This window comes from Carassius auratus, unplaced genomic scaffold (assembly GCF_003368295.1).
Source record: "Carassius auratus strain Wakin unplaced genomic scaffold, ASM336829v1 scaf_tig00020840, whole genome shotgun sequence".
Lineage (NCBI taxonomy): Eukaryota > Metazoa > Chordata > Actinopteri > Cypriniformes > Cyprinidae > Carassius > Carassius auratus.
In genome coordinates this window covers 131375-198980 of record NW_020525063.1, presented here as the reverse complement: position 1 = coordinate 198980, position 67606 = coordinate 131375, and the positions used below count along the sequence as shown (strand labels likewise).

General features: G+C 39.4%; 2 protein-coding genes, 1 long non-coding RNA gene and 1 pseudogene across 3 annotated transcripts; 1 reads left to right on the top strand and 3 right to left on the bottom strand.

The window, feature by feature from the left end:
* Window positions 1–19354: 19354 nt before the first annotated feature.
* On the bottom strand, window positions 19355–31291 carry LOC113076623 (rab GDP dissociation inhibitor alpha-like). The gene is made up of 11 exons (XM_026249309.1): window positions 31024–31291; window positions 23458–23565; window positions 23266–23362; window positions 22912–23046; window positions 22257–22455; window positions 21856–21987; window positions 21680–21779; window positions 21197–21368; window positions 20115–20259; window positions 19990–20044; window positions 19355–19918 (listed from the first exon to the last, which is right to left on the bottom strand). The coding sequence occupies exons 1-11, from the start codon at window positions 31063–31065 to the stop codon at window positions 19778–19780; spliced, it is 1326 nt and encodes a 441-aa protein (XP_026105094.1). The 5' UTR covers window positions 31066–31291; the 3' UTR covers window positions 19355–19777.
* A 2358-nt stretch (window positions 31292–33649) lies between these two features.
* LOC113076614 (transforming protein RhoA-like) lies at window positions 33650–36360 on the bottom strand. The gene is made up of 5 exons (XM_026249305.1): window positions 36245–36360; window positions 34919–35123; window positions 34727–34847; window positions 34526–34656; window positions 33650–34046 (listed from the first exon to the last, which is right to left on the bottom strand). Exons 2-5 carry the CDS (start codon window positions 35072–35074, stop codon window positions 33873–33875), a joined length of 582 nt encoding a protein of 193 aa, XP_026105090.1. The 5' UTR covers window positions 35075–35123; window positions 36245–36360; the 3' UTR covers window positions 33650–33872.
* Window positions 36361–36970: 610 nt separating this feature from the next.
* Window positions 36971–66712, top strand: LOC113076622 (uncharacterized). Its single transcript, XR_003281214.1, has 4 exons — window positions 36971–37172; window positions 37516–37595; window positions 37913–40348; window positions 65674–66712. It is a non-coding gene; the product is annotated as an uncharacterized LOC113076622 (long non-coding RNA).
* LOC113076618 (myosin heavy chain, fast skeletal muscle-like) lies at window positions 44158–61504 on the bottom strand (annotated as a pseudogene).
* Window positions 66713–67606: the final 894 nt, after the last annotated feature.

Sequence of the window (67606 nt, the reverse complement as noted above, 5' to 3'; positions counted from 1 at the left end):
GAATTTAGCCTTCTCAAATCATCACGACTTGCCTAAAATAAAACCTATAGATATAAAACAGTTGAAGCATATGACAGTGTTTGTTAGACCCAGATAAATGTAAGCTATCCAATCATTTGTGAGGAGATGCTTCAGAACAGGGAGACGGCAGCATGATCACTTGCAATTTTTTTCTTGGATATGCCATCATTTTTGCTTATAAAAGGTAAAAATAATACATTATTCGTAACTGTATACACAATATCAACAAAACAGTTGCTCGTTCTGCCGTGTTGTCTTTAATAGGAGTAAAAAAATTAACCGAAACTCAGTGAAAACATATACATATATATATACATACATACATAAATATAGCTTTAAATAACTACTTAACAAAAAAAAAACTCTTTCATTATAATTATAACCCATAAAGATGTACTTATCTCTAAAAGCGCTTCTAATGAGGAGATGACGAGTCGGGATTGCAATTGTCATGATCCCAGTTCGGTCTCCATCTGCTGGTTCCCTCTTTTCCTTTGCGCTCACTTATCTCTACTCTCATCATCTTCAGCTGTTCCTCGTTCTCCTCCGCTCACCTGCTCTCTATCTCCTATCATAGGCTCTCTATTTCTAGCTCTGTCTCTTTCCATTCCCTGTTAGATTATTACTAACCACTTTAGATGTTTCTGACGTTTTTGTGCTTTTTCTACAGACCATTAGTCTAGTCTAGTCTAGTCCTGTCCTGTCCTGTCTAGTCAAGTCGTTTGGAGAGTTTTGTATGGACTGTTTGTTGCTTGTCTTGTTCTCCCCCAGTTATCTGCCGTGAGGAGTAACGAGGGGTCCGCTGCCTCACCTGTAACCTGTCTCGCTGATCACAGGCTTCCCAGACCAGCCACTTTAGGCTCCATTGTTTTGACCAGGAATTATCCCTGTACTCTGCCTTTGTTTTTTGCCCGTTGCGGCTTTGCCTTATTTCTACTAAAAGAGCATTAACTTGCCATTAGCCTCCTGGGTTCTCTCTCTCTCCCTCTCTCTCTCTGTTCCGTGACAGCAACTTCATTCTTGTGATACAGATTCAGAAAACACTAGTTTATTAGTAAATTAAAATATCTTCTTCTTAAGCCTATTATTTGAACGCAGAACTGTTCAGCAGTTCTAAAATATAAAAGTAAGAAGAAGTCAAACAGACTGGAGGCCCGGCCCACATCTGAACAATCGAAGCCCGGCTCGAGGGGTTCCCCTTAAATGGCTCATTGCACCGGTGCGACTTCAGAGTTTTTTTTAGTCGCACCATTGAGAAATTGTTTGAGGCTTTGAATAAACTAGAGCGAGTTTTGTAAAAGAAGTCAACCCCAGACCCATATAATAATAATAATAATAGGCCTATATGTCACCATTTCACTTGTAACCTCATAAAACAAGATTTCAGTGTAAAATTATGCACCAGCATTTAGATTATATTCTCCTTTTTAAAAGAGCCCAAAACTATCTGTCATTTATATCTAAAGATTTTCCTCATAAATTTATAATGCACATAAAACTGCACAGAGAGCATGTAGTTTAGCCAAAAATCTGTGGTAGCTGTCATGTAGGCTTTCCACTGATAACTTCATGAAAAAGCATAGGCTATATCATAAAAAAGACAAGTCAATATTTGCAGATTAAACACAGTCGAAACTCACCATAAAACATAATTTAGATCTAAATATATATTTCATAAAGATATAACACATAGAAAAAAACTTAGGTAATATATCTTAGAAAAAAAAATCAGAGGTTTCAGTCCCGTGCCTCTTAACTTCACAAAACATGCATAGATCCTATGATCAGATCCAAAGATTTCGTTCATAGAGCTGTGACACATGAAAGCAGACTGGCGCACTGAGGCTGCAAAGAAAAACAGCTCGATACTTCACGTTTCGTTTTCATTCATAGCTTCAAGAATCATGCATAGATCATTATTTTCAGAAAATTATCCCAATTAAAATGAGCCCAGAGATACTGTAATCCATGGATGAGATCCAAATATATTGCTATAACACATAAAACCCAACAGGCACAGCACAACAAATAACTTTAGTTTCCCTTTGCGCTTTTATTAATAACTCCATGAAACATTAGATCATGCAAAAAAAGTCATTTTTTTAGAAAATTCTCCAGATTAAAAGGAGCTCAAATTCATCATAATTTGTACACTTGATCTAAATATATTACTTACGATATTATCACACACATGAAATCATTCAAGTGAGAAAATAACATAGGTTACGTTTCCATTCATAACTTCATGAAACATGCATAGCTTGTGGAAAATGTTACATTCTCTCAATTAAAATGAGCCCAATTATACAATAATCTGTCATTCAGATTTGAAGATATTCGTAATCGAATTATAACAAAACAAGAAAAAAAAACTTCAAATACACACATGCTACAATATTCTCATGGTTTTACATTTATAACTTCATGAAACATGCTCTGATTGTGAAAAATGGCATATCATTATTTACAGCCGATTCTCCAGATTGAAATGAGTCCAAAATCAAAACAATCCATGATGATCTTTCATATGTAAATAATACCTAAACCCATGAATCAGTTGGAGAGCTCTATTAAACATTTGACAGAACGTAGTGTTACAACCCCTTGGATCAAGGAGTAGCAACATAAATAGAGAGTCCATACAACATAATCAAATTTGCACAAATATGTGTTTTAATCAGAAAACAGCCATAACCACATTGAGGTAAAACATAAAAAAAATATAAAAATACAAAAACACAGCATCAAGCCTTGGACTGGAGAGCGTGAGAAAGTCCGCCTGACCACCAAACAGCAAGAACAGCAAAGACCGAGCACCAATCTCCTTCCCTCCAGAGGGTAAGAAAGCCAGCATCTTATAGGCAGCATGGTTAATCACAATCAATTTTCCACACCTGCATCACAGCACTTAACCTAAAGACACAAAAAGTGTTACCCCATGACACCTGCTGGGCAAAATAAAATACTACAGCCCCTTGGATCGTCACAGTGGATTCAGACTATAACTTTTGACTCTCCTTGCTATATTCGTGGAGTTATGAGTTGGTATTTTTGTGTATGGCACTCAGAAAGCAACAGTATTTAAATAGTATATTTTGGCAAGTCAAGAACTAAACAAAAAGTCCTGTTTCATTACAAAATACTGTAACTTTTATAAACATTATACTATCACCAAAAAATGTTAATTAATATTTATTAAAAAATAAATATTTCATAAAACTGCAATTAAATTATATTATTTCTATAGTCTATACAAAAAAAGACAAAATAATAAGGCTGAATAAGCTGATCTATAGCATGTTAAATGATGGTTGCCTGTCTGTGAATGGTACACCCCTCTAAGCTCACAGAAGTGGTTTGACCTAAGTCCTCAGCAGCCAATGACATTGACCCGTTCAAACTGATTTTTAACGCGTACTTCACGTGTACTTCACGTGTATTTAACACGTGAAATACACGTTAAATACACGTTAAATACACGTTAAGTACGCGCTGATTTTTAACACGTAAACAACACGTATTTAACGCGTTAAATACGTGTTGTTTACGCGTGAAATACACGTATTTAACGTGTTGTTGACGCGTTAAAATTCACGTGAATTTGACCCTCTTGGCCTTCCATACTGTACGCGCTGAATTAAAGTGACACCGCATTGTTCGCGGTAAAAATGAAGATGGATTGACACGGAAATGCAGTCATTTCACAATAAATGTATACTAATTAAAGCCTACTGTGTTTCACAGGCAACACATGGGTTTTGGCTTGATTTAAAACAAGAAAAATAGCAACTTTAGAGAAACAAGGCTGCATTATATATGCACTTTTATAGAGGCAGAAAAACAAAGTTATTTAAGACCCGTTGGATTGCGTGTAATAAAGACTCCCCTCTGGAGTCTAAGGGTATTTTTGGGGCCTGGAGAAGTTTTGTCATGCCCTGATATTTGTGCTTTTTTCATTTTCTTATAAATATCTAAATGGGTAAAGTCTAATATCACTGTAATCAGCACAAACTGGGCTATAATAATATGTGAAATGCATGCATGTACATTATTGTATTTTTGAGAAAAAAAGTTATGCATGGTTAGTGAAAAACTAAAAATGTTAAATCACTTGAATAAGGCCATAAAACGCATAAAGAACAATGGTTCCCGGGACTGTTGAGAATTGGAGCTTGTAGCCTAGAATTTTTCTTTCTGAATGATGTGAAAATCATCTTGTTTACTCACTCACAGAAAACAATATATTGATTTAAATTTTGTAAGACACTTTTTGTTGGTAAAAGTCATATGCGAGTAGGCGTCAACTATCATGAATATCATTGTGATTTACACCTGAGAAGACAAAGCCCTGCATAATGAGCTGCATAATGAGCCGCATAATGAGCTGCATAATGAGCCTCTCATTCAACTGGGCCACTGTGAGGGAGGACTTACAAGAAAGAATGTGAGAACAAAATAAAAGTATATAATTTTATGTTTGTAGTTTATTAAGAATATATTTAATTATCCCACAACATAATTTAATATCCACTTGGGGGAGCAGTTAAACAGTTTATTAGGAACAATCAAAGCTGACTTTCAAACAAATTTTTTGGCATCCTTTTTCTAGTCACACAATCCTTCAGAAATCCTTTTAACAATCTTATTTTCTACCAAAAAAAAAAACCAAAAAAAACATTTATTATCATTATTATTATTATTATTATTATTAATGTGGCAATGTGGTTGTCGGGAATTTAACCCAGCGCCAACTATGGCAAGAAATATAGACTACGCCACCCCGGAAACTGGCCGGGGACCTACCGGTATACAAATGTATCACCAGCACACAGATACGTGGTGGCTGAGACAGATATCAGACACAGTACACAGAATTCAACAATTTATTCAAAATCACTAATTTATATATACACAAAATTTATTATGTTAATAAGCACTAAAAAAAGGGATAGGCATGGATCATAAAAATATGAAAGACAAACAATTTTCCGATTTCAGAACTGGGGGACTCAAGTTACTTATCCAATGAACACAGCAAACACTTGTGCTCTAACCACACAGCATCACCCACGTTGTGAACACCGCAAACCTACAGCCGCACCACCACCACACACGACACTGGCTAGGACTGGTACCCCAATTCTGAAGGGAAAGGAAACAGAACATCATAAGAAACAAAATACCCACATTCATACACAGTCACATATGCACATCAGGTTATTATTTGTCAGAAACACTTATCACTCGCTGCCTGACGGAAACAAGGACACCAGGTCACTGGCAATCCTCACTCACTGGTACTCACAGACTGTGGGCAACACAACAGGTTGTGACGTGTCACAGTATGCATACAAACAAAATAAAATAAAATACAATCTTAAGTAAAGCAATTCAAAAGAAACTAGTCTGACAGAGAAACGGCAGTTAAACACAATGGTTGCGTCAAACACTTAATGATTCGTCTGTAATTACCCCCCACAAAGTTAAAGTCAAATTAGTTTGAGAGCAATGAGTCACTTCAGGCCGGGAATGCGAGCGGTTCCGGTTGTCACGGTAACCCCCCAGTGCGCTACAATTAAGTCGGTTAATTTGATCAAAGTATGCAGTACCACAACATTCACCGTCCAGTAAATGGCAGAAGAGTAGTTGAAAGAATTAGCAGGCACAATGAAGGACAGTCCACCCCGCCCAGAAGCTCTCCGGGGCCGAGACTGAAACGCGTGCAAATACTCTCAAATAGACCACAAAAGCCTGCTGCAACACCTCCTGGCCCCCCGTGTCACTAAAAACACAAAACGTGTTAAATGCAAACTTTGCCGCCTCAGGATCCCCAGCAAACACCTACATGTACACCTATATGAGACATACACATGTGACATACCTGCAGATAATAACTCACACCGACCCGCGCACTCACTGGCGTACGAGTTGGAGGTTTGTAGAGAAAGAAGTTTATCCGCATCTAAAAAAATCTCTCCTCAGCCACACTGCTGGACATAAACACGGCGCACACAAGATGACGTCATATCCGTGACCCCAAATGACATGCTACCTGGATGTCAATCACATCCCCTTTTATACAGGTGGAATGTACCACTTTCCCAAAAAAATGGTTGATCATATCACTACATTAATGTTGAAAAGAGCTGAGAATATTTTTCAGGTTTTTTTAGGGGGAATAAATTGAAAGAACTGCATTGTTTTTACATTTGTTAGAGTTATCTCTATTTTTCACATTTATATTATTTACATCAAGCTTTTGAATGGTATAGTATTGTATATTGTTATTGAAACTTCATAATGTTTCACTTGATTATACATTTAGTCAGGAATTATAGTTTTGAAAAAGTATTTGGAAAAAGTCTAACTAGTAAAATGTTTACACTTTATGTGAAAACTAGTATAAATAAATAAAAAGAGACTTACTCATGTTTATGATCTCTGCTGAATAAAGTGCTTCATTCTTTTTTCTGAGGAAATCCATTTCTCAAATCCTCAACCACATCACATCTTTTTGGAGTAATTTATGTCTTATTCCACTCATCGTGAAGCAAACAGTAAAATAAAATAAAAACTTGAAGAACAGTCTGGCTGCTTTTTCTTCTGTGTGTGTATTCAAGCCGCGCGCTTCAGTTTGAATCTGAATAGCGCGTTCAGCGCGGGGGCGTGGTCACATTAGATATAATGAGCGGAGATATGAAAAACAGACATCGCGTTGTTTTCATATGTGTAACCCAGTAGAATAATATTCTACAGGTAATGAGTTTACTGCTTTATATATATTGATATATAAATAAATGTGTATGCTTTTAAAAACACGAGCATATATCAAGTTAGATTGTTTTACACACGTAGTTTTAACCTACAAGTTAGGTCTTTCTTTATTTTATTGGTTCAAGAGAGTTAAGTCCCGCCCCGCCTATGTCTTCTGGTTTTTGAGTGGTTGTTGAGGGGTGTGATTGACAAGAGAGAGACGCGGAGTATCCGAAAAACAGAGAGGTGAATGATCTGTGTGTTTTTTTACCAGTTTAAGATCTTGAACTGTAATACTGATCCCGTGTGAAAGACCTGATTCATATTTATTTTGTGTTATTGTGAGTTCGCTGTGAGTGTTTATACGGCATTCCGGTATCTTTAATCGTCAGTCACGCGCACGGACTGTTCGTTAATATCCTGTACACGTCATTCATCTGAACCAGACGGTTAAATTAGCGGAACATTTAAACAGAACCGATTGACCCGTGAAGGAGTGTTGTTTCCGGCACGACGCGGGAAATTGAGGACCAGATAGCGCCCCAAATACCCGCGATATTTGGGGTTCCTCTGGCTGCGTGGGAGGAGCGTTTCCTCGGCGGGCGAGAGAGAGCAAGCCCGAGGAGCTGCAGGAGGCCTAATACAGGAATCCAGGATCGCGGTTTGCTTCACACATCAAATTGAGGTACCAGTGTTGATTTGTTTTTGCTCAGGAGAGTGAAGGGGCTATTTGTCAGTTTCCCGGCCACCACGAACACAAGCTACGACCCAGGCCTGCAACGGTGTGTGTGTGTGTGGATGTTTAGGTTTGTATATGTGGGCCCACAAAGTTTAATTTTCTTTCATATTGTGTTTATTCAGCATGCTTATTAACTGTGAATATTCTAAGTGATTTCTGACATCCGGAGTGAATAAGTTTGTACATTTCATTTCAAGTGAAGTCACTCGTTCTTTTAATTCTGAGTGTTTTGTTACAGAGACCATTCTTGTACTCCTGTCCCCTGAGATATAGCTTTTGGGGGTTTAATTTGGTCAGATCTAAAGTCTATGTGATTGTGTGAATACATCACAGCATTCAAATTCTATCTTTGACTTTCTGTTTCTGTTCTAATTAAATTCTTTATATTTTGTTACTTATCTAAGAGTTTGTGTTTGACTACTTATTATAGTATATAGATAATATATTATATATATATATTATTTGAGTATAGTACATAATTATTAATAACTTCTGAAGGAGAAGTAACTAATTTGTGACACCAGAGGGGCCTAACTTCAACATCTGTAGGCACATAGTTAATGAATCTGGTGCGCTGCCCTATTTAATCAACATAAAGACAAGTAGGGGGCGCTACATATGGATTACTTTATCTCAGAATATCTGTTTTCGGCAGTACTTGTTTAGTTTAAAAGTAGACATGTCAGGCTTTCTATAGATATCTCTCTCATGTCTCTTCGTTGAGTATTCACGGAGTTACAGTTCATTTTAATGACGTGTTTGTAAATGAAGATCAGCGCAGACAAAGGCTGCAGACAGCACACCTTGTTTGTTATCTTTATTTTATAAGTGCACAAAGGTGTTTTGTTATTATGTCTGTATCCAAAAAAAAGTAGACCCTTTACAGATTCGATTGATGTATTGCTCTTATCTGTACGACTAAAACTGAGAGTGTAATTTAAGTTCTTTTCGGGGTTATCCTGAGATAATGACCCAAAACGCGTAAATGCGTTAATGGACTCCAGAGGGTTAAATGCAAAAGGCACGAGAGTCGACTGTTTCTGTCTGTGGTGATTTATAATTTTAAATGTGTGTGATATCCTAACAAGAAAAGTAGGCTAATGTTGTGTTTAAATGTGTTGCAGCTTGTTTCAGCAACTTATAATAAAAACCTAGCAGTCAAATGCATGAGTAATACGTTGTTTATATTTTAATTTAAATATGTCTATGAAAGATAGTTACTGTACTGTGATGAAAGAGTATCCCAATGCTTTAAAACTTTTTTGATATGTTTTATTTTTATTTTTTTTACATGCTTTGATATCAAAATAATGGACAAAATTTGTTTTTTTTTTTTGTGGCTTAAACCGATGCGGATCAGTAGCGGACTGCAAACGCGTCCTGTGTGAAAGCACAATGAGTCCGTGCTGCTTCAGCACAACATACTGCAGACGCACTGCAGACGCACTGCAGACGGAGTATGTGTGAAACAGGCGTTACACACCAGAATCATGCTGCTGCTGCTGCTGCTACTGTAGGTGACAGAGGGAGACCGCAGACAGACCAGGCTCTTGTCTTCACCAGAACAATATCTATACTTCATGTTGAGCATAAATATAAAGCCTACTGATAAAGGACACCGTCAACAATATTGACGGCAAAATAGATTATGTTTGACGGGTGCAATAGGCCTATTTGAAAATCGATAATTATTTTTTTCTTTTTTAAATTACATTTATATCTGAATTTGCCAACATATAGACCTTCAAACATCAGAATGTCATGAATATGTATTTGTGTACAAAATTACATATAAACACATTTTCCTATTCTATTTTGCCTGGAAACGCTTCTGGAGTGAAAAATAGGCGTCGGTTCTATTTCTGGCATGCACGCGTTTTCCTGAGGCACGCGTTTTCCTGAGACGCGCGTCTCACGCAGGCAGTCTGCAAGCTCTAACCTGTTAACATGGGAGCTGTCAGTACTGTCATGATAATAGTAATGGTTTCAGTGATGTATGTCTGCACATGTGCAGTATGGGGCAGATGTCCTGAGAGAGTGCGTGGTGACAGCACGTCACAGTTATAACCGCTAATAAACACCAGCGTTAGCTTTCAGTTGTGAAGCTGTTTTATTTAATGAACTCACAAGATCATTACAAATACTGTTGACGGTGTCCTTTATCAGCAGGCTTTATATTTATGCTCAACATGAAGTATAGATATTGTTCTGGTGAAGACAAGATCCTGGGCTGCGTTCAGCCCCGACAAAGCGTTGCACAACGTTTTTTTAAACAGAAACGGTGACGCGTTGAACACACTGTTCTGATGACGCAAGAGTTGCACCTATGGCAGCTGAGAAGGCCATACTCTGTCTTCTTTGTGAAGAATTTTCGGAGCCATCTATTTAGCCGATCATACTGACTTTATTTGTAGTTCATACGGTTTTACTACCCTGTATTTTCTTTCTCATTTTTAGGAAAAGCACTTAATTACCATTGTTTATTTCTATACCAAATGTCATACACCTGCAATGAAGCTGAAAATATAAACTACATTATGTTGATATCCTATATTTTTACAATAAAACTTACGACAAACATGTCTTCTACTATCCTCAGTTGTTGCGAGCTACAACGAACACATTTGTACATTATTTTCCTTGAAGCCATTGTGCGAGTTCACTTTAATACCGCGTGCTTTATATACATGTTGCTGCTGATTGGACTGCAGTTCTGACACACCCACAAAACAAGAGAAAACGCATCTCAAACCCCGTTGCACACCGGTGCACGCCGTTTCCAGGAAACATGACGTTCAATCCGGAAACCGTAGCAAAACGTTGCGCACCGTTTTGAACTTGAACATGCCCGTGGTCTGTCGGCGGTCTCCCTCTGTCTCCTACAGCAGCAGCAGCGCGTCATCGCCGCGTCAGGCACGATTCTGGTATGCCTGGTTCACACCGGACGCGGAAGCGGCGCGGAACGGAGGCCGCTTCCTTTCGGCGCCCATGTTAACCTATGGTGTCGTTCACACCAGACGCGGAGCAACGCGGCGTGCCGAGGCCGGCCCGTATGGAAAGCCGTTTGGTTCACAATTCGTCATCAACCAGACGCCTGGTGTAGAGAAAACGCCGTATTTTACGGCGTTTAAGACAAAAAGACGCCGTAAAATACGGCGTTTTGTAGCACAGACGGCGTAAATCACGGCGTTTTCACAGCAGAACCGCCGTTAACTTCGGCGTTTATTGATGCAATCCAAAACGCCGTTAATTTCGCCGTTTGGCCATCCATAATACGCCGTTATTTACGGCGCTCAGTTTGACAAAGACGGCGTAAAAAACGGCGTTTTCTGTAATATTAAAATCAGCCCCTCCTTTTATGCGCAGTCCAGCCCCTTAGATGCAGTAGCCAGTCAGACATGAACAGTAGAATGTCGATGCGAATTGCGATCGACTTCGAGGATGATGGGTTTTTTTAATGTTATGTGGCCAATATTTGGACTTTCATAATGTGATGTTTTTACTTGTTCAATGGGTAAACGTGTGTTTTCGTCTTCTTTTTCATATTTACACAAATGTTGCAGTTTTATCATCATTTTGTGTGAGGGGTGTGTCAAATCTAGTGATTATAAGTGTAACAGTGTCTGCTACTGTAGCACTGTGGTCTGTGTCCCTTGTGACCACGCAGTGCTTTTTAGTGACAGGAGTCTGAGCTCCGATATTCTTTTCACTCTTCTTCGTTTGTTGTGTATTAGAATTTATTTTACGTTTGGGAGAAACTGCCCTTTCTGCAAATAACAGGAAGAACAGGACATTTGATTATTCAACAGCCTTTGCGAATCAGTTGAACTAAGCAGTGGCGTCGGTTTTTATTGTTCATTAAATTTGACTTCCCATGTTAAAGCGTTGTTTTGCTCGTTTAGGTATAGGCTTGCTTGCAGTATGCCTTGAGTACAATATGAGGATCTGCACGCTGTTACTGCAGGAGGGATCATAGGCATACACGGATTTAAATGCATTTTAATGACATGGTTCTTATTGTAGGCATATTTATTAGGATTAATCAATCTGTCTACAATATATATATGCTCGCCTACCCTATAAGTGCGCTCAGATCCAGAGATCTCTGCTAATTAATAATAATAATAAGAATAATAATATTTGTTTTGTCCGAGAAACAGATAAACGAAAATCAAGCTAGTCGTATTTTTTTTTTTATCTATGAGTAAAATAATAATAAAAAGCTTATGCTATCGTGTGGTGGGCGGCCTTAAAAGGAACCTTTTCAAGTCTATGTCTTTCCTATTATGCAGGATAAGAGTCTATCTGATGTGCCGCTCAATAACGTTTCTTCATGTTTGGCTGCTGCAGACTCTTGCAATAGGCTATAGCCTCTCTCATACTGAGCGCAACACTGCACTTCTCGGGTCGGCAGCGCACACATTTCGACCATGGCCAGTCAGGCTTTGAAGGATTAGATCTGGGGTTAATAATTGTATTAATAACCCCTACAAGTACAGCTCATATATGCTTTAAAAGAGACATTTGTGAAAGATAAAGGCATATATTCGGTTTTAGAGGAATGAACACTGTTAAATTATGCCATATTTATTGCATTAAAAAAGTAGGCTATTAATATTTAAAGGTGGGGTAGATAATTTTATCAGTTATTATTCATGCAACAATACATATTGCTGTTATAGCTTCAATTAAACTTTGCTATATGACAACTTTGTGCTCTTGTATAAGTCTTTAGAATGATTTTGTTAAAATGTAACTACCGGTATTGGATATACTGAATGAAATAGCATATGACAGGTGTATGCATCGCCTAAATCATTTCCAGTGTTGCGAGTAACGCATTACAAAAGTATTGCTGCATTACAGCAACATGTTACTTTTTGCTATAACGCAGTAGTGTGAGGCATTACTATTAAATCTTCAGTAATATTTTACTCGGTACATGTTCAGTAGGCTAACGTTTGCGTTACAATGTACTTTTAGCCCAAAATGTAATTGTTCAAAGAAAAGAAAAGAAAAACCCAGCAAGACATTAACGAATAAAAATCAATCCTGTTTCCTGTTCGTTCTCAGTCATTAGCTGCTTGTGGTGTTTGTTTTGCATTTAAATAATTTCTGCGTTTTATTTCTCTCCGACTCCTAGTAGGCTATAGTTTATAGTTTCAGTTCAAACCGTTAGAAGCTCTGATAGAAAGGCACCGTGTGAGGATGTTTGAGAGACGTGTTTGAGATGTGCTGTTTTCCTTAATGCATAACTTACATTGCACAGGTATATTCTCCATCTGTAAATGTTAAAAAAGCAATGGAAATATTTCCATTTTGCTGTCAGAAGTGCATGAGCTTTTGCTTTAGCGATTCTCCGCTAGTCGCGCCAAACAGACTGCGCTAAGTGAAATAGGAGCGCAATAATTCTGATGTATACATTTTTCTGAAATATTTATAGTTGGACATTAAATGTGGCATGTAGAATTTTAAACCTATAAGTAAGTGTATTTGTATGATAACACTAACTGTAAAGTCTAAGGGGGTAATCAAAATAGCCTTTTTACCCTTTTAGTCTAAAGACCTTTTTACTTTTTACTCTTTTACTTAGTCTGTGCTTTTTAATCATTTAAATTTGTAACTTTAACTTCTACTTTAATATCTATATATATATATATATATATATATATATATATATATATATATATATATATAATATATATATATATATATATATTTTTTTATATATATATATATATATATATATATATATATATATATTTATCTTTATAAAATTCATGTAATTTTTATATATATATATATATATATATATATATATATATATATATATATTAAAGCAGAAGTATATTTAACAAATATATTTAATTTTAAATATATTTGTTTTAGATTGTTTCATTGAAGTAGACCGGACTGGAGCGGTCTATGCCTGTTTTACCAAAACTATTTAACGTTTTGTGGAAGTACACAAAATGAAGCAGACATTTCTATTTCTTTCCTCTGTTAGTTATCACAATGCAAGGGATAGCGCCAGCGCTGCCGACCCGAGAAGTGCAGTGTTGCGCTCAGTATGAGAGAGGCTATAGCCTATTGCAAGAGTCTGCAGCAGCCAAACATGAAGAAACGTTATTGAGCGGCACATCAGATAGACTCTTATCCTGCATAATAGGAAAGACATAGACTTGAAAAGGTTCCTTTTAAGGCCGCCCACACACGATAGCATAAGCTTTTTTATTATTATTTTACTCATAGATAAAAAAAAAAATACGACTAGCTTGATTTTCGTTTATCTGTTTCTCGGACAAAACAAAATATTATTATTCTTATTATTATTATTAATTAGCAGAGATCTCTGGATCTGAGCGCACTTATAGGGTAGGCGAGCATATATATATTGTAGACAGATTGATTAATCCTAATAAATATGCCTACAATAAGAACCATGTCATTAAAATGCATTTAAATCCGTGTATGCCTATGATCCCTCCTGCAGTAACAGCGTGCAGATCCTCATACTCAAGGCATACTGCAAGCAAGCCTATACCTAAACGAGCAAAACAACGCTTTAACATGGGAAGTCAAATTTAATGAACAATAAAAACCGACGCCACTGCTTAGTTCAACTGATTCGCAAAGGCTGTTGAATAATCAAATGTCCTGTTCTTCCTGTTATTTGCAGAAAGGGCAGTTTCTCCCAAACGTAAAATAAATTCTAATACACAACAAACGAAGAAGAGTGAAAAGAATATCGGAGCTCAGACTCCTGTCACTAAAAAGCACTGCGTGGTCACAAGGGACACAGACCACAGTGCTACAGTAGCAGACACTGTTACACTTATAATCACTAGATTTGACACAACCCCGCACATAAAATGATGATAAAACTGCAACATTTGTGTAAATATGAAAAAGAAGACGAAAACACACGTTTACCCATTGAACAAGTAAAAACATCACATTATGAAAGTCCAAATATTGGCCACATAACATTAAAAAAACCCATCATCCTCGAAGTCGATCGCAATTCGCATCGACATTCTACTGTTCATGTCTGACTGGCTACTGCATCTAAGGGGCTGGACTGCGCATAAAAGGAGGGGCTGATTTTAATATTACAGAAAACGCCGTTTTTTACGCCGTCTTTGTCAAACTGAGCGCCGTAAATAACGGCGTATTATGGATGGCCAAACGGCGAAATTAACGGCGTTTTGGATTGCATCAATAAACGCCGAAGTTAACGGCGGTTCTGCTGTGAAAACGCCGTGATTTACGCCGTCTGTGCTACAAAACGCCGTATTTTACGGCGTCTTTTTGTCTTAAACGCCGTAAAATACGGCGTTTTCTCTACACCAGGCGTCTGGTTGATGACGAATTGTGAGCCAAACGGCTTTCCATACGGGCCGGCCGTGAAGCGCCAGTTTCGGCGTCTGGTCTATTTTTTGCGCGAGCCGCGAGCGATCCGCGTCAATTCTGGCATGAAGTCACACCAAGAAACACGAGACAATCCGGTCAATTCTCAAAATATTGGCAATTTTCAAATTAAAATACTGCGAGTGACAAATGCGATCATATTTGAGTATCTAAACCGATAAGAAAAATGAAAAAAAAAAAAAAAACACACAACACACACACACACGCACGCACATGCTTACACAGAGCAACGGGAGTGGGCGGACTACAGGGCGGGTGGGAGGGGATATGGGTGTCTAAACACACAAACAAACAGGGAAACTGAGCAGAAGCGCTTGTCGACCGCCGCGGAGAATACGCGTCTGGTGTGAACAGGCAGGCGCCGGACCGCGCGTGATTTTCCGTTCCGCGACGCTTCGGCGTCCGGTGTGAACCAGGCGTAAAGACACAGAAAACGCGACGCAGCCGCCACGCGACTGACACGCAGCAGAAACGCCACGCTCACGCCACGCAGCCAGTGTGTCGCCGGCCTCACACAGATAATTCATCTGTCTGTTCTATATTTCACTGATTTAATTCTTGCTTGTTTTTTCATTGTGCATGATCACAGTTCATATGTGTGGGGAAAGATAAGCTTTTAGAGTACAAATATTGTGCTAGGCTGCTTCGTGAGTTAATAAGAAAAAAGAGTTTACAATTCCTGCAAATGTTCATTTTTATGAATTAAAATGTTTCAACACCCCCCTCCCCTCCGTGAGACCACGTGATTTGCCTGTCCGACGTGTTTTTCTGATTTTGGGGTTTCAAGTACCAAGGATATATTGCCAATATACATGCAATAGAGTCTGGGAAGGGAACATGACGTCAGCAACGCAATGCATTCTGGGACTTTGGGACACGGACGCTGCTGTATGTATTGTATTGTATTGATAATAGACTGTTTTGTTTGCTCTCTACAGCTAAAAACTAAGTTACAATGGTAAAACCTTGTTGTGTAATTAACTGCCATACTCGTACTCATGACCGGCATGGAAAAATAATTTGAATGAAGTGCCATTTTTCAGCTTTCCCGCTGGAAAACCGCACCTTGATCTCAGGTCTCTGAAGCAAAGCAGCGTCACATGGCTTGGTTAGCAGCAGTAAGAAGGAAAAGAAGGATTGTCCCTTTGGTCTGATATATACACACGTATGTATGTGCATTTATATATATAAAAATATACAGAAATGTACGTTATATAAACAACTTTTTTTTGGATGTGATTAATCGATTTGACAGACTTGCATTAAATGTTACCTATGCATGATCTCCACATCTCCTGCATTATCAGTGTTATGTGAGTGAAGTGACATTCAGCCAAGTATGGTGTCCCATACTCAGAATTTGTGCTCTGCATTTAACCCATCCGAAGTGCACACACACAGAGCAGTGAACACACACACACACACACACACACACACACACTGTGAACACACACCCGGAGCAGTGTTCATCATTTATGCTGCGGCGCCCGGGGAGCAGTTGGGGGTTCGATGCCTTGCTCAAGGGCACCTAAGTCGTGGTATTGAAGGTGGAGAGAGAGCTGTTCATGCACTAACCCCACCCACAATTCCTGCCGGCCCGAGACTAGAACCCACAACCCTTCGATTGGGAGTCCAACCCTCTAACCATTAGGCCACGACTTCCCTGGTATTGAGGTTAATTTGTACAGTTTACAATAACGCATATTAAAAAGTAAAGGGGCCGTGTAACTCGCTCGTTGACGCGGAAAATGTGTAGGTTCTGCACCCATCCATTTGTAAATTGCAGGTGAGACTCGAGAGATTTATCATTTTTAAACTGATCAGAGGTGTACGCTCTGACACTACAAACAAGTTAAGAAAACACATTGGGGAAGGTTACTAGCGGCAGCTCTTTAAGATCATCCGACCACTCTTTGTGTTCGTACAGATTGAGTTTGTTGATTGTCTTGTTTTTTCCTAAATACTGCATCTTTGCTTCCTTGTTGAGTTTTTCTTTATATGTAATCTTACACTTGATCTGTATGTCATGTCACTTTCACTTTTACTGATAAGTGTGTCCTTAAAAATGGCCGCGACTACCCAGAATGCAATGCGCAGTGACATAGTTTCCCAAGCTCTATACGTTTGGGAGTCTGCATAGGGTGTTTATTTTGAAATTGACAGGGATTTTTGACTTTTATTTTGTATTTCCGGTGCGACTTGGACGCGCGCCCGTCAAAAATAGACTAGGCGCCTATATTTAGCGAAGCGGCTTCTGAAACGCACCGCGTCGCGGCCGGTGTAAACACAAGCATTGACTAGAATGGGCGCGATCAGCTCCGGTAGCCGCGTCGCAGCCGTAATGCGCCGCACACGTGTTCAGTGTAAATGAGGGGTAAGAGCTACACGGAGTTACGATCTCAAACAGCAGCAAGGCCAGCAGGAATATCACTGTCCAACAGCGACACCGCAGGATGGTTTGCCCATTTTGAATATTCAGACACATGAGGCTGTATTTTCTGACCACATGCCGGTTTTATTTGATTTTAACTTTGTTTTAATTGATTTTAAATCTAAATCAAATACCCCTCCTAGGTTGTGTGTTTAAGCCGACCACTGCTGCTCCGTTTTCTTGTCATTTTCAAAAATCGTCTCAGTTTGATACTGGTCTTGTAGCAGACAGCGAAATTAACTTCTTCCTTTCTCTCCACATGTGCTAGCATTCTTGACATTGTTTTTCCTTTAATAGTTTTGTGCTCCAGACCTAAATCTGAGCCATGGTTTAATGACATTACCTGTTCAGCAAGGAGAGCGTGCAGGAGAGCAGAGCGTCGGTGGAAGACAGACAAGCTTCATCTCTTTTATTACAATTTAAAGGAAAGCTGGAGAAGGTATCAAAAAATAGTAAAAGCTAAAAAAACTAGATATCTAAAAGAAAAAACTTTCAAAATGTAAATAAACCATGTGTCCTTTTTAAAAGTATTGATTCAATTTTAAATTCACCCCAATCCTCGTTTAGAAGCTGCTTCTGAAGTCTGTGAGAAATTTTTACACATTTGTTTTAGACCAGATTGCCTCCATTAGAGCTCATATTTCCCCACCTGTATCTGACCCCTCTGAAATGCTGACCTGTTTAACAGTGTTTGACCAGTTTGAGCCTGTGTCACTCTCGTGCCTCAATAAATTAATTCTACAGCTAAATGTACTACTGACATTGTCCTCCCTTGCCTTTTTAAGGAGGCCTGGACCACTTTACGGCCAAATGTCCAAATAATTATTATCAGCAGTTTGATTTCAGGAATGGTCCCAGTATATTGCAGGGAGGCAACTGTTGTTCTTCTAATTAAAAAGCTAAATCTGGACACTACTATTTTACCTAACTACCGACCGATATCAAAGCTTACTTTTATTTCTAAAATCTTAGGATTGTAATTGTGCAATTTTTCCTATTTAAATACAAATGGTATTTTAGAAACTTTTCGATCTGATTTTAAAGCTTTTCATAGTACCAAGACTGCACTTTTCATAATTTTTAATGATCTTTTATTAACTATAGACCGTGGAGACTCAGTTATTCTTGTGTTTTTAGACCTCACTGCTGCTTTCGACACAATTGATCACGCTATTCTTATCTCTCGCCTAGAGCACTGTGTTTTTATAGTTTTTATCTGACTGATCTTTTTCTGTAAAACTTGGTGACTCTAAATCATCTATCTCCCCCTTCTCTGTTCTCCTTGTACCTTTTCCCTCTTGGAAATATTTTTAAAAGACATGGTATTTCCTACCATTTTTATGTGGATTACTCGCAAATCTATTTACCACTGAGAAGAGATGCAAACGGTTCTCTGACTCCATTACTTGAATGTCTCAAGGATATTAAAACCTGGATGTCTTTTAATTGTTTTAATTTAAATGAAGAAAAAACTGAGATCATTATGTTTGGGCTGACCTTGTGTCCCTGCAGCAATATGTAAAGCCAGTAGTGCCAAATTTAGGCATTAAAATTGACAGTGAATTTAAGTTTGACAAGCAGCTAAACATGGTGGTAAAATCCTGTTTTTATCAATTGAGGCTTTTAGCCAAAATTAAACATGTTTTATTTTTTTATATTTTTAGCAAGTGATTCATGCTTTTATTTTGACATGTTTGGATTACTGTAATGCACTTTACATTGGTGTGAACCAAATTTCCCTTTCACGCTTACAGTAAGTCCAAAATGCAGCTGCTCGCCTGTTAACAGGAACCCAGAAACATGAACACATAATAAATAAATAAATAAATAAAGTAGATTGTAATGGATTGGATAGTGAGTGTGTGAGTGTGAGAGATAGTGTGTGTGTGTGCCAGATTGAGGCGGTTAATCTGTCCTTTGTGATAATGGGTTAATCTGAGCTCATGTGTGATCAGACACAAACACACACTCCCCATCGTGTGATCGTGTGCACATCTTTATTAGCACCACACACACGCTATATTCAGCTAGTATACAAACACCACACAACACAAGACTGCCAGTCCAAATCTGAACACATTTAGCAAGCAGCAGAAAAAAAGATCTCATGAAACATGATGTTCAATAATCCTTTCAGATGCTATTTCTATAAACCTGTCTCAGTCTGACCGCTGTGTCACATTCAGTCTAACAAAAGAGTGCCATGGGAAACAAAACCTGATCTGAACATTTGTCATCCGTGACATTAATGTGTCTGTCAATAATACTAACCCTTAAACAGACCATAAACCTCTAAAGAAGAAGAAGAAGAGATGCTAATCTAGGGATAAAGAAGAGAAAAACCACAGCCGTGTTGTTCAGGAGTGAAGGATCTCTCATGGGTTTGTTGTTGTGACGCTCGTTCAGTCGTCGGAGTCGGCGTCGGTGTCTCTGGGATCCCTGAAGATGAACTCTGAGCCCGTGACGCGCCGGTACAGATCCAGGATGTCATCCGTCTCAGTCTGAAAGTGTGGCGTGTGGTCGTACGAGCGTGAGACGAAGATCTAGAGGAGAGACACATTGGCTGAGCAGCATTCGTTAGCAGGAGTGGTTGATGAAGCTGAGCGCTCGTTACCTGACTCCGGCGGCCGTCGTCGATGGGGACCATCAGGTTACTGACACTCACAAACCTGTGGGAAAAACCAACTGTGAGTGACACGCCTGAACAACACGCCACGCTGCAGAGATGCTTCAGCTCACTTCTCCAGGATGGGCTCCAGCAGGGCCAGTCCGGGAGCGACCTCCTTCTCCGGGTTGCAGGTTTCCACCATCGTGCTGACCACAGCCATATACTTCCCTTCCGCCGCCACATTATGAGCGAAGGACAGCAGACAGATGTAGATATCTGCACACAAACACCAAACTTTACTACGGAGGAATGCCTATTCAGCCCATGTGTCCTCTTGAGGTGTAAATGTGTTTATCTTGAAAAAAGATGCAATCTGGAATCTGAGGTTCTGATCTGACTCAAATGATACATGAACCTGCTCCGAAGTCCCATTCTGAGTAAGATTCATGAAACCACTGATCTGAATCAAATGATTTACGCTCCCGAGTCCCAATCTGAATAATGATCTGCGTACCATCATTTCAGATCAAGACCTGTGAATCATTCAATTACTGAAATCATTAAAACCTACTCTGAAGTTTGGTTCTGAATCAAACGAGTTGTGCTCCAAGATATAGATAAAGGTTCGTAAACCATAAATGAATAGAGAGGTTTTGAAGCTAGAAATCTCACTGATGAAGTTATGACTGGAGCTGAACACCCTTGTGTTTTCAAAAACAAATGCCACCGGTTCTTGCACATCAAGTAGTGAGTAGTGGTAGTGAAGTGACATTCAGCCAAGTATGGTGACCCATACTCAGAATTTGTGCTCTGCATTTAACCCATCCAAAATGTACACACACAGAGCAGTGAACACACACACACACACATGAGCACACACCCGGAGCAGTGTTCATCATTTATGCTGCGGCGCCCGGGGAGCAGTTGGGGGTTCAGTGCCTTGCTCAAGGGCACCTAAGTCGTGGTATTGAAGGTGGAGAGAGAGCTGTTCATGCACTCCCCCCACCCACAATTCCGTCCGGCCGAGACTAGAACCCACAACCCTTCGATTGGGAGTCCAACCCTCTAACCATTAGGCCACGACTTCCCAATCACGAGCATTTGAGCTTCTGTCACCATATTTAATGAGCAGAGGATGGAAGAAAAATGCAGAAATGAAATGAGCACTTCTTAAGTTGAAATGGAATACTCCAGTGTTTTCCACTTCACTCACCTGACTTCCTGTTGAGGTGCGTCTGTGGGATGATGATCTGGCAGGAGTTGGCGTCGTGGGTGTTTTTGATGGGGTGGTTGAGTAAGCATATGACACGAATGACGCGACCAACCTTCTTCACGCGCTCCGGCACGTAGCTCGGGTCACAGATCAGCTGCTTACAGCGGAAGACCTTCATCAGGACGAGAATGTGGTCAGATCATCATCATTGGGGTTGTGTAATGATGACCCAGATAGCACACACATACATCTGCAGGAGGTCTGTTAAAGATCTGTTGATCTGGAAAACATCTGACAAACGTCTGAAAGTTGTAAGTTACATTCACTCTCAACCATAAACATCTCAGAGACATCTGACAGATGTTTGTCTGACATCTGATAGGAGACGTCCTATAGACATACTTCTAATGATCAAAAACTGTAATAGTACATCTTACAGACGCCCCTTTTATGTATCTATCATGGGAAGGTGTGTGTGCTCACTTCGCCCTCGGATCGCACCACCGTCACTCGCCCATCCTTCATCAGGATTTCGTCCACGCGGCGGTTCAGCAGGTATCTGTTCCCGTGGACAGCGCTGAGCCTGCGGAGCGACACGCGTGAGTTAGCTTCACCTGTGAGAGCCACATAACTCATGTGAAGAGAGGAGTGAAGGTCACCTGACGAAGCCCTGAGGCACCTCACCCAGACCAAACAGAGGATAGAGGAACGGACTGAGACTGTAGCGTGCCAGAGACTCGGAGTACAGCTTGATCCTCTGTATGGTCATCAGACACGGCTGCTCCAGATAACTGACCAATACACACACAGCGTTACTGACCTGATACTGACTGACAAGGTGTAAGTGTTATTCTGGCATTGACCACATTTTTAATTGTTTGATCAAAATGATAGCTTGGTTCAAATCTAGTAGTGTGTGGTTATTGGTAGGGACATGTCATAGTATCTCTACTAAACCCTAAACAGTTGAAATTTAGTTGAGCTGTGTTTTCCAGAATGAGGACCCGTTTTTCTTTCAAATCCAGTCAAATGTTGTGTGTGTCTCTAAGGTTGCGCTCACTCGTCATTGACGTGAAGGGCCAGAGCGTGACCTGTGACCTCCACCACATCGTCTCCCAGGTCGAAGTGGCGAAACACGTCCCTCATATTGGTTCTGTGCGGGTCCATGTCGTGATGCGTCCGCGGATCGTTCTCCTCGAAGTTCAGCACAAAGGACATGAACTTACGGAAGCGCCGCTTGTCGAACATCCCCATCAGATCTGGAGAAACACACTAATACCAGTCAAACTGAAACCACAACAAACCTCAGATGATAGTAATAACACACCCTAACTGAAATAAAATAGAAAAAAATGTAAACTTATTTTTCTCCTCCTGTTGATAGGGAAACATATTTCATTTTGTTAATTTTTTTATTGATTTACCATTATTTATATAGTGCTTTTTACAATGCAGATTGTGTCAAAGCAGCTTTACAGTATTAAACAGGGAAACAGTGAGCCGTTCTCAAACAGTTTAATTCTAGGCTGCAACAAAGTCAGATTGTGCAGAGGACTCAAAACAAAACAAACAAAAAGAAATAGACATCTAAAGAAAATTTTTAAAAATGGACCAAAAACACAAACTTCAGCTACTTAAAATAAAAATGCTAAATTTTAAAACAATAAATAAACTCAAATTTGGAATAGGAATGAAAACTGTACAGACAGTGGTACCTGTATTGTGTGTTTCTGTCTCGGTGCAGGGGACTTTGTGAATTTTCCCTCCTTTATAGACGAAACTGCCTTCAATCACCTTGAAGTCAAGATACCGCGTGACCTCAGTGTACAGCAGCATCTTCACCAGAGGACCTGAAGGAAACATAGTCATCTAGGGCACTATGAGTTAGGCCATGTGGAAAACATAAGGAATCCACTCATTTAAACTGAATATTCTGTAGTATGGGTCACCATACTTGGTGTATGTCACGTCACTTTCAGTGAGCCACAGGAACACTCTCACACACACTTTCTCTCTCTCTCTCTCACACACTCTCACTCTCTCTCTCTCACACACACACACACTCTAACCGTTTGCAAGCAGAAACTTGGGAATCAGATCCACGTTCCAGTCTTTCCCGCATCCCATTGATTTTGAAGGAGCAGAAACCTGGAACCTCTTATAAAGCTGTTCAGAAAAACAAAGAAATGTTAAAGTGTGTGAGGTGTGTGTATGTGTGTGTGTGAGTGAGTGTGTGTGTGTGTGTGTGTGTTATCATTTACCTCCTCCAGAGGGGAAACTGAGGCACTTTCTCCTCCATAATACGGGTTGGAGTCCATATGAAGGACCTTCTTCCCGTTGACAGACATCAGTCCAGATAAAACACATTCCTGTATCACACAGACCACCGGTCATCACACACAGATCACCACACACTGGTCATCACACACAGACCACTGGTCATCACACACTGGTCAAAACACACAGACCACTGGTCCTCACACACCGGTCATCACACACAGACCACTGGTCATCACACACCGCTCATCACACACAGACCACTGGTCCTCACACACTGGTCAAAACACACAGACCACTGGTCATCACAAACCGTTCATCACACACAGACCACTGGTCCTCACACACCGGTCATCACACACAGACCACTGGTCATCACACACCGTTCATCACACACAGACCACTGGTCATCACAAACCGTTCATCACACACAGACCACTGGTCCTCACACACCGGTCATCACACACAGACCACTGGTCATCACAAACCGTTCATCACACACAGACCACTGGTCCTCACACACCGGTCATCACACACAGGCCAAGTCAAGTCACCTTTATTTATATAGCGCTTTAAACAAAATACATTGCATCAAAGCAACTGAACAACATTCATTAGGAAAACAGTGTGTCAATAATGCAAAATGATAGTTAAAGGCAGTTCATCATTGAATTCAGTGATGTCATCTCTGTTCAGTTGAAAATAGTGTCTGTGCATTTATTTGCAATCAAGTCAATGATATCGCTGTAGATGAAGTGACCCCAACTAAGCAAGCCAGAGGCGACAGCGGCAAGGAACCGAAACTCCATCGGTGACAGAATGGAGAAAAAAACCTTGGGAGAAACCAGGGTCAGTTGGGGGTCAGTTCTCCTCTGACCAGACGAAACCAGTAGTTCAATTCCAGGCTGCAGCAAAGTCAGATTGTGCAGTAGAATCATCTGTTTCCTGTGGTCTTGTCCTGGTGCTCCTCTGAGACAAGGTCTTTACAGGGGATCTGTATCTGGGGCTCTAGTTGTCCTGGTCTCCGCTGTCTTTCAGGGATGTAGAGGTCCTTTCTAGGTGCTGATCCACCATCTGGTCTGGATACGTACTGGATCCGGGTGACTGCAGTGACCCTCTGATCTGGACACAGACTGGATCTGGTGGCTACGGTGACCTCGGAATAAGAGAGAAACAGACTAATATTAGCGTAGATGCCATTCTTCTAATGATGTAGCAAGTACATCGGGTGTTATGGGAAGTGTTCCCGGTTCCGGTTTACCTAATTAATGCAGCCTAAAAATCCTTTAACGGATTTGGATATTAAAAGCATATTAGTATGTTATGTGTAAGCCAGGTTAAAGAGATGGGTCTTTAATCTAGATTTAAACTGCAAGAGTGTGGCTGCCTCCCGAACAATGTTAGGTAGGTTATTCCAGAGTTTAGGCGCCAAATAGGAAAAGGATCTGCTGCCCGCAGTTGATTTTGATATTCTAGGTTTTTATCAAATTGCCTGAGTTTTGAGAACAGTAAACAATAAACAGGGGAGACCAGGGTCCTGTACCATGATGGTAGCTGAACAAATTCAGAGTTACAGGATTAGTTTTGAGTTGACAAAACCAAACCTCTCCAATCCGGATTTGTTGATACCATGATGCTGTTCATCAACTTTCTTTGTCAATTCAGGCTTTGATCCTGAGTTTGTGGAGCACGTGCACATGAATGTGTGACATCACTGGCGAACAGCCAATCACGAGCCTTGCAACACAAAGCAAGTTTGATTTACTTCTTGTGAGAGACCCAGTGAGATTCAAAACTAAAGATTTTGCTAAAGATTAAGAGATTGAAGAATATGACACATTTAAATGTCATATGAAAAATGAAGGAGGACTAATAAAATGATCTTGCTCCATCAGTGTAGTCACAAGTAGAACTTGTTAACTTAGTTTATACATTTGAAAATATATAGTGATAGAGACTTGAACATGTAAGGTCAGATTTGTAATTTTTAAAATAGTGCAATCTTTTGATACTACAGCTTATTTATATTACATGATCTGTATACGTTAATATTTATTTAAAATAATGTTAATAACTGTTAAACTAAAATTGCTTGTGTGTAAGAGATAAATAATAATATGAATCACAAAATGTATATAAATCATAAAATGACTCAGCTTTATCATTAAAGCCAGACTTCTATTTTTTTTTATATATATATAAGCATAAGTGACCTTTAATTTGGAGCAAGATAAACTGGAGTGACTTTGTGTCAGACATGTGTCACTTCTCTCACATCTGATTGGTTCACCTTCAGTCTGAGATCTTGAATCCAGAACATAACCTGCCCCGGAGCAGGTTAGCCGTGCAGCGTAACACCGATTAAAGCCAAGCTACTTTCATAGTACCTAAAACCCAGGGTTGGCGGAAACTAAGCTGAAACATAGCTGGCTAGCCACCTAATCCAGCTTCATGGTACAGGCCCCAGGTAATACTATGAGGTTTCATAGAATTCCAACCAAAACGCTGACCTGATGAATCGATGGCTACTTGTCCTGGGTATTGAGAGTGAGGAGTTGTCGTCATAGCACAAAGCCCCTCCCTCGATATCACAGTCTCCGCCATGTTGGCAGGATACCGGCGGCGAAACAGTATTGTTTACATGTGTTGTTAACTCGGTAGTAGAGGAGGTTCTCGCAATTCTGAACTGTTTTACCATGCCTGGAAGTTACTGCTGCGTTAAAAACTGCTCCAGTACCTCTCACGATACATATGGAGAACATAGGAACAATGGAATACAGTTTTTTTTTAGGTTACACCAAGCGCAAAACAGCGGTATTTGGAGAAGCGCTCAAGCATACAAAATATCGACCCATACGAGCTCCCTGCAGCAGCACAGAGACCAGGACCATTTACATCCACGCACACATATGGACATTGGGAATTATATATTTTTTTGGTTTAAGTTACTACACAATGCAGGAGTTTAAAAGCCACAAGTCTTTGGAAAGTTACGAGGCTTTCTGCTGTGGCTGGGTCCATCTACAGCAGGTGAAGAAAACAGTGTTGTACTGGCCAAAGTAAGTTTATTCACATGTGTTTTAGTGTATTGTAATTACATTGCATTTAGAATGCACTTCTTGACCAAAATGACAAAGTAATTAACTGCGACTGTTTCGTAAACACTAGATTGTAACGAGATGTTCAATGTACACAAACGTTTCCAACATGTTTTGATGGAGGCTAAAGCTGTGTATGTTTAGTTATAATTTGATTTTAACCCAATGACACATACTGTACCAGGTTTTTGTGTTGGGGGCTGCAAAGTGGACAAACCAGTTCTGGGTTAGCTAGGGTAGTTAAATGTGTGATTGCAAGATGTAAATGTCCTGGTTAGATTAAAGCCATTAACAGTGTGAATGCAAGGTGACTTACATTGTAAATAATATAATTCCCAATATCCATATCTGAGCACTGAGGTATATGGTTCAGGTGTCTGTGCTGCTGCAGGGAGCTCGTATGGGTCGATATTTTGGATGCCTGAGAGCTTCTCCAAACACTGCTGTTTTGCGCTTGGTGTGAGCTTGTTCCTGTAAGGTCCCCTTTCTTTCGCCTTATGTTTTTGCATTGCTTTACTTTCTTCCTTTTCTTTCTCGTATTCGTAGATCCGTCTCGATCTGTTCCGCCAACAAAATAAATGCGCAAAAATAAAGAGCTCTGAAATGTTTAGTCGCGCCTCTGTGTAGTTCTGAAGGCATTGCCCCTGGCAACCGATAGCGTATCCTGCCATCAGGGTCGATCGGCTCAGACCCCTCCCAAATCAGACCCCTCCCACATGACTCCACATTCTCAATAGTTCCAAACACACCTGTAAACACCATTACAAAGTATTTCGTTTGCTCTAAACATTTTACTGTAGACGACTATTTTGAAAAAATGCAAGTTGCCACATGGACCATGAAACGTGTGCTAAAGGATACAGCCATCCCATCGATAATAAAGACAGGACAAATTGGATTACCTGTTGCTGCGGTAAGTGTTTTCCATTATGTTTTGAGATGACTAACATTAGCCATACTAACAGTGCCATGCTAATGTAATATAACCTTAGTAGTGACACTATTACGTGAATAGGGGCTCCGTGTATCCCCTTTATTGTTATTATTGTGTTGTCATGAACACACTGCTCGTGATCATTATAACAGAATCACTTACTTGGTGGACGTTTCTTCCAGTTGATCTTGTCACAATGGGAAAAGAAACGATAACTGCCGGGTGTATTAGGGCAGAGAAATCTTCCGTGGTAGTGACGGAATATTTTGATTGTCATCAAGCCTTGACATTGATGGCAATACCCGGTCCCATTCATTACAACAAAGGCACTCGGTTTCTGTCGGCATAGGTTGGCATGTTCCACATTTACACCACCAGTCCATGTTCGTTCTGATTCTCCCTTCGAAATCAATCTGTTCGGCATCTTGTCTTATAGCTTCCAAAGTTTGTAACTCCTCGTCTGTGTATTCTGGCTCAAAACTATATGGTTCTGGATCTTGGTTTGATACACAGTAAAATTCCTCTGAGTCTGACAATTCCTCAAAGTCAGCCATGATCACGAGTCACGTCTAGCTAGTTAGTCACGTTTGTTTTGTTTACAGAACCATCAACAGGGCGTCTCGTGTGCTGCGCTAATCACTCCGCCCAAGTAACATTAGCTGTGCTCCTACGCCTAGTGAGAATATAGTTCCCTGTATTTATACGATTAAAAATGGTCTCTGTCTCATATAGCCTTGTTATTTGTACATGCTGTGACTATACAGATCACAACATGTAAATAGGAAAATGTTTGCATTATTTTGTCACTTATTGGGATTACTATGCTACCATTTTCCATTTACATCCAGTCTTTGTGCTAAGCTAGGCTAGCGGTGGGTGCGTCAAATAACACTTACAGAACGCACAGAAATGAAAAAGGTATGTATGGACTTATCTAACTCTGGGGGATACTGTGAATAAGCTAAAGCCCTAAAAAGTCGGAGTGTTCCTTTAATCTAGATTTAAACTGCAAGAGTGTGTCTGCCTCCCGAAAAGTTTAGGCGCCAAATAGGAAAAGGATCTGCCGCCCGCAGTTGATTTTGATATTCTAGGTATTATCAAATTGCCTGAGTTTTGAGAACGTAGCGGACGTAGAGGATTATGATGTAAAAGGAGCTCATTCAAATACTGAGGTGCTAAACCATTCAGGGCTTTATAAGTAATAAGCAATATTTTAAAATCTATACAATGTTTGATAGGGAGCCAGTGCAGTGTTGACAGGACCGGGCTAATATGGTCATACTTCCTGGTTCTAGTAAGAACTCTGGCTGCTGCATTTTGGACTAGCTGTAGTTTGTTTACCAAGCGTGCTGAACAACCACCCAATAAAGCATTACAATAGTCTAACCTTGAAGTCATAAATGCATGGATTAACATTTCTGCATTTGACATTGAGAGCAAAGGCCGTAATTAAGATATATTTTTGAGATGGAAAATTGCAGTTTTACAAATGCTAGAAACGTGGCTTTCTAAGGAAAGATTGCGATCAAGTAGCACACCTAGGTTCCTAACTGATGACGAAGAATTGACAGAGCAACCATCAAGTCTTAGACAGTGTTCTAGGTTATTACAAGCAGAGTTTTTAGGCCCTATGATTAACACCTCTGTTTTTTCTGAATTTAGCAGTAAGAAATTACTCGTCATCCAGTTTTTTTATATCGACTTTGCATTCCATTAGTTTTTCAAATTGGTGTGTTTCACCGGGCCGCAAAGAAATATAGAGCTGAGTATCATCAGCATAACAGTGAAAGCTAACACCATGTTTCCTGATGATATCTCCCAAGGGTAACATATAAAGCGTGAAGAGTAGCGGACCTAGTACTGAGCCTTGAGGTACTCCATACTGCACTTGTGATCGATATGATACATCTTCATTCACTGCTACGAACTGATGGCGGTCATATAAGTATGATTTAAACCATGCTAATGCACTTCCACTGATGCCAACAAAGTGTTCAAGTCTATGCAAAAGAATGTTGTGGTCAATTGTGTCAAACGCAGCACTAAGATCCAATAAAACTAATAGAGAGATACACCCACGATCAGATGATAAGAGCAGATCATTTGTAACTCTAAGGAGAGCAGTCTCAGTACTATGATACGGTCTAAATCCTGACTGGAAATCCTCACATATACCATTTTTCTCTAAGAAGGAATATAATTGTGAGGATACCACCTTTTCTAGTATCTTAGACAGAAAAGGGAGATTCGAGATTGGTCTATAATTAACAAGTTCTCTGGGGTCAAGTTGTGGTTATTTGATGAGAGGCTTAATAACAGCCAGTTTGAAGGTTTTGGGGACATATCCTAATGACAATGAGGAATTAATAATAATCAGAAGAGGACCTATGACTTCTGGAAGCACCTCTTTTAGGAGCTTAGATGGTATAGGGTCTAACATACATGTTGTTGGTTTAGATGATTTAACAAGTTTATACAATTCTTCCTCTCCTATAGTGGAGAATGAGTGGAACTGTTCCTCAGGGGGTCTATAGTGCACTGTCTGATGTGATACGGTAGCTGACGGCTGAATGATTGCAATTTTATCTCTAATAGTATCGATTTTAGAAGTAAAGTAGTTCATAAAGTCATTACCTCTGTGGTGTTGGGAAATGTCAACACTTGTTGAGGCTTTATTTTTCATTAATTTAGCCAGTGTATTGAATAAATACCTGGGGTTATGTTTGTTTTCTTCTAAAAGAGAAGAAAAGTAATCGGATCTAGCAGTTTTTAATGCTTTTCTGTAGGATAGGTTAGTTTCCCACCAAGCAATACGAAATACCTCTAGTTTTGTTTTCCTCCAGCTGCGCTCCATTTTTCGGGCTGTTCTCTTTAGGGTGCGAGTATGCTCATTATACTATGGTGTCAAACTGTTTTCCTTAACCTTAACACACAGACCACCACACACCGGTCATCACACACAGACCACCAGTCATCACACACTGGTCAGCACACATCGGTCACCACACACTGTTCATCACACACAGGCCACCACACATCGGTCATCACACACTGCTAATCACACACAGACCACCGGTCACTACACACCGGTCACCACACACAGACCACCGGTCATCACACACTGGTCAGCACACACAGACCACCACACACCGGTCACCACACACCGGTCATCACACACCGGTCATCACACACTGGTCACCACACACCGGTCATCACACACTGGTCAGCACACACCGGTCATCACACTGAGATTATCTGCTGTACAGACTCAGGAGCTCCGTCTGGACTCAGCACATAAACATAGTCACTGTGTTCAGACTGTGTCTTCAGAAGACAAGCGGTCTTACTTTTAACATTCAGATTAAAACAATATATCTTCTTGCAGTGGAATTTAAATTCATGACCGGTCTTGAAGAGGAAAAAAATGAGCTGACTAGCTTTTTAAGACTAGTCTAAGCAGTTTATACACTGGCCCCTGATCTAGTCTGATCTCAGACCAGGATGTGAATGTTTCTTACCTTCAGTCCGGTTCCCAGAACAATCACATCAAACTCCGGCATCCTTACGCCCTGCGAGTGAATCCCAACACACTGTCCAGTCGACTGTGTGATTATTATATTATCCTAAACTCATAATCCTCGCCTTATGTGAGGGTCACACACACACACACACACACACACACTGTCTGTCTGCAGGAGTGTTCAGACACTTGAGATTCACACACATTTGCTACTTTTTCCATTTTCAGCCTTTAATAACCTGCTGAACAAACTATAGACACATCGCAGAATTTATAATGGTTTTACTGGTTATAATGGGACTTTCTACATTCTAATGGAATTAGTCCCAAAACACACTACACAAAACCATTTTTATTGGGTAAAAACTAATGGTTTGTTATGTTTGTAATGGTATTTGTAGTGGAAACCATTCAAAATGTCTACCAGTTTTTCTTCAGCACTGTAACAATAAAACAATAACTGTAATACAACAGAGTTTCTGATTATTTATAAAAATATATAGATGATAGTATATGGCTTATAACTGAATTGTTTGACAATGTATGACTACATTTCCCAGCATGCTCCATGCCAGACTAGTTTAGCCATTCAGGTTTTGAGTCTCGTTTAGCCTGGACATGTAGCAGGTGTTTATTCACCTTATTCCGCCCCGCCCACTTTTAATACTTCGCATTTCCGCATTTTGTCATCCGACTTCCGCTAAACCGATACGGCACGTCCGGTTACTAGTTTAGTAGTTGTACGATTGTTTATAGCTAGCTATAACTGTGGCCAAATGACAAAGAACGTTATGTTATAAATTTGGAGCACGATGAAAACGTCTTACGACGATCAAATGGTCTCAAATTGTCCCATCCATCGACGCTGTTAACGTGGGTAATGTTAGACGACATGAAGAAGTGGCCAGAGTTAACCTATATATTTAACTGCCCTGTCAGGAGGAGTTGATGGAGCAGCAAGGAAAAATTATTTTTAAAAAATGTACCGAGGCTTACCATTATTTACATAGTGAGACAGTGGGTCGTGTACTGTTACACAGCGTCTTTTTAAAATTAAACGTGCAAACAGCCAGTCGAGCCGTCTAAACCTCTCAGCATGGAGCTGGTTAGTTTTGTGTGCGTGTGAGTGTGATGTTAATATACACGAAGTTATACATGTTTAAAAGTATAATAACGTGTTTGATGACCATCATCAGACTAAGTATTTTGTCTAATAACTTAATTGCACAGTGGAGTAAGGTAAGTGAACGTTTATCAATTACACATTAGAAAAGGAGGAGGCTGGAACTTGGAAGTGAAAAACACTGTTTATCCAGGTATGCATAATTATTAGGCAGATTTTATTTTACAGATAAAACAAGCCAAAAAAAGATTATATATCACTTATAAAAGATTAAATGCAAAATTAATAGTTAAGATTGGTTTGGTTTGGAATTGGTAAATTTTACCAAAAAATATGATCAGAAAATCAGCTTGCCTCTTAATTCTACACAGTGTATATGCAAAAGGTAAGGTAAAGGTAAGATTTGGTAGGTGTACGTCAAGTCTGATCAATGAATAAGGTACACGTCAAGTGTAATAATAATGAATGATTCTGAAATAAGACAACTGTGAAAGCTTCTGTCTGTGTCCAGGTCTGGGTGGTGGTCAATAGACATTTCTTATTGATTGGGTTTGGCTGGAAGTCTTTTCTCTGAAGCAGAGCGGAGAAGATGATTTTTGAGCCTTTAAAAGAGAAGTGAAATCCTCTGAAAATAGATCAAAATTAAGATTTTGCTTCGAACAAGAACAAATGGGTGTCTTCATTTGTTTTTTTACTTGAATCAAGATCTTTTTTCAGACCCCGTTGTCTTGTTTTAAGCAGAAGCTAGCTTCATTTTCTTCGGATTTTTAGAAGACAAGACTTCACATCTTCTGTCATTTCACTTTTCCAGGAAGTGTATCTTGATGGATTAATTAGTCTTATCTTATTTTTTACTGTTATTTTAATATATCCCCATGGTAACACCGTTCAAGATTTCCAGAATTCGCTCACAGTTTAAGTTTCTCAGTGTTTTTTAATTATGTTGAAAAAGTTAGGTGTGAATTCCATGAGGAACAATATGAAACGTGGGAAGTCGTGGCCTAATGGTTAGAGAGTCGGACATTGAAAGGTTGTGGGTTCTAGTCTCGGGCCGGCAGGAATTGTGGGGGGGGATGTATGTACAGTTCTCTCCACCTTCAATACCACGACTTAGGTGTCCTTGAGCAAGGCATCGAACCCCAAACTGCTCCCCGGGCGCCGCAGCATAAATGATGAACACTGCTCCGGGTGTGTGTTCACAGTGTGTGTGTGTGTGTGTGTGTGTGTGTGTGTGTTCACTGCTCTGTGTGTGTGCACTTTGGATGGGTTAAATGCAGAGCACGAATTCTGAGTATGGGTCACCATACTTGGCTGAATGTCACATCACTTTTACTTTCAGAAAATACTGTGTTAGAGAATAAATGCACCCATAAAGGAAAAAGCCTCATTATTAAATCCCATGGGAGAATCTCTCCACAGGAAAATTATTTGCAGGATCTGTGTGTGATGTTTATTTTCTAGTGAAGGTGTGTGAAATAAAGAGCGGATTCACAAAGCAGCAAACATGTCTTATAAAGGCTTTAATACACAAACATACCAAATTTTCTGATTGAGAAAGACAAAAGAATGCATTTCAAGTCTGGTCCGCGGCGTGCAGCACACCCTGGTCCTGATGCGCTGTTTGTCCAAGTCGCTGTTGCATATTTGTGTTCGCGTGCGTTAAATACTGACATAAACTCTCAACACTAGGTGAACTGATTCAGTTAAAAGGAATAAAAGTCTGTCTACAGCAGCAGGCACTTGTTGTTCTTCTTGCCCTTGCGGGCCTGCAGCGCCGCCCTGGTGGCCATCTCGAACACCTCCCGCACGCCGTCCTTGGACTTGGCAGAGCACTCCATGTATCCGAAGGCACAGATGCGGTTTGCCATGTCCCGGCCCTCCTCCGGCTTGACGGGCTCCTGCGGGAGAGACCAAACCAAACAGCTTTATAATCCAACACCGTAGAGAAGACACCGCTTCAGTCTAGACGAGTTTACACTGAGAAAAACCCTGGGATTATTACAGAGAACGAGTAAGAAAACACAGACGTGGCAGATTCAGATGGGATTAGTAATATACAACAATTTTAAAGATAATTTTCTCAATATTACAATTTTCTTGCTCCCTCAGATTCCAGATTTTCAAATACTGTCCTCCTAACAAACCAGACATCAGTGGAAAGATGATTTATTCAGATTTCAGATGATGCATAGATTTCAAATTAAAAAAAAAAAATACTCTTATACTCCAGGGTCACATATACATAATAAACAGAGTTTCACTATTGTTATTCAAACCTGAAGAATGGGCTTTCAAAATAAAAGTCCCACATGTTCAGCCAGTAAGTACACTGGATTGGTCTCTAATGTAGATGCTAGTGCTAGCGGGAGCTACGCACCTGCTTCATCTTAATGAGCTCGCGGCGTGTGTGTTCGTCGTTGCGCAGGTCCTTCTTGTTGCCCACCAGAATTATGGGAACGTTGGGGCAAAAATGCTTGACTTCCGGAGTCCATTTCTCAGGAATGTTCTCTGCAGGGTGAGAGGTCAGAGGTCAGTGTGCGTGAGGCTAGCAAGAGCGCGGTGTTAGCACGAGACTCACCCAGGCTGTCTGGGCTGTCGATGGAGAAGCACATGAGGATGACGTCGGTGTCTGGGTACGAGAGTGGTCGCAGACGGTCGTAGTCCTCCTGACCCGCCGTGTCCCACAGCGCTAGCTCCACCTGGAACACACACGCTAGCATTAGCACAGCGCTAGCACACCTCGCAGCCTCACGAAGCGCTCGCTGCTCACCTGCTTGCCGTCCACCTCGATGTCGGCCACGTAGTTCTCGAAGACGGTGGGCACGTAGACCTCGGGGAACTGGTCTTTACTGAAGACGATGAGCAGACAGGTCTTCCCACACGCACCGTCACCAACGATCACCAGCTTCTTACGGATCGCCGCCATTCCTGCGCCGCGTTATTAACCCTGCGAGACCAGAGAACCGCTCCACTCGCTGGGGCACAACAGACATCACATGATCACAATAAGGAAATCAGCTGACCGTTATACTGATGTATATTAGGGCTTAATCACATTCAAAATGAAAGTTTGTTTACATAATGTGTGTGTGTACTTTGTGTATATATATTAATACATAGGGTGTAAAATTAACACTCGCCAAGCTCCAAACGCGAGTAAAGATCAGTGTTGGCGAGTCAATGTAACAGTGTCAGTAAATAATATTACTATTGTCTTGTATTAATAAGTGAAGTTATTAGCACTTATAACAACATTAGTAATTCTAATCAAGCATGTCCAATTTGATAAAAGTTACATGATTTACTGATTTGCACGTTACATTTTTTGGGAGAAACCTCGCTGGAAAGGGAACAGAATGGGGCACAATAATCATTTTATCTTGATTATTGTAATTTCATAATCTTCTGTGGCCAAAATCTAAATCAGCCCCAATACACACACACATACATGGTTTTATAATATACTAATATTTTTTATTTTGACATTTTTGACAATAAAATATATTCCCCCAAAAATAATGAATTAAAAAGTTCTTTATTTTCGTTATGATAAATGTTATCACTATTATTCAAAGTTTACTTTTTAGAGATATGGCATGAAATTACACTCTTGTATATTTACGAGATTCACCCAAAGACCAACATTAAACCACTGTCATAGAATTTAAAAAAGTACTAAAATAGTTGATAAAGCGAGTGACCTGAGGCTTCAGTAAGAGCTTCACATAAACATGAAAACATCATATATACTAAACCACTATTAGAGAGGAATATAAACGTTTTAGCTGCGTTTACATTGAATTTAAAAATAAAACTGTAGAACACTTTTAGTCATTTAAAGGGTAATACAGTAAAAGTGACTAACAGGTCAATGCTGTCACGACTTATGCTTTTAAAAGTTTCAATATATTTGTATGTCGATGCGAAGCTAACAGGCTAATTCACAAGCGGAAGTACGCGAGTCTCGTCAGTAAGACAATAAAACCCCCAAACATGGAACTCTTTCAGTCGACAGAAGTTTAATAACAGTCGCTGATCTTTCTGATCTCTTAGCAAGAGCGTAATGAAAAGAAAGCCGCATTAAATTCGAGCTCACCTTCAGTTCAACTCGGATCGGGTTTTCCGGGTCGCTTCTTTGCGCGCGCCGGAAGCCGTACACAACCAGCCAAGATGGCGATTGAATAACAACCCGTCAAAATAAGAGTCCTCAGCGGAAGTATCAAAACAAGAGTCCTCAGCGGACGCGTCAAGAGTCCTCGCAGTTCTCTTTCCAGCAGTTAATTTACAGTTTTTCTCAATCGATCGACACATATTTCCAATCTCAGGGCATTATTCTCAAAATTGTGAAAACGGAGTGATCTGAGAACTTAACAATTGTCCTAAACAGATTGTACGTTTTCATTCATTTCATACAAATTACAAATCATGAAAATAATTTTCTCAAAACTTTCACACAAATCACAAACGTTTATGTACTATTTTTATTTAATTTAGACGTACACACAAAAAATGTATATATATATATATATATATATATATATATATATATATATATATATATATATATATATATATATATATATACACACACACACACACACACACACACACATAGACATCATATAGATCACCAACCAACAGTCCTTGCTATAGTTTGCACAATATTTTTTTTATTATTATTATCAATAAGCTATACTGTGATCAAAAGTTTTTGTTTTGTATATATATAACTCCCGAATAAAAATAAAAATGTGTTTGGTCTGATTTGAAAAACATATATTTTAAACGAATTTGATTGGTTTGTCGATAGTGAGCGCGGAAATGTTTGGTTGTTTGTTAAGCATAGCGCCACCGCTTAACGTTAATTAGTTGTAATTACAAACTAGAGCGATGTCGAGTAGCAGTGCAATGAATATATGGCGTTTCTCTCATCAAAAACCATCAAAGTTGGCAGGAGAGTGCAGCAGCGATTTAACTTTAGACGAAAGGCCTAAAGCGAAATATTCAAGAGTTCTGTAATACCGGTATGTAACTTAAAATTAATTTCTTGTTCAGTGAACTGTCATATGAAATCGCAGTCACATTTTCAATCGTGCTGTAATGTTGTTTAACGGTATCATGTTATTATAAACTCCCAATTTGTTTTAACTCACTTTGTTAACACTGTTAACTCACTTTGTGTTTGCTGTGCTCCTTTGTTTCGACTTGTCCTGGTGAGGGAGTAGAGCCTCGTTAGCGTAATTAGGATGCACTTTCGGTCGTCATTGAATTATTATCGCGTTTTGGTGATTGTTATTGGCATTTTAATAGGGCGAGATTACTTGTCGATCGGGCAAGTAAAATTCTCTTTCATTTGGCCTTTTAAAGAATCCACTTGTCCCAATAATCGGACAGCGTGATGTCGAGCCCCGTGACGTGTGTTTAGACTGCTCCAGTCTTCACGAGAGGTAAGGCCGTTCTTCCTCGTTTTTTTGTCCATTAAACTCATAGTTAATGATGTTATGCATTGCAGTGAGGGTGATCTCATTTGTGCCCCCCTGAAAAAAATGAAATGCCCGTCCGTGAATTTGTGTCTGGCAAGGTCTATATATAAAATATTATACTCCCCGTTGAAAGAATTTCAATAAAAATGTATTTTCATTGGCATATTTTGTGCGCCTGCAGCTGAATGTGTTTTATAATCAACAGAAAAACACCTATAGATTTGATGTTATGTAGTTGTAGTAATTTACAGGTTATTTACATCTAAGTCTTCCCCTTTTAGCAGCGGTTTGGAGACCCGGGCCAGCTGCATCTGTGCCAGTATCTTCAGTGTCTGTGAGCAGTTACTCAAGGGGTATCAAATCAGATCAGAAGGTTATGAACAGTCTTAAAGAATAAATCTGATGCCTCGTAAGACTATTCTTAGCTGTTTGTGCAGCTGGGCCCAGGCTTTATAGTCGGATAAAGAGGTTTTCCGCAGACAGAAACAAAGACGCAGAACCTGTAAAGCAGAGGTGGGGGACTCCAATCACAATTTAGAGGACTTGCAAATTAATTGCTTTATTAAAGTATGAAAATGACTTGAACGTATAATAAACAATCAGCAATAAAAGTAATAATAATAAAAACGATATCATTGTGACGTCAGCACCACGAATCCGCGTCGGTGCGTTTAACACTGGACAGATCAAACCGCGCCAGACGTAGCAGACAGTAGCCGAGCTCCACAGATAGTCTCGTTTGGTTATAAAGACTTTGAACTGGCCCGTGCCAATAAAAAAAGATTTGCCAGATTTAAAATGTGCAAGCAAGAATATCCGACACGACAACGTCAAATTTCATTCGACATTTCAAGAACCACAAAGAAAGGTAAGAAATTCATCTCTTTTATTGTCAGTTTCACTAAGATCTATAACGATTACTAATGCACGTTAATGAAGCAATCTTTTATGTTTGTCATAATTTGGCCTTGGTTGCATGTTTTTTTCTTATTAGAAATGTGACCATTATATGTGTGCATTTTCAAGTGTTTGTGTTGACTGTGTGTGGAAACTGGCCTTTCAGACAGTTCGATTAAATAAAACGGTTCTTTTGCGCTCGACGCAATGACGTCTTTAGCGATGATTGCCCTTGCGAGTAGTCACAGTTCAGATTCAATCACCAAAAGAATCAGTTCAGTTCAGACGCTCTGTGTGTCCGTCTTCTTGACGCTGAATCACACATGCGCAGTATCATCCGCTCCTAGGTTCACGAATCGGACCCGTCCGAATTGTCGATTGTCCGAAACAATGACAGAAGTAGAAAAATTGAGTGGGGTGACCTTTTTTCCGCTCAATAAGTTAGCCTAATTTTAAGTTTTTACAATGTTTTTGTAACGTATTAACTATCATGGGCTGTAATAAAAAAAAAAAAAAACAAGTAGACCTATACTAATACTAGTAAATTGGTTGGAATAGTCTATTTAGTAGGCTATGTGGATATGTTACAGCTCACATTTGAAGCTCTGCTCACAGGTGATTACAGATGAGTTTTGCTCCTGTTTTTGCTTTTCAGATAAAATGATAGTGTAACCGAGCGTCGTGCAGGGTCCGCCTAAACATTCAGTAATAAGAAAACAATAAAACCAGAGTCTGAACTCTTCTTGACTTTTTATTATTCCTCACACCAAGGAGAACTTCCCAAAAACCCATGACACTAGAGGAGAGAAGTGTGCATGCCCATTGCCTATCTAGGGCAAGCCCCGAGGGGATAAATGCATTACACACACACGCGCGCACACACACGCGCACACACACACATGTAAAGAGCGCCCATACATCCAGAATTAGTGCAATATAACGGAATCAAATAAAGTCTGTTACAATAGTTTCAGTTTAATATGTTGCAGGCTAATTTATTGGTCATTTATAATAAATAATATTGATGATAATGAATTATCGCGCATCACTCTTGGGCTTCGCCCTTTTTATTTGGAGGGGATTCCGTCAGATAACGGCTGCCATGGGACCAACGCAATGAAAATGTGCATGTAATCAGAAAAGAAACACAAGGATGATGTTTTATCTATAAAATATCTGGTATGAGAGTATCGGGTTTGTCTCCACATGAAATAAATCCACATGTAAGTCTGGGTCAGAGATGTGAGGAAAGGTTGATTTATTTGATCAGTTGGCAAAATTACATCAACTTTGCCAACTGCTGTTTTTTTAATGTGTGTGTTTTTTTGTTTTTTTAATAGTTTATATAAAAATCATGATTCAGCAGCCGATTCAAATAGCAGATATGTAAAGTATTGACACTGCAGCTGACGCTCTGTGTCAAGACACAGGCCATTACGGCTTTTCCTTAAAGTTCATTATCTAAAAATAAATAATGATGTCCTCATTTATTTTTGATAGAATGAGTTACTGCTTAGGGTTGTTTGCCAGTGATGGGTTACATCTTCATGTTTACGCCAAGATCCTTCTTCAGAGCTCTACAGCTGAACCAAGTTAAGAGTCTCAGAAAACAGCAGTTTTAGTATTTCTGAATTCAGAGGTACCTACGGTTTTCTGACTGGTTACTAGAGAGCACCTAGGCTATGTGAGGAGGTTGCTATGGAGTTACTAGGAGGTTTAAGTAAGAAGCATCGACCTAGTTAGTTAGCAGGTAAAATAGAAATGAAATTCATCTCCAGCATTAACACGGACAGCGAACAACTAACAAGATGATTAGAAAGGTAAGTTTCATTATAATTATATTGTCCCTTATATGTGATTGTTTAATTAAGTTGAATGATTATTAACTTCTTATTTTCACATTTGTGCTGGAGTTATTGTTATTTTAAATCTGGAAAAAGGTTTATCAAATCCTTAAATCTCTTTACAAGACTAGACCTTAGTAGTTGCAATATCATAGTTGAGTCTCTCAGAGATTGGTAATGCATGAATGCTAGTTTGCAGCTCTTGTAGTGTATTTACGTTCCTATACTAATCTAATTGTGATTGTCTTTTAAACGATCCAGTTATACAGTAGGTGGACAACCAAAATGCCTATTACTGCCATGTGTACCGCTGCTGCAGGGCCACAGCATTAACTACAAGTTTGTTGCGTGTTAAGCTTATTCCAGAAACCACTTTACTGAAATTATATTTTATTTTATAAGCTGAGACAAATAACGGAATAAAACAACAACATTATAATATAACATGGGGCCCTATGAAATCCATTAGTTTTAAAGTTTAAATTGTTTCCAAAAATTACAAAAGGTTTGTTGTTTCAATAATCTGTACAAACTTTTACAAGAGGCTTTGAAGGACAACACAATGTATATTAAAATAATTGATTTTGGCGGTCGGTACACCACTGCAATGAGCCAAGTTTCAGTAATAAATAAAGGTTATTTGAAGAAAAAAGTTAATTAGTAAATTTGTTTTGTTCAGTATTGATCTTGTATTTTTCAGGGCTGATTTTATAGACACCATTTTTTTGTCTTGCTGTTTTGCAGAGTACGTAGATAACTTTGATAGAGATTGAAAATTATTAATCAATCAATCAATCACCTTTATTTATATAGTGCTTTAAACAAAATACATTGCGTCAAAGCACTGAACAACATTCATTTGGAAAACATTGTGTCAATAATGCAAAAATTTATAATTGCGCCACGCTGGGATATTTCAAAGTGTCTATTCTGTCTGGATCCCGGTGTAGTGATGATAGTTTTCAGGGATTAACAAAATCCACGATGAACATATCGCGGTCAACAAATAATCCCCGGCTCAGTACATGTTAAATAACTATCAGGTGCCAGGCAAGTTTCATAACGGTTGTTCATATGTATATGTTCTGGAGTTGTATAATGATTTGGCATGATGATTGCGTCTTTTAAATACGCACTGTAGTATTGCCAAGATCCTTGAGTTCCAACACACTGTGTAGCTCACTCCCTTTAGCTTTGAATGTTCATTTGTCTGGATTTAGTTTCACACTGCCATTCCGGGTAAAGTGTTCCGGCAATTAGTCCCTGGTCGCTAGATTTTGCACTTTCACACTGGCAGTGATTACCCGGGATATGTGTGTGCTTTCACACACAACCCGTGAAGATCCCGTAACGACACGTGACATCAGCGCGTGACGTGTAATGTACGAGTCGTAAACACTAGGCACGTTATAATTTCACTGAAGCTAGTGAACGATCTCGGCGTCAGCGCGGAAAGTGAGGAACTAACTGATCTCTGCTTCATTAGTTTGCACATTTTTTTTTTTTGTTGCGGACGTTGATCTTCCTTCAAAACAGCTGGTAAAAGAGTCACGCTTCATCACTGCGACACGGCATTAGATCTGGTTTTGTTCACACAGCGCTCGTCCTGGGTTGAATCTGGCAATGTTACTAGATCCCCGACCCGGGTTCAATGCCTGAATCAATCCCGGGACATGTTTGCTTTCACACAGAAGGCGACCCGGCAATGTTCCGGCAATATGCCAGGTCCGAAGTGCAGTGTGAAAGGGGCTTATGTCATCCACAAACACTTCAACCCCTTCCATGTCTTAAAATGTTTGTGACCTAATTCTTTGAAACATCTCTCCAGCACAGTTGATTCCTAATGTTTGTCTTTTGTATGCAAATCCTCCAAAAGGACTGTTGAAGGTGCATAACTTGGAACTCTCTCTTGATTTGCCAGTAATCAGAGGGCCAGTAAAATCTCGGGGGGACAGGGCATTTTCTGTGGTTGGACCTAAACTATGGAACGCTCTGCCCTTCCATGTCCGAACTGACCCTACAGTTGAGAGTTTTAAGGCTCGTCTAAAGACTCATTTTTATTCTTTGGCTTTTAACTGTGCATGAATTGAGTGGTCCTTTTGTGGTATTTATTATTTTTATCTTTTGTATTCTATAAAGACCCTTTATAGGAAAAAGGTAAGTATTGGTATCCAATCTTGCGATCTCCAACTTCTCCAAATACCATTCTTTGTGAGCACCTACCAGATGCCCTACCTCGACCGATAACGGTACAACAGCTTGTTCGAAAGAAGAAGCCACAAAGTTTAGTTTTATTTAATTTAAACTGATTGAAGCTTCCCGCTCGTCCACTACTATTTAGCTTGTGCTTCCGGTGATTCTGCCGTCCATCATGTCATAGTCACGTGTTTGCAAAGGGTCTATATTTTAATTGCTTTGTATGTTCTGAGTCTTTTATGCAGCACTTTGGAAACTTTTGTGTTTGCAAAATGTGCTATAGAAATAAAGTGGATTGGATTGGATAATCAGAGTTTGGTGAATATTTTAGCACCAATCATTCTTGTCACCACCTCAACTGTTGTCATCGGCTCTCTTTCAGTTTCAGCATTCAAATGTTTGTGTCCATGCATATCCTGACTTTTTTCTTTTCTGGCTTCCACATAGTGACCATTCTGTTGACCCAAGCTCTGGGCTCCACCACCCTTTCAATGACACATTATTATCATCCACTCCAGCTCTTCCATGAGTTTTTCCCGAGGGCTACTGGAAGTCTTCTAGGTGCATGTACGGCAGGCTAAGCATTTGATTTGATCTTGATGTGGTGTTCTCCTTTTAATACGGCCTAGTCTTGTGAAAACATCTATATATCTGTCTTTAATGTCATTATGCTGTAACTGTCACTACACTACACAAAGGAACATTTCAAATAATCATGAGAATCATGAAAAAATAGTTTGTATAAAAATATCAAGCAGCACAACTGTTTCCAACATTGATAATAACCACAAATGTTTCATAAGCAGCAAATTAACATTAGTGTCACACGATCTTCAGAAATCATTCTAAAGACTGGAGTAATGTTGCTGAAAATACAGCTTTGATTACATGAATGCTTGAAAATACTTTCACTTCTATGTCCAATCCATCACTTTTTCTAGTTATTTAAGGTTAAACTTTTGCCTGTAATTTTTTTTGGTATCGCAATATAATATCGATATGGGCTGGACAGTGTTAAATATCGTGATATTAATTTTTGCTCATATCGCCCACCCCTACTAGTGCGGTTATGTACAGTTAAAAAAAAATTGTTTCCATTTTTTCCAGTTCTCTGCCATGTTGCCTTAGTAAAAACTGCAGTTTTAAAAATAATAAACACATTACATATTTTTAAACCTTTGAATTTAAAATAGGGGTTTAAAAAAAACTGGGTGGATTTTAATCATTATAGATGGATGTTGATAAACACTTACAACACACATTTATGTTAAAATATTCATCCAATGACCCCTTTAAGACTAACATCATGTAATATTTGCGTCTGTGTCAGAAATACTTAAGTGAGTTCCTGCATGGTAATTCAAGTTTTAAAGCAGGAATACACAATGATGTATACCCGGTACAAACTGCTAAGTAAATTCAGGTGTCTCAACATTATAGAGTATAGTTTTAAAGATGGATACATTTTCAAAAGTATTTCATTTTCCTGTGTTTTAAAATGATTGGCCTTTCTTCATGCAGACACTTCTCTTCCCATATGAGGGAGAGCTTTATGTAAATGCTTGATATTTACAGAGACACAACAGCAATTAGTTTGCAGGTTTACTTTTATTGTTACTAACTGCACACTGACATTTCACAAGCAGCTCATATTGTATGATGGCTTGCTACTCTGTCTGGATATTATCCCTCATTCCTCTGCTTCTTTGCCCTGAAAACAAGAACATATAAAAGTAATTATGATCTCACCAGACTATTTGGAAATAAATGTATATGTGACTTTCATGCTGAGCTACTTTGTGTGGTCCTGAACATCAATTTTTGAAGTGTAGATCCATCCCTTGAACAGATAAACAAGGATAAAAGTAAACTCTGCCAGAAGGATAAAGGCAAAACACCAGGATGGAAAGTTAAGCATGAACCTTATGCAAAATGCTTTTAATAAACCACTTAATTTATTCTGTCTACTCACTCGCAGTGTGGACACGGTAATAGTCAAAACCACATATCAAACAATCTAAGATAATAACGTCCTCAAAATGGAAAAAGAAAAAGTGTGGTTCACGTCTGTAATGTTCAATTGGTATAACCGTATGTTTCCTTCTCATTTATTGTTTGGTTTTCTAAGCTAATCTGTTGCTTACAACCTGTCACGTCCATCTGGAGAGATGAAGTGAGGACTCAAATATGCAATGAATGGGCTACTTTTTAATAACAAAACTATCAAAAGCTACCCCAAAGGGGAAAACAGGCAGGAAGGCCAGAACAGGGAGCACACAGACACATCCAACCACATACGACAAAATAATGAAAGAAGACTGCAATCACAGAGAGACTAAGTAAGGCAGGTAATGAGGGAGACACAGGTGGAAAAACTGAAACAATAATGGGGTAACGAGGGGTGGTGTCAGACAGTCGACAGGAGAAAGCCCAAAGGACCAAACAAACACAACATAATCCACATGCTTACACAAACACATAGTGTCCTCTGGTAGCTATATTTATGTTAGTTATATTAAATGATAAATGCGGGCAAAAGTATTTAGCTTTCTGACCATTAGGAATAAATGTCAATATAGTTGTTCATTGCAACCCTAATTTAGTCTCTCAATAACTGCAGTGCTGCCATTTTTCACAGACACAAGCTTCACACGGATGCGGATGCCGGAGCTCTGACAGAAGATAAGATTTTAGCAAAACGGTCATCAGGTCAGAGACCATCCACCATCCAAGTCTAGTTGTTTTAGCTGTCTGACTATCTAAGCAAACAACTTTACTCTTCGTAGCTACTTTACAACCCAACAGTGTTATCCTGTTAGTATAAGTTTAAATGATACCTTCCCAGCATCACGGCTCTTGGCTCTCAGCTTGTTGACCTGGGACTCAGCGATGTCAGCGCGCTCCTGAGCCTCCTCCAGTTCATGCTGCACCTTCCTGTACCTGGACAGGTGAGTGTTGGCCTGCTCCTCCTGTAAGGATGACACCAGATATCCAACCCCTTTCAGAGCATTGCACTCCTGGCACTGAATGTATTGTCTATTGAATATAGAATATCAAAACCTCACACTTAAGACATGTGACATAGACTTACAGCTTCTTCAGCCTGGCGCTTGTAGGCCTTCACTTTCAGCTGCAGCTTGTCTACCAGATCCTGGAGTCGGATCACGTTCTTCTTGTCTTCCTCAGTCTTTTGGTAAAAGTATTGTTGATGGTCTTAGTTTACCTATGTAAATTATAATGAAATGTAAGTTTCTAAATCCTGTGTAATTTTACCTGGTAGGTGAGTTCCTTCACTCTCCTTTCATATTTGCGCACTCCTTTCACAGCATCTGCACCACGTCTCTGTTCAGCTTCAACTTCAGCCTCCAACTCACGCACCTTCAGTAGAGAGAGATTGATGTCACCTGTCAAATCTCTACCATAGACAGTTCATCTAAGACTGTGTTCAGCTTCTAATTTACCCTGGACTCCAGTTTCTGGAGCTGTTTCTTTCCACCCTTCATGGCCAGACTCTCAGCTTCATCCAGACGGTGCTGCAGGTCTTTGACAGTCACCTCCAGGTTCTTCTTCATCCTCTCCAGGTGAGCACTGGTGTCCTGCTCCTTCTTCAGCTCCTCAGCCATCATGGCAGCCTGAAATAAAAAACAATTCAAAAGAACTAGCCAATATAGACTGAAATGCCATCCATGAAATTTCCCATGGCATCACATGTAGCTAAATCGTTAAAAAAACTTTTTAATTTAAAACAGAGCAACAGAATGTAAGCGCTCACATCAGTGATGGCCTTCTTGGCTTTCTCCTCTGCATTTCTGGCCTCCTGGACTGTATCATCCACCTCGCCTTGAACCTGGACCAGATCAGCCTCAAGCTTCTTCTTGGTGTTAATAAGACTTGTATTCTGTGGGATTAAAGGAGGTAGTTAGTGTACATTTAACTAAAACTCTGTTATCATGTAACCTGAATGTGCTTCAAGTATAGTTTTTCTGTACTTGTGAATGCAGCAGTCCCACACGCTCGCTGGCATCCACCAGCTCCTGCTCTGCCACTTTGCGGCCTCTCTCTGTTTGCTCCAGTGCAGCTCTCAGCTCCTCAATTTCTGCTTGCATCAGGTTATTCCTGCGCTCCACCATGGCCACCTGCTCCTTCATGTCCTCCTGTCCTCTGACAGCTTCATCAAGGTGCAGTTGGGCATCCTGTGGAAATTTTCTTTCTTTGTTACATGTTATGATTCATTTAATTAATGTATCATGTTCATATGATCATACATTTGATGTGTTTTGTAGTTTTACATTTTACAGAACTATACCTTGAGTTGTCCTTGGACATTCCTGAGCTGTTTCTGGGCCTCAGCAGCCTGGCGGTTGGCATGACTCAGCTGGACCTCCATCTCATTCAGATCTCCCTCCATCTTCTTTTTGACTCTAAGGGCATCATTTCTGCTCCTGATCTCAGAGTCCAGAGTGCTCTGCATGGAATCAATCACTCTTTGGCTGTTCCTCTTGATCTGTTCCATCTCCTCATCCTTCTCAGCAAGCTTCCTGTCAATCTCACTCTTCACCTGGTTCAGCTCCAGCTGTACACGAAGTATCTTGGACTCTTCATGCTCCAGGGTGCCCTGATGGATAGAAGTTAAAATAAGAATTGTATAAAGCTCATAGGAAAATCATGTAATGCCTTAAGAAATGAATTGACTTGACAGTTTTAATTAACTGTACTTCAGCCTCTTCAAGCGCAGTCTGGATCTCTGTTTTCTCAGACTCCACTGTCTTCTTGGCTTTCTCTAACTCATGAATGCTCTTTCCAGTCTCTCCAAGCTGCTCAGTGAGGTCAGAAATCTCCTCTAAAGGGTTTTAAAAAGTTTAATTGTGAAACTTTCTATTTCAATGCATCATTTTAAAATGCTTTTTGAACAAAAACAAAGTGTTATGTACGTTGCAGATTCTTGTTCTCCCTTTTCAGGGTCTCGAGGTGGTCAAGAGCTTCCTCATAGGAGTTCTTCATTTTGAAAAGCTCAGTGCTGAGAGAACGAGCTTCTTTCTGAGCTCCTTCAAGTTCAGCCTGACTTTCCTCATACTTCTGCTTCCACTCTGCTAGGACCTGAAGAAAAAGGAAATCATTGTTAATTAGCCAAGTCCAACGGCGCAAGCTTTAGAAATAAAGGTTATTCACATCCTTCTCACCTTGTCAAAGTTTCTCTGTTTCTTGTCAAGGTTGGCAGCCAATGCATTTGCCCTCTCAACATCAATCATGAGGTCCTCTACTTCACCCTGCAGTCTCTGTTTGGTCTTTTCCAGAGAGGCACACTTGGAGTTCACTGCCTCAATGGATTCTTCAGCATCCTGCAGACGCTGGGCAAGCTTTTTCCTGAAGAAAGAGGTGTGAAATTATAAAAACATATTAATGTTTGTGATTTTAAATATAGGGTGCTGAAGAAATTGTTCTTTGCTGTTTACTTGGCTTCCTCAAGCTCCTCAGTCCGCTGGATGGCATCAGTCTCATATTTGGTTCTCCACTGAGCCACCTCACTGTTGGCCTTAGACATTCCCCGCTGGAGTTCAGCTTTGGCCTCTTGCTCCTCCTCATACTGCTCTCTGAGCAAGTCGCAGTCATGACGGGCAGACTGAACCGCATGGGCCAGAGCATTCTTGGCCTTAAATTCAGATAAACCGTAAAGGGACCTTTAAACCTAAATGTTTTCATTCCTGTTGTACACAGCTATAATATTAGCTATATATTGTACTTGATAAGGTAATCCTTTAGGTTGGAACACACCTTAACTTCTTCCTCAATATGTCTTTTGAGTTCCTCAATCTGCTGAGTGTAAGCCTGTTTGCCTCTTGTCAGTTGAGAAACAAGAGCTTCTTTCTCTTCCAATTGACGGCCAAATTCACCTAGTATAAGACAATGTATGATGTCACTACTGGGCACAACACTTTTTTTTGCACAGTTCTGTGGTATGGTGTATATTCAGTATTTACATACCATTTTCAGTTTGGAGCCTTGCCTTCTGGGCATTTATGTCATTAAGTTGGCGGACGAGCTCCTCATTCTTCGTTTTTAGCTCACTTCCTTGGTCTTCTAATGTACGGCATATCTTTTCAAGGTTTGCCTACATCATTTAAGAAATATCAACATTCTTGAACTCATTGCGATTCTACTATTAATTATTCATATTTCATGCTGCTAAGGAAGTAGTGCTGAAAGTTAAAATATGAATGAATGAGGCATTTTTATATTGCTTTGTGTATTGCTGTACACCCATAGTGCTTTATAATTATATGGGGGATCTCTCCTCAACCACCACCAGTGTGCAGCATCCACCTGGATGAGGCGATGACAACCACAGTACAACGGCGCTAGTGTGCTAACTACCAAACACCAGCTACATTTATTCAGGACACCGGGCATAAAACCCTACTCATAATGAAAAGTGCCATGGTATTTTTAATGACCAGAGAGTCAGGAATTCAGTTTAACCTCTCATTTGAAGGCTGGTGCTTTTTACAGTATAGTGTCTCCGTTACTATACTGGGGCATTAGGACCCACACAGACCACAGGTTGAGCACCCCCTGCTGGCTTCACTAACACCTCTTCCAACAGCAACCCAGTTTTCCCAGGTACTATACCATCCAGGTACTAACCAAGCTAAACCCTGCTTTGGGTTGATATGGCTATGGCACTAGTAGTTTTTTTGAAACTACAATTGAACATTCTGTTTAAGATTTTTTTTCAAGATTGTACCTTTGCTTTAGCCACAGCCTCCATGTTGCTTGTCAAGGTCATCAATCTCCATCTTGTATTCACTCTTCTCCTTCTCCAGCTTCTGCTTGACCCGCTGGAGGTTGTCGATCTGTTCTCCGAGTTCAGCTACACTGTCTGCCTGCTTCTTTCGGAGAGCTGCAGCTGTAGCTTCATGCTGCAAGGTGGACTCCTCCAGATCACGACGCAACTTCTGGAATTCAGCTTCACGCTTCTTGTTCATCTCAATCTGGGCAGCAGTAGCACCACCAGCTTCCTCAAGCCTCTCGCTGATCTCTTCAAGTTCCCTGGAGAGATCAGCTCTCTGCTTCTCCACTTTAGCACGAGCAGCTCGCTCTGCCTCTATTTCCTCTTCCAGCTCCTCGATACGGGCCTGAATAAACAATGAAAAATCATTGATCCAGTGATTTTGGTAATGTGTGTTTTCACAGCTGTCCATCTTCATCACAGTTTCACACACAGACACACACACACACACACACACACACACACACAGAAATAGAGTTGAATACCTGAAGCTCTTTGATCTTCTTCTGAAGCTGTGCTCCCAAAGACTGTTCATCCTCAATCTTGCTGAGAAGCTGACTTATTTCAAAGTCCTTCCTGTTTTTAATGCAGTATTGTTGTTTTCTAATGTTCAGGATAGTTATTTTGTACAGTTTTGTAAACTTCTAACATCTGATGTCCACTCACTTTTTGATCTTTTCATCGGATTGCTGTTTGTCATTCTCCAGGTCCATTATGGACTCCTGGGCCAGTTTCAGATCACCCTCAAGCTTCCTCTTGGCTCTCTCAAGGTCCATACGGAGCTTCTTCTCTTGTTCCAGTGAGCCCTCAAGCTATAGGTACAGAAACCAGAGCAATAAAATATTAATAAAGATATATTAATTTCTCATTGATTCCCATTGATTGATGGTCTCATTCTCATGCCAAACATCTTACATCGTCTACTTGCTGCTCAAGCTTTGTCTTAGCTTTAGTCAGAGTGTTGACTTTGTCTTCCTCTGCCTGAAGGTCATCAAGAGTCTGCTGGTGTGCCTCTTGGAGGGCTTTCTTCTCTTTGGTCAGCTTGGCAATGCTCTCATCCTGAGAGGCCATCTCCTCTGTCAGGTTTTTCACCTAGATGGAATATTGGTTATTTGTTTCATTCTCAGGAGCTTGAACACAGATGTGTAAACAAAATTTGACAAGAATATTGACCTTATTTTCTGTAGCATGTTTCTCCTTCTCCACTTTTGCCAAGGTGAGCTCCAGGTCATCGATGTCTTTCTTCAGCTCGGAGCATTCATCCTCCAGTTTCCTCTTCTTGGCAGTCAGTTCAGCATTGATTTCTTCCTCATCCTCCAGTCTTTCATTTGTCTCTTTGAGTTTGGCCTCAAGCTGGATCTTGCTTTTGATGAGACCTTCACATCTCTCCTCAGCATCAGAGAGGTTTTCAGATTCCTGTTCATTGACATGGATATAGTTAATGATTTATGTTCATAGGCATATGATCATATTAGGATCAGTAAGAGCTGAAATACTCACAGCAGCTACTTGCAGTTGAAGGTCATTTTTCTCTTGAAGAAGTGACACCATTTTCTCCTCAAGCTCCTTCTTCTTAGCTAATGCCTTTGTTAAATCTTCTTTCATTTTCTCAAAGTTCTCCTTCATTGCTGCCATTTCTTTCTCAGTCTCTGCACTCTTCAGAAGAGGCTTGATCTTGAAGTAGAGCTTCATCCATGGCCAATGTTTGACATTCATGAATGAGCGGATGTTGTATTGAATGGCAAAAATAGAGTCTCTGTGGAAGAGATTTTCTGGTTTTTGTTTGACCAAAATCTTCAACTTTATACATTTTCTGGTACACCAAATTATGCACATTTCACTCACCTCCTCTCCATCATCTTCACAAACTCTCTCCTCATGAGGAAGCCACGGCAAAGAGCCTGAGTCATGGTAACCAGCTCTGCTAGTTTCTCATCTCTCATCTCCTCAAGAGTTCCCAACAGACCAGCCTTGAAGAACACCTGTACAAATATATTGATGTTGAGTGGTATGTTATGGAAGCCATTCCATGTAGAGTTGAGCTTAATGTAGCTCACCTTCGTGTGTCCAAACTTATATTGGGTGTGGTCAATATCAATAGACCCCAAGAGTTTCTCTGAAGCCTTTTTGTTGTCAATGAACTGTCCCTCAGGGATGACACTAGCATTTAATACTTTGTACCTAGAGGACATTTAGACAACAGTAATATTTTGGGGAAGCCCCAAAAGTGATGAAAGCCCAATTTTGAAATGTGGTTAAGATTAGGTGGTGTAAACGGGTGTAGTGTCTTTACCTCTGCTTGAAGTCACCATATAGAATTCTGCTGGGGAAACCCTTCCTGCAGATTCTGATACCCTCCAGCACACCATTACACCTGAGCTGGTGGATAACCAGGAAGTTCTCCATCAGTCCTGTAATGCAAATATTCTTAATGTTTCAGAAGTATTTTGAAACTGTAATCCATTTGAGTTTTTGGGGATCAAGTTTACCTGGAGTCTTGGACTCATTTGGAATCAAACAGCGCACAAAGTGAGGGTGAGTGCTCCTTAGGTTAGTCATCAGCTTACCCAAGTTCTCCTGTGGAAATATTTGTCATTAGTCTAGTTTTTATAGAGGTGGTTCACATCCTTCATTAAAAGAGTATCTGTTTACCCTAAACAGTGCAGAGACCGTCTGGAAAGAACCACCCTTCTTCTTGCCTCCTTTCTTTCCACCGCCGCCCTCAGCTGTTTTATTTCATTAAAAACTGTTAGTGTTCTTTTTATTTTGCTTTTCATTAATATTTTCAGTAAATCACTGTGGGAATTTTGTCTTGCACTGAATTAAAAGACAAAGGATTTCAGTAAATGCAGATGTTCATACCCTCAGCAGATGCATGAGCGGCATACAAGAATGACAGCAGTTTGAGCGATGACTTTTGGTAAAGTTGCACAACAGAGTCATTCAATGGATCCTTGTTCTTGTCCAGCCAGCCAACAATGTTGTAGTCCACAGTGCCGGCGTAGTGCACCAGAGAGAAGTGGGCCTCGGCCTTACCTTTGGCAGGCTTTGGCTTCTGGAAGGCTGAACTTTTGCCCAGATGTTGATCATGCAGCTTGTTTTTGAAGCTTGTGTCTGTTGCCTTGGGGAACATGCACTCCTCTTCAAGGATGGAGAAGATGCCCATTGGCTGTTGAAGAAACGTTCACTCTCATGTACAGTCACAGTGTGAATAGTAAATTTAATTTACATAATATCCTCTTACCTTCTCAATAAGCTCAATGCAGGCAGCCAAGTCCATTCCAAAGTCAATGAACTCCCATTCAATGCCTTCTTTCTTGTACTCCTCTTGCTCCAGAACAAACATGTGGTGGTTAAAGAACTGTTGCAGTTTTTCATTTGTGAAGTTGATGCAAAGCTGCTCCAAGCTGTTGAACTGATAATCATAGAGAAGCAAGTTCTTACTGCTGACTGATCTTTCATATCTTGATTCTTAATAGCTATGTTTCCATCGCCCTCTTTTTATGCACATTTTGAAGTAAATTCTGTCATCAATGTATTTCTGTATTATTGCCTCCCAGAACTGTTAAATGACTGTGTTCCCAAACCGCAGCATCCACTCCAAAAGCAGTAATGGCATTTATTTTATTGTGTCTGCCTGCTGTAAGGCATAATTTGTTATATAGGCCTATGACAATTATTATATTCAGGGGGTTCTCTTAGTTTCTTAGTGATATGTAGCCTAGTGCCAGTTCTACTAGGAAGTGACGATTTTGTACTCTTTGACTCGTTGAATGGAAATGGTGCTTATTCACAAATGTTTTAACCAAAATTTCAATTTTACAAATAAGTTAGACTTGTGTCTTTTGTAAGGAAACCTGACTACAGAGACATTAATGACTGATGCTTACATCAAAGATCTCAAATCCAGCAATGTCCAGCACACCAATGAAGAACTGTCTAGGCTGCTTTGTGTCCAACATCTCATTGATACGGACGACCATCCACAAGAACATTTTCTCATAGACAGACTTGCAGAGAGCCATTACTGCATTGTTCACCTGAGAAACAGTGTAATTGATATTAAATTTGACTTTGTGAAGTATGAATTTAATATTTTTTCTTTGGGACACTTCATTCATCTATTGATAAGGTAAGTGGTCACCTGTGGGACTGTCTGGCCTTTGGTCACCATCTCATTCCCAACCTTTACTCTGGGGAAGCACAGAGCTTTCAGCATATCAGCGGAGTTAAGCCCCATGAGGTAAGCGATTTTATCGGCCACTGAGGAAGAACAGTTTTTTGCACTACTTTCACTAATGTAACTTTTCACAGTTAATGTTTGCATGCTAATTTGTGTAAATAATACACCCTACCCTCAGTGCCGTCAGGTTCAGCTTGCTCCTCTCTCTGCTTCTGTTTGAACTTCATGTTCCCATGATGCATCACAGCACCTGTCAGCTTGTAGATGCTGATTTTCTCATCAGAACTGAAGCCCAGAATGTCAATGGCAGTCTGTTTTCACACCGACCAAATAAATCACATTTATTAGAGTCAGAAGAGATACTTTTTTCAAAAGCGAGTCAAGAGAGATATTTTATGTTATGCCATATTATGCAATATTGTGCAACCTCCTGGACAGCAACCAATCTGGCTTCAAAAGTGGCCACTCAACTGAGACTGCCTGCTCTCGGTTACTGAAGCCCTGCGACTAGCAAGAGCAGCTTCAAAATCCTCAGTACTTATCTTACTTGACCTGTCTGCTGCTTTTGACACCAGACCAGATTCTCCTGTCCACCCTCAGAGAGATGGGCATCTCTGGAACCGCACACCTGTGGTTAAGGTCGTACCTCTCTGATAGATCCTTCAGCGTGTCTTGGAGGGGTGATGTTTCTAAGTCACAACACCTTGTTACTGGGGTTCATCAATGCTCAGTACTTGGACGACTTCTCCATCTACATGACGTCATTAGGATCTGTCATTCAGAAGCATGGCTTTTCTTATCACTGCTATGCTGATGACACCCAACTCTACTTCTCATTCCAACCAGATGACCCGACGGTAGCTGCTTGCATTTCAGCCTGTCTGAGTGACATTTCTAGCTGGATGAATGACCATCACCTTCAGCTCAACCTTACGAAGACAGAACTCCTGGTGATTCCAACTAACCCATTGCTTCATCACAACAGCTGGGTTCGTCAACCATAACTCCTTACGAGACAGCCAGAAACCTAGGAGTTGCGATGTATACAACATTAGGAAGATTAGACCCTTCCTGTCAAAGCAAGCCACTCATCTTCTTGTCCAAGCTCTTGTTCTCTCCAGACTGGACTATTGTAATGCTCTCCTGGCTCTTCCTGCATGTACTGTCAAGCCTCTGCAATTGATCCAGAATGCAGCAGTGAGGGTTGTCTACAATGAGCCAAAAAAAGCTCACATTACTCCTCTCCTCATCAGGTTACACTGGCTACCAGTAGCCGCTCGCATCAAATTCAAGGTACTGATGCTTGCCTACAAGATGACCACTGGCACAGCACCAACATACCTAAACTCACTGGTTAAATCTTATGTGCCTTCCAGAAGTTTGTGCTCTGCAAGTGAACGACACCTTGTGGTGCCATCCCAAAAACGTTCTAAATCACTCTCAGATACACTCTGTCTTTACTCATTTTCAAGAAACATCAAAAGCCTATCTTTTTCGCCAGCACTTAACCAACTTATACTAGCACTTTTCCTTTCCTTGTCTTTCATATTTAAAAACAACAACAACCTTGCTATATGTTCTGTACTAGACTAACTGAGACTTGTCATGGCACTTGTATACTGTTGTTGTTCTCTTGTTGACCTGACTGCTTCTATTGTTCTCATTTGTAAGTCGCTTTGGATAAAAGCGTCTACTAAATGATTAAAAGTAAAATGTAAATATTCAATTTGGTCAGGTATATGACACAAAATTTGGAAACAGCACTACCACTACTAATAATGAATTTGTCCACATACATCTGTGGCAATGAACTCCTCCACATCATTGATGCTCTTGACAGTGACTTCACCCTGGCTGATCATTGGATAGTCGTAAGGGTGGTGGTGATGAGCAAGGCCTCTATAAAGAGTTGATGTGCAGCATGTTAACAGTGCTCTCAAACTAGGAAATAACTGAAACACACAATCCTGTAGATTTCTCACCGAGCAGCTCTGGCTTGTGTCCAGTCATGAGCTGGTAGAAGATGTGATAACTCCTCTCAGCTGACAGCTGGAATGTCACTCTCGACTTTTCCAGCAGATCTGTAAATAGAGATATTAATTTCAGTCAGTCAACATGTTAGCCTCCAAATAATCAAAGAAACAAACAAATAAAAAATAAAAAACAATGTTGACTTACAAGTTTCAATATCAGCTGAGGCCAGTTTTCCAGTGGTCCCAAAGTGAATCCTGATGAATTTACCCTATAGAGATTGAAGTCATTTAGAACTGTTTGAAATTTCCCAGATTTGTAATGTTAACTGAATTTGTATAATGCACTTAATCTGTCCTCAGCAACTTACAAAACGAGAGGAGTTGTCATTCCTTACAGTCTTGGCATTACCATAAGCTTCCAGCAGAGGGTTGGCTGCAATGATTTGATCCTCTAGCGACCCCTGGTGAGTATTTAAATATATATTTTTTATGTAGAATAAAGGCCAAAGTATACTTAGGGTGTCCACAGCCGTGTGGCGTCTGCATTATGTCATTTTCATCATCGGGGGGTTTGCGCACACCTATGCCCCCCGTCTGCGTGCAGGCAATTTTTTTTGAGACCACACAGAGTATAGCACATGTTCAAGAAAAAGGCTGTGTACTGTGCATGTGTCAAACTCATCAATCTGCGCTAATCTGTGGATAAGTATATTTTAAAAGTTGTGCGGACATGGCTGTGAAACTCGGAAAGTGAAGAAGACCCGGGCCTTAATTTTGTCAGCTACTTTGGATAATATCTGTTTATTTTATTTACCTGCATTTTGCCAGGGACAGGTTCTGCCTTCTTCGCTCCAGACACAGCGATTGTCGCAAAGTACTGGATTACACGTTTGGTGTTGACAGTCTTTCCTGCACCAGATTCTCCACTGAGTTGAAGTGAACACATTTTACAATATTAGAAAATAAATTTTCTTTTGATGAATTTAACTTTTATTTAAGTGTTATTGTGTTACATGCACACAAGAAAGTAGTTATGTGACATAAAGATTTTTTCAATCTCGGAGAGTGAAGCATTGTACCGGAATTTTATTCTTTTTTGCCATAATCACATCTGTGACTTCTGAAGCTTTGTTTTCTTTCACAACTCCTTGCGCAGGTTTCAGGTGTCATTAACTTCTTTAAGAATAAGATTTTTTTTTTTATATTGTTTTATGTTCTCATAACACAAATTGACTTTATTATATGAAATATTCCAAAAATATCTGGGACACAGAGGTACCTTTTCCACCTTTTACCACAAGATGTCGTGAAAGTGATGTAATGTCTAGCCATACTCATACTCATACCAATTTGTTCTATGAACAAAGCCACAAGCCACACTTTCGACCAATCAGGTTTCTCTCATTTGGTTATATAGCCTTCATGTTTAAAAACCCTTGAAAAGCATTTTTTGTGAGTGCACTTATACAAAAACCTTTGAATTTTCATAGTTTACTTACGTGATCAGGATAGACTGATTCTCCCTGTCTGAAACAAGATCATAGTGCTATTTATATAAACCACTCTACAGATTTTTTTTCATTTAAATTTTAAATGTGTCAAGCTAAATTTTGGTAGACTCAGGATTAGCAAAAATAAGCATTCTTCTAAGACAATCTTTTTCCTTATTGTTTTGCAAATTGGAATGAAAATGTATATCCCCACTTACCAGTGAGCATGAACTGGTAGGCGTTGTCAGAGATGGAGAAGATGTGAGGTGGGGCTTCAATCCTCTTTTTGCCTCTGTACCCTACTACAACAACTGAGTCGTACACAGGCAGCCACTTGTAGGGATTGACAGTGACGCAAAACAAGCCAGAGTAGGTCTAAAACAGAGATAGATAATTTTACAATGCTTCCATTCTATCCTAGGAATAAAACAAGATTTACTTAGACTTACATAGATCATCCATGCTGCGTAACGCTCTTTGAGGTTATACAGCACAGCAGGCTCATTGAGGTGGGTCATCATGGCCATGTCCTCAATTTTGTCAAACTTGGGAGGATTCATGGGGAAGATTTCAGCTTCTTTTACCGTGAGTGTCTAAAAAGGTTTCAGCATGGGCAAGGCAATTACTAAATATGACATTGTTTGATTCATGTGACATCTAGTTTTAAAGTCTGTAGCATTATCTAAAATTGATTTGCATAAGATTGATACATTTTCTAATTGTACTTACTTTCCCACACAGAGTTTTGACGGTAGCTTTGCCACCCTCTCTGCTAACAAGAGTACCCTTCAGGTACATCTCATCTGGCTCTGTCACAAAAAATGCTGTTTTGGCATCAAAGGGGGTGTTCTGAGCCTCAAGTCTCTCTCTTTCTGGCTTCCGGAGGTAAATGGCCGCCGGGCCGAAACACTCCATTTCACCATCTCCCATGATTGCAGTTTACTGTAACAAATGACAAGCAGAGAATGTACTGAGGGTCGTACACTCTTGTACTATAGAGTAATTTCACATTCATTGTAGTGAAGACATTTACTACACCTTTATTTCTATGGTGCTTTATACAATGCAGATTGTGTCAAAGCAGATTTACGGTGTTAAAACAGGAAAATAGTTTGTTGATAATGCAGGAAGATGCGGCACCAGATCTCGTTAGATCCGATACCTAATTGGTCTCGCAAGAACGTGACTATATCATCTCCCAGTCCTTTCACATATATTTCCACTGGCCATTTCACCAGTGGTGGTATGTATGAGTCAGGTCAGAATTTCAGTCAATTTCAGGTTTTAGGCCCCACCATAGCACAGAAACTGCACTTGTTAAAATTACAAATGACCTGCTCCTTGCGTCAGATCAAGGCTGCATCTCATTTCTAGTCTTACTTGATCTTAGTGCTGCATTCGACACCATAGATCATGACATACTCATAGATAGATTACAAAACTATACAGGCATTCAAGGGCAGGCTCTAAGATGGTTTAGATCCTACCTGTCCGATCGCTACCATTTTGTTTACTTAAATGGGGAGTCATCTCATTTATCATCAGTAAAATATGGAGTGCCACAAGGATCCGTCCTAGGTCCCCTTCTATTTTCAATATACATGTTGCCCCTTGGTAATATTATTAGAAAATACGGAATTAGCTTCCACTGTTATGCTGATGATACTCAGCTATATATCTCAACGAGACCAGATGAAACTTCTAAATTATCTAAGCTAACAGAGTGTGTTAAAAATGTAAAAGATTGGATGACCAATAATTTTCTCCAATTAAATTCGGATAAGACAGAGATATTAATTATTGGACCAAAAAACACTACACAGAATCTTGTAGATTACAATCTGCAACTAGACGGATGTACTGTTACTTCCTCTACAGTCAGAAATCTGGGTGTTATATTAGACAGCAATTTGTCTTTTGAAAATCACATTTCCAATGTTACAAAAACTGCATTCTTCCATCTTAGAAACATTGCCAAGCTAAGAAACATGTTATCTGTTTCTGATGCAGAAAAGCTAGTTCATGCATTCATGACCTCTAGACTGGACTATTGTAATGCACTTCTAGGTGGTTGTCCTGCTTCGTCAATAAACAAGCTACAGGTAGTCCAAAATGCAGCAGCTAGAGTCCTTACGAGGTCAAGAAAATATGATCATATTACCCCAATTTTACAGTCTCTGCACTGGCTACCTATTAAGTTCCGTATCAGTTACAAATTATCATCACTTACCTATAAGGCCCTAAATGGTTTAGCTCCTGCGTACCTAACTAGCCTTCTACCACGCTACAATCCATCACGCTCTCTAATGTCACAAAACGCTGGACTTTTGGTCGTTCCTAGGATAGCAAAGTCCACTAAAGGAGGTAGAGCTTTCTCACATTTGGCTCCCAAACTCTGGAATAGCTTTCCTGATAATGTTCGGGGTTCAGACACACTCTCTGTTTAAATCTAGATTAAAAACACATCTCTTTCGCCAAGCATTCGAATAATGTATCTTTTAAATTGTGAGTGTAGTTGCATCTGATCAAAGGTGCATTTTTATTCATTAGCTTGGGTTAAACTAATTTTACTTTGTTGGATCAGCAGCTATGCTAATGATGTCTGTATTTTGTTTCTATGTTTCGCCACGGGATTTACATCCCGTGGTAACTAGGATTTACACAAGCTCCAGTCTGGATCCAGAACACCTGAGAAGAGATGATGCTGACCCTCAGAGGAACTCAGATGATGCTAACCCTGAATCAACAAACAGAACTAACAATTATTGCTACATGTGTGACTGCATCATATAATAACTTAATAATATTGATAGTTCATCGTCTAGCTGACTACGTCTTGTATTATTATTATTTAATTTTTTTTCTAAAATCCTGTCAAATGTGCACAAACTACTAGCTACTACTAAATATTGTAGAAACATAATTTTCTGTAAAGTTGCTTTGTAATGATTTGTATTGTAAAAAGCGCTATACAAATAAACTTGAATTGAATTGAATATGATATTTTATGTTCACATCAGGCAAGTGGATGCATGGTAAGTGAGAAAATTACGCAGTGTAGTCTTTATCCACTCATAAAAACAGAATTCACTGTTTAATGCGGAATGTCACATAATTTGTCAAACTTTTTGTAATCAATCAAAAGTAGGTCATTACACAAAATCATGATATGTATCTGTAAATATAATGCCGCAAAAGTAGATTTAAATATGAATCCTTTATGTTCTGCGAGTCCCTGTTAAAGAAATGTCACAGACATATGGTTTCATTTAAACACAGAAGCACGCGTGTTTTAAACATCTGTTGTTTCATTAAATGAGGACAGAAACACAAGAACATCTTATCCAAAACTGCATTGAGAGTCACTTCATGAGTAGTTTTTGTTTGATTTGAGTAAAACTAGCGTCATATCACATTCACAGAACTGTAAAGGTATTAGCGGCAACCGTCAAGTCCGGTACTATTTTTCAGTAGCATCACATGGTCTTCTACTGCTTCTACTACAACTAAAATGAAACAAACAGTATTTTTTAAGCATTAATTGCACAAGATTTCTTCCATGTTTTAAATTTAATTGTAAATTTAATTGTACAATATTTGTTTCTTTATTTTTTATATTATTTATAATTTTGTGCAATTACTTGCCTGTCAGTTGAGTTTGTGGCAAAACCTTCTGCAGTGTTTACATGTTTAGCTAAATTATTAAAATAGATGTTTAATTTAATAAAGTTTAAGTTGATTTCAAAATGCACATAATTTTTGTGTTTTTCAATTGAATAACTATTGAAGACTATTTCCCCTATATATTTCATCATTGAGGATTTCTTTAAAAAAGTCAAAATACCTTGTCTCATTCTCGTAAACCCAGTCTTGTGTCTAATCTCGTCTTGTGGGATAAGTGTCTAACTTGCCACACCCCTAGTAAACTTTAATTTTCAATTAAGATAAATTAATCACAAATTTACTGCTGATTTGATTAGTTTTATGAGTTGTAATTCCATTCCAAATACCTCATTTTAGTTGTGTTTAAGTTATAGCGGTGACTAGAGATTTAGAAAGAACACATGTTTCTGAGCTTCTGTGTTCTAATGCAGTTCTCATTTTCCTTGAGGTATGAAGAGCTCTCTTCACTCATTAACCATCAAACACACACATAAGTTACATCTGGTACTCTGTTCAACAGTTAATCTAGTACTCTATTCAACAAAATGTTGATAATTTCAATTTCTTTTAAAATAAAAAAGCAATGATTTTTAATATGCATATATTATCCATATATAATTACAAAAGGTGTAATACCTGTTGTCGTTTTCAGAGAGAATGTGTCTGATGTATACCTTAGGTAGGAGATGCCAAGAGAAAGGTAAGAAAATCCACAATGTGAACTTTTAAATATGCTGACTGATTAACATGTGTGAGGGTTAGCCACTCTAAAGTATGATATATTAGGTTAATAGTAGAAGGAGATGAGCAACTCACCCACCTTTGAGTTCCAGTCAGTCCTTAAAGGAGCCTGAAGCAGCGTCTTATATAGGCAGAATAATGTTCACTCAGCAGAATGCACTCACTGTATTTGGTCATGTATTCTGAGCTCCATCTTATGTTCATCAATATCATGACACTGACCACAGATATCTTATATATAATATTGTAATTAACTGCCCAGTCTTAATTAGGTTTAGTTTAGTATAGTTTAGTTTATGGTAAATACTGTTAGAGAACATCTTGTAGAAGAGATAATGGGTTGAGATAATGACAGTGAAAGCTTCGGTAAGATGAGGTGAACTGACACCTTGATGAATTAAATTAATATTTTGAAAATAAACCACCAATGCTGTAATTAAAAATTATACTTGATGTATTTATGGGCATGATCAAGCGCCTTAACCTTGAGAAAGGGTTGTTATGTGACGGTATCAGTTACTGGAGTTCAGACATTGTTTGGGTCTTATGTTGAGCACAATCTTCTTCAAGTGCCTTGGCACTAGATTAGAGCCCAGTTTAGCTGTGGAGAAGCTCTCAAATGTCACTGGGATACTGTTCCTAGAGGCCTTGGAAGCTTTTTGTGTGACAAAGCAGCAAATTTGGGCACAGCAGTTGTCATTTCTGTCTGTCACACTTATGCTACATTGCTGTTTAGACAAAACTATGAAAAGAACTGAGATTTGTTTCCTGAAATTAGTCATTTTTAGGTCAAAGTTTAAACTAATAACTAAATAAGTAAGCAAGTAAGTAAGCTAAGCAATATTTATGTAGCAGTCACTTTTAGCTCCTAATCAGGCAAAAAAATTAAATTTAGGGATGATCTGATATTAAATGTTTCCATCGATACCAATAGCTGATTATTCAGAATGGTAATACCAACACAGTTTCATTTTCCTAAAAAAGGGATTATCTAAAGTGTTCATAATGGATTAACTCTTCCAACTAATGCTGTCTTATTTGAAACGTTACTATAATATTATGGGTTAAAGGCATCATTCACAAAAAAGTTTAACTTTAACATTAAAACTGCTGTTAATTTACTCACCCTCTGGCCATCTAAGGTGTAGGTGGCTGTTCTTCTTGAGTAGAACAGTAAAGAAGATTTTTAACTGAAACAGGGGTCTTTGGTGATTCATAAAGTGGAAGTCAGTGGCTACCGGCACTTTGAGAGTCAAAAAAAAGCATATAGAGCAACACAGAATTGATAATCATGGCTGACAATGTATTGAGGTCTTATAAAGTGAAACAATCAGTCTCACTTACTTACAATATTATTACGTCAAGTCACCTTTGTTTATACATAACGCTTTATACAATACATTTTTTCAAAGCAGATTTACAGTGTCAAACAGGAAAATTGTTTGTCAGTAAGGAAAGGGGACAATAACATTCATTTTTCCAGTTAACGTCAAAAATTGATGATTCAGTGACGTCATCATCCAGTTCAGCTCTCTTCCAATAGTGTCTGTCCATCTAAGCAAGTCAAAGGCGACAGTGCTAAGGAACCAAAACTCCACTGGTGACAGAAATGGAAAAAAATCCTTGGGAGAAACCAGTAGCAATATAGGGGTCTAAATCCTGAATGGAAATCCTCACATATTCCATTTCTCTTTAAGAAGGTACATAGCTGATATGATGCTGCCTTTTCTAGTATTTTTGACAGAAAATTGAGATTTGAGCTCAGTCTGTAATTAACTTTTTCTCTAGGTTCAAGATCTTTTTAAAATGATCTCTTTTTTATGTGAGGCTTAATAACAGCCAGTTTGAAGGTTTTGGGGACATATCCTAATGACAATGAGGTATTAATAATAGTCAGAAGAGGATCTATGACTTCTGGAAGCACCTCTTTTAGGAGCTTAGATGGTGTAGGGTCTAACATACATGTTGTTGATTTAGATGATTTAACAAGTTTATACAATTCTTCCTCTCCTATAGTAGAGAATGAGTGGAATTGTTCCTCAGGTGATCCATTCTGATCTATCTGATCAGTTTTATATTTCCCAAATTCAGTTAATTTTTTTTCCAAATTCCCTTTTTTCCATTTAAATAATAAAAAAAAAATCTTACAGTGGAGTATTGAAATCTCATGAAGGGCTGTCAGTTCATTTCTGCAAACAATACCATAACCGTGTTTAATAGGACAACACGTGGAGCGCTGCGACAATCTTAGTTTATATATGGAACTGAACAAGCGTGTTTCATTCATATTTTACATGTCAATCAATCACCTTTATTTATATAGTGCTTTAAACAAAATACATTGCGTCAAAGCACTGAACAACACTCATTTGGAAAACAGTGTGTCAATAATGCAAAATGATAGTTAAAGGCAGTTCATCATTGAATTCAGTGATGTCATCTCTGTTCAGTTTAAACAGTGTCTGTGCATTTATTTGCAATCAAGTCAATGATATCGCTGTAGATGAAGTGACCCCAACTAAGCAAGCCAGAGGCGACAGCGGCAAGGAACCGAAACTCCATCGGTGACAGAATATACATGTATTTCACCGTGCTTGATGAAATACATGTATATTCTCTCATGCTCCAGACTTGTTATTTCAGTTTTACGCACTTCTAATGGCTGTGCTAGTTTATTGGTCTTCAGCTGTCTGTAAATTTGTGTAATTTTGTTGATCTCGGAGTTGTAGTTCTATTACAAAGTCAAAATTATTTGTAAAAGCTCTTTCACAATTAATATGATTTCAGTGTGGTATAAAATTGTTTATTGCATGGCTAAATCAGCAAGCAGTATTTGACATTTCTGAGCAATAATGAATGCACAAATACATGAATGCATCATGAACACTCCCCTGATTTCTACAGTGTCTTCAGGATGGGTGTGCCGTGTGCCTGACTTTGACTTTGCCTGACTTTGGATCATGTCCTTGTTCTTTCCCTTGAAAGGACAATGCAATGTTTCCAACTATCTTTCCTATAACCTTTGAAAGGATGGAAGGAGGCTGTGGAATAAATTCTTAAGACATTGACACCTTCTAAGATGGGAACATGTGGACAATAAAATTGTAAGGCATCTTTTCCCTAAGGGAGGACATATTAGGACTTTACACAAATATAGCTGGTCGGTCAGCTATGCCATCAGGGCTTTGCCATTTGTCAGCATAGGTCACACAAGTTATTGTGGTGTCAAGTTGCTTTGATATCAGATGGTCATTCGCTTTAATCCACACTGTCTCTGAAACTTATTTAAAAGAATAATGAAGTAAGCTACTGATTGCATTGATTGCTGCTTGACTTTACAATTTTTATTATTTTTTTGGATTTCATCTGAACTTGCCAGGTAACATTTCCTTAAAACAAATATAATATATATTTTAGCATGTGTAATTGATCTTGCAGACATTTTCTGCCCATTTGTTTGCTTTGTTGCTCAAGTGCGCTTTACTTAAGACACCTCAAAAACGAGTTATCTTTAGACAGAAGTAGTGTGGTTGAAGCATGAAGATTTTATGAGAGATAAGGTATTTGCATTTGTGAATAGCAGAACAGCAGGTATAGACTATATTCTACATTTAATCATTTAGCAGACGCTTTTATCCAAATCGACTTAAATATGAGAACAATAGAAGCAGTCAGACCAACGAGAGAACAACAACAGTCAATTCTACCCAGTTCAGGCTAAATTAGTGTATTAGTAGTTAGTTTTTCATGCATGCAAATATGAATGCAGGCAAATTCATGGCATTGAATGAAGAGGTATACTGATCACAAGTGCATTATGGAGTACCTCAAGGCTCAGTACTAGAAACATTTTCAGCTCTGTATTTCTTTGTGACCCGACAAAACATACCAATTTGCAAAACTAATGGAATGCATAGTTAATATAAAAACTCCAGCTGGTTCAAAATTCCTCAGATAGAGTTCTTATTAGAGCCAAGAAGTATGACCATATTAGCACTTTTCTGTCAAAACTACACTGGCTCACTATTAAACATCATATACATTTTAATATCTTGCTAATTACCTATAAAGCATATATATATTAGCACCTCAGTATTTCAGGGAGCTCTCATTGAATTATTGTCTGTTCGTAAATACTGTTAAAGGATTGTTAGGCTGCATTAAGCAGAACAGAACCAGAACAGGATAGACTACCCATAGCCTGATGTACTTGTTACATATTAAGAAGAATGGTGTCTATGCTAATTTTAGTCTGTTTTTATTTTCAGTTTTATTCCGAAGTCACTGTAGCCACAAGATCCAGATCAGATGGTGACATGGTTCCTGTCTTTATCCAGCCAGAATGTATCTACATCCCTGAATGTCAGCAGAGACTAGGACAACTAGAAGAGCCCCAGAGACAGATCCCAAGCGAAGACCTCGGAACCCTCCATAAGCATCAAGGGACCCCCTCATAAGGCCCAAAAAAATGACCTTGGGGGGCTCCCCTGGTTTTGTTAGTAAAACTAAAATAGAAACAATATTTGAAATAGCCCTATCTATTTTTTTTTTATCAAAGTATTGCGCTGCCGCTCCCATAAAAAGCTCCTTCAAATTAGATGTGCATCTGAAAATATGCTCAAGTACGCCACACACTGTTTTCTGAAGGAATTTACTCCAAGTGACCATCACTCCGGACTGCAGGCGCGATGTTGCTGTGTGATTGGCTGGCAGAGTGATCCTTCCTCATTATTTTACCTCACGATGACGGTAAAATAATATTTCTTTGTTTTATGATTGTTTGGTACACCTAATTTACTGCTACTGAATAAGTGTTTATTTTAGAATCTGACAGTCACTTTTATCATAATCTTGGTCTGTCAATAGTTGTTTTTTTATCTTATGGTGCTAGCTCACTATCGGATTGTTAGTTGTAAATTAGCCATCTAACATAATTCTGAGGGGAAAAAAAGCTAGCATTGCACCCATTCTGAATTAAACAAATAATTTTTAATCTATAACCTTAACTGCTCAAAAATTTAATTAAGGACATTATTACTGATGAACATGTTAATCGGGTGAAGGCTTTTTTTGTGTTAACGATGACTAAGCAGGGTTGTTAACTCTCACAAATTGTGCGTGAGACACACATGCGTTGATTATTACGCCGAAGACAAGCACATGCAGATCAACCGTTTTTGTTATGAATTGTATCCTATTTTCCGTTATTATGTATAGCCTAATACAATTACTGTAGTATTTAAGGTTAAATTTAGAAAAGGGTTTTAAATTCAATGCAGAAAGGCAAATTAAAGTCATTTTGTGGCCAGAAAAATAATAATTTCCATTTGCAATGCCATTGTTTACCCACTCTAAGAATTATACATGTATCTAGTCTAGTTGCTCAAAAGAGTATTGCAGGTCATAACTGCTTAATTATTTTTAGGTCTTGCATTTGAATAAATATTTAGACATGATCAAACACAAGGTTTTCAAATGATACATTAAAGCACACACAAGTGAACATTAAATAATGCAAGAAAATACTGAATTTAACCCAAGAAAAGTAAGTACAGAAGTCCTATTCATGTGAATTGATAGTGAATCAAGAGATCGAAATTGATTAATGGTCATCAGCATCGTTATCATAATTCTTTCTATTTTTTTTCTTGTAGAAACACTATTGTGACAAAACATATATTTAATGTAGTTTCTCATTCACCACTATAGAAGTTTACCCAACTATGCTAGTATGCTAGCAGGCTGCCTTCCCGTGGGAGGACTTACAGAAGGCAGGTTTCTACCAAGGTGGTGATACATAAGGACTCTGAGGTTTCAACGACAGAGCTGGCAAGGGACTTGCCAAGGGAAATACACATGCTGCAAAGAGACTTACTGTGGACATACACATGTGGGATTACCCAGAAAAAGGGGAACCACAACACATGGAGGCACCTAGTCCCACACATGGCTGACAAAAGGGCATGTACGCAAGTGTTGGACATAAACAGTGCTGGAGGAACCCAGGGTTCTGACTGTGGAACTCACCTTAGGGGAATAGTGCACGCATCCAGTCCGCGGAGGGGAATGGCACAGGAAGTGGATTGACACAGAGCAGGTCCTTACTGGCCCGAAGGGGCGAGTACCCAGGAGGACACAGGCTCTACACGGAGATTATAAAATCTTGCGGATGTGTTAGGTGTCGCCCAGCCCACAGCTCTA

Bases quoted from the DNA above. Each gene is read 5' to 3' on its own strand.
- LOC113076614 (XM_026249305.1), bottom strand. From the start codon at position 35,074: ATGGCGGCGATCCGTAAGAAGCTGGTGATCGTTGGTGACGGTGCGTGT. The intron at 34,657-34,726 runs GTGAGTCTCGTG...CTCACCCTGCAG, and splicing joins CGACAGCCCAGACAGCCTGG to AGAACATTCCTGAGAAATGG. The intron at 34,047-34,525 runs GTGCGTAGCTCC...TCTCTCCCGCAG, and splicing joins AGCTCATTAAGATGAAGCAG to GAGCCCGTCAAGCCGGAGGA.
- LOC113076623 (XM_026249309.1), bottom strand. From the start codon at position 31,065: ATGCCGGAGTTTGATGTGATTGTTCTGGGAACCGGACTGAAG. The intron at 23,566-31,023 runs GTAAGAAACATT...TGTGTGATACAG, and splicing joins TTCTGGGAACCGGACTGAAG to GAATGTGTTTTATCTGGACT. The intron at 19,919-19,989 runs GTAACGAGCGCT...TCTCTCCTCTAG, and splicing joins ACGACGGCCGCCGGAGTCAG to ATCTTCGTCTCACGCTCGTA.